At 31.8% G+C, this 72089-nt stretch overlaps 7 protein-coding genes, 1 long non-coding RNA gene and 2 other non-coding genes across 10 annotated transcripts; 4 read left to right on the top strand and 6 right to left on the bottom strand.

The window, feature by feature from the left end:
• Positions 1–17925: 17925 nt before the first annotated feature.
• On the bottom strand, positions 17926–20242 carry LOC130500146 (uncharacterized). The gene is made up of 2 exons (XM_056994884.1): positions 18107–20242; positions 17926–17988 (listed from the first exon to the last, which is right to left on the bottom strand). The coding sequence occupies exons 1-2, from the start codon at positions 20240–20242 to the stop codon at positions 17926–17928; spliced, it is 2199 nt and encodes a 732-aa protein (XP_056850864.1).
• A 55-nt stretch (positions 20243–20297) lies between these two features.
• On the top strand, positions 20298–21217 carry LOC130499629 (uncharacterized). Its single transcript, XR_008938524.1, has 4 exons — positions 20298–20434; positions 20515–20787; positions 20864–21007; positions 21093–21217. It is a non-coding gene; the product is annotated as an uncharacterized LOC130499629 (long non-coding RNA).
• A 2703-nt stretch (positions 21218–23920) lies between these two features.
• LOC108824946 (uncharacterized) lies at positions 23921–26328 on the bottom strand. Its single transcript, XM_056994883.1, has 9 exons — positions 26122–26328; positions 25690–25963; positions 25524–25605; positions 25228–25352; positions 24791–24990; positions 24546–24709; positions 24352–24466; positions 24110–24274; positions 23921–24037 (listed from the first exon to the last, which is right to left on the bottom strand). The coding sequence occupies exons 1-9, from the start codon at positions 26326–26328 to the stop codon at positions 23921–23923; spliced, it is 1449 nt and encodes a 482-aa protein (XP_056850863.1).
• Positions 26329–27418: 1090 nt separating this feature from the next.
• LOC130499567 (uncharacterized) lies at positions 27419–29559 on the bottom strand. Its single transcript, XM_056993753.1, has 5 exons — positions 29133–29559; positions 28579–28852; positions 27893–28505; positions 27718–27799; positions 27419–27649 (listed from the first exon to the last, which is right to left on the bottom strand). Exons 1-3 carry the CDS (start codon positions 29373–29375, stop codon positions 28411–28413), a joined length of 612 nt encoding a protein of 203 aa, XP_056849733.1. The 5' UTR covers positions 29376–29559; the 3' UTR covers positions 27419–27649; positions 27718–27799; positions 27893–28410.
• Positions 29560–29845: 286 nt separating this feature from the next.
• On the top strand, positions 29846–30659 carry LOC108826169 (auxin-responsive protein SAUR36-like). The gene has a single exon (XM_018599552.2). The coding sequence runs from the start codon at positions 30000–30002 to the stop codon at positions 30480–30482; it is 483 nt and encodes a 160-aa protein (XP_018455054.2). The 5' UTR covers positions 29846–29999; the 3' UTR covers positions 30483–30659.
• A 4569-nt stretch (positions 30660–35228) lies between these two features.
• Positions 35229–35302, top strand: TRNAN-GUU (transfer RNA asparagine (anticodon GUU)). Its single transcript has one exon. It is a non-coding gene; the product is annotated as a tRNA-Asn (tRNA).
• Positions 35303–38344: 3042 nt separating this feature from the next.
• TRNAA-UGC (transfer RNA alanine (anticodon UGC)) lies at positions 38345–38417 on the top strand. Its single transcript has one exon. It is a non-coding gene; the product is annotated as a tRNA-Ala (tRNA).
• A 6385-nt stretch (positions 38418–44802) lies between these two features.
• On the bottom strand, positions 44803–45815 carry LOC130499442 (methionine aminopeptidase 1B, chloroplastic-like). Its single transcript, XM_056993518.1, has 4 exons — positions 45462–45815; positions 45357–45398; positions 45171–45242; positions 44803–45061 (listed from the first exon to the last, which is right to left on the bottom strand). The coding sequence occupies exons 1-4, from the start codon at positions 45591–45593 to the stop codon at positions 44966–44968; spliced, it is 342 nt and encodes a 113-aa protein (XP_056849498.1). The 5' UTR covers positions 45594–45815; the 3' UTR covers positions 44803–44965.
• Positions 45816–49381: 3566 nt separating this feature from the next.
• LOC108826129 (pectinesterase inhibitor 9) lies at positions 49382–50285 on the bottom strand. The gene has a single exon (XM_018599506.2). The coding sequence runs from the start codon at positions 50255–50257 to the stop codon at positions 49640–49642; it is 618 nt and encodes a 205-aa protein (XP_018455008.1). The 5' UTR covers positions 50258–50285; the 3' UTR covers positions 49382–49639.
• A 10879-nt stretch (positions 50286–61164) lies between these two features.
• Positions 61165–61980, bottom strand: LOC108826086 (pectinesterase inhibitor 9). The gene has a single exon (XM_018599460.2). It carries the CDS (start codon positions 61951–61953, stop codon positions 61336–61338), a length of 618 nt encoding a protein of 205 aa, XP_018454962.2. The 5' UTR covers positions 61954–61980; the 3' UTR covers positions 61165–61335.
• Between the last annotated feature and the right edge of the window lie 10109 nt (positions 61981–72089).

Below are 72089 nucleotides of genomic sequence, written 5' to 3'. Positions count from 1 at the left end.
GTTAGATTTTAATGATTCTACAAATCTATTAAAGTAAGTATTATTGAGAGTTGAATTCTTGATATTTTAACTCATAAAACAAGATTCTGAGAATACTACATGTTTTCCTTGAATTTTTAAAATTATTACATTAGTTTATTTTCATAGATTTTCACAATATACAAAATTCTCTACAACTCTACAGAATTGTTGTCAGATATATTTTATGAGATTGTACCATTCTAATTATTATCTTTTTCAGTTTTTTTTTTATAATGAGAACACATTGTTATATCATCTTCGCCTATGTCTAATTAAATTTTTCTATATTTTATTGTTCTTGTTATAGATTATAAGGTTGTATTAGCGTGACATGATTTTCATGATTTGAAATAGTATATATTTTCTTAAATGTTTTCTCAATTCTTTATATATAGTTAGTAGATTTGAGTATTTATTGTAGTGGTTAAGTTTTATATTCAAAACTATGATTATTCATATTTTGTATATATTGAATATGTAAAACTGTGAATCAAAAGTATCTAAATCTTTTTTGCAAATTAATTTATGACAAATTATCATGTAAGAGAGTTGTTAAGGGATAAAGTTTTGGGTTTGAGAAACGCCAAACACACCAGATAGAGAATCAGTGAAGACTCACAGGTGAAAGGTTAGGATCAATATTCTGCAGAGTCAACCGGAATCCGCGGGACATATTGTTATAAATACAGTTAGACTGCTTTTTTGTTGTACTTGAACTGTTTATTAAAATTTTCTGAACTTTTTCAAATTTTTTATTTCTAAATTTTCTTTTTGAAATTCAAAAATATTTTTTTAAAATATTTTAAACTTTTTTTTTCAAATTTTAAATATTTTTTTATTTTGTAAATTTTTAAATCTTTATCCCAAAAATCCACCACTTAACTCCAAACCTAAAGTTTGTATTAGTTAATCATACGGATATAAGTGTATATTAACATCTTTAATGAAATATTTTGGATATTTTAATTCTAAAAGACTATATTTTTGATAAAAAAAATTAGAGCTATCATAGAGTATTTCTCTTTTTGTTTCTATGCAATAAAAGAAATCTCAAAATAAAATATCAAAGTCATTATCATATTTCTAATATATCGAGTGTTTCTTTACATAATTCTAAAATATTAGTTGATTTTAAAGTAAAATAGACAGTTGTTTTACTAAGCTGTTGTTTTACTAAGCTATTGAATTTTTTTATTGTACCAACTGTTCAAAAAACTTTCCTTAGTAACAAAAACATATATGCTATACAAAACGTTGTTTCTTTTCTCTGTCTTAGAAAGTTTTTATCCCCATAATCGAATGGTAGTTTTTTGGCTTCCAAAATATGAAAGGTTATTTTTGGCACAACTGAACCATTTCGATTTAGCGGTCGTAGAATTATAAAGGAACTTTTATTGGAAAATATTTTTCAGACAATAATTTAAAAAAGGATGATTCTGATGTGAATATCTTAATTAGCAAACTTTTATTCCTAAGAGATGTTAATAGGAATAAAATGTGAGGTTCTTCTGCAGAAACGAAGATCAAAAAGCTCTGTTTAAAAAAAAAACCATGGCACAGATGAAGGCATGTACGTCTCTTCAGGGTGGAAGCAAACCCGTTAGCTCTGTTACCAACCGAAGGATTGTGCAAGCAAGACCAAGGCAATATCCCCACAGGTTTGTAAATAGTGGCACATCTGCCACATTTCCAAACTTTATCCAAGTCAATGTTTTTCACCACTTCGGTCTCTCCGATAATTATCCTCTTCCTGTTGCAAAACAGATGGCTGAAACAAAGAGAAACAAATGTTATTGACAGATTCATAATCGTCAGGAAGTTATCAGTACGAAGGGGTTTACAGATGCCAAATTAAAAATAAAACAGTCAGCAGACAGTTTGACTTTACTCAGATCATAAACTGATCAAATCTTAATATTTACCTTTCAAGTATATATATGTGTAATAATAATGGTGCAAATAACATTCAAAAGAGAAGACAAATTGGGTTCATTGCAGAGATCAAAAGTACGTAAGATCAAATCAATTCAACCCAACCCAGATTAGATCACTCACCATAGGTTTCAGATCCGATTGGTAATCGAATTTCCAATCACTGAAATAGGGAAATGAAGGGACAACCTGAATACGAAGATGAACGCAAAAACAAAATTCTCGTGGGTTGAAGCCATTCTAGGGAACTCGTGATGATCCATAGACCAATGGGTAACCGGATCGTCGAGTCCGCCGCCATTAGAAGACGAAAATAAAGCAGTCGAGGGAGAGAGGAAGAAGGGTCATGAGCAAAAAATGGTCTCTAATTACTTACATGGCAACTTATATATATACTCAATCAGAATGATAAAGAGGCATTAAATCTCATGGAGTAGAAGTCGTTGATTGATTTTCATAAAACTGGAAGGGAGAAGTTTTCGAAGGGAAACAATTGAAACAAAACTCGTAAAGAGAAAACGACACGTGTAAGGGGAGTGAGGGAAAGTGTTAATCGGGTATGTCATCCATCGTGAGAAAGCTACCGATAAAAGCCCAGCTATTTCCATTACGTAAAAGACCAAAGCCCATCAGACTCCGAAATTAATGAATCGCTGCGTTTTAATACGGGTGGACACGTGGCAGCACGCGGATGCACTAATTTGTCAACAGAAAGGAAGCAAAGTCCATTATATATAGATAGATGTACTACTACACGGATTATTAATCAGATGCATTCGATTTACTCATCTGATAATCAGAGATTTATATCGTATGTTTCATACTTATTTAAAATACTATGGTATCTATTCTACACTTTGTTTCATACGGACGAATTATATGGACATTTTGGACAAATTATCTTAACATTTTGTTTCACCCGTATCTAGCATCATTATTTTTTCATGTGATATTTTCGTGTATTGGTAAATTATATGTAGTATTCGATGTATTAATTGCTAAATCACTGATATTTGAGAGATATTATCAAATATAAAATAAAAAACGAGTTGCTTGCTAAATAAAAGTTGAAAAATTTACGTTTGGAGACACAAGTTGAGTTTCTAATTTCATTAAAATACACATTGAGTTTTTAACACACTTCTTCATTGCAAATTTACCAGGATAACCTCCAACTAAAAAAAGAGAGATGATGCATCTCGTTACCTTTTCTTCTAACTAATCAAAGCGATCTACTTATTTACTTTTTAAACAAATAAAATATTTTTTTTCTCTAACTAATAATCAAACCTTATCTCTTCACTTTATACAAAATCGTGAAAACTTTTTCACCCCTCACATCTTCTAGATCCATATATCAAACTCAGACATGAGATGTTAAGGAGATTGAACCCTAATCTTTTCCATCAGAAACTATCCCTAATACCCTTTCTCACTTTCCCCTTTCTCGATATCTATATCCCGACTTCAGAATCTCAATCTCTACTTCTCGATCTCAATATCTATTTCTCAATCTCGGAATCTCGATCTTTATTCCTCAATCTCAATCTCCACTATGAACAAACCTCAGCCCCGTGGAAACGATGGCGGTTACGATAGAAGTCGTGGTTGAGAAAGCGGTGGATACCGTAATGGAGGCGGTGGTGGTTATGGAGGCAAAGGGGGAAGACGTGGGCGTGGATACAGTGGTGGTGATTGGTGAAGGTGGCTACTCGAGTGGAGGAGATGGAGGTGGATGCAGTCGTGGTGGATACGGTGGAGGAAGCAGTGGATACCGTAGTGGGAGGCGGTGGTGGAAGCCGTGAGTGTGGATACAAAGGTGGTGGTTGGTGGAAGTGGCTACTTGAGTGGAAGAGATGGTGGTGGATACAGTGGTGGTGGATACGGTGGAGGAAGTAGTGGATACCGCAGCGGGAGGCGGTGGTGATTATGGAGGCGATGGTGGAAGACGTGAGTGTGGATACAATGATGGTGGTTAGTGGAGGTGGCTACTCGAGTGGAGGAAATGGTGGTGGATTAGGTGGAGGAAGCGGTGGTGTAAGTGGCTCCACACATCTCCCGTCCACGTGTCTCATGTCCATGCGTCTCCCATCCACGCGTCTCCCATCCACGCATCGCTCAACCACATATCTTCTGTCCACGCATCTTTCTCTTGTCCACAACACACTTACCTCCGAAACCATAGACTAATTATGTACATATCACGAGTTATATACATCTCATCCATCTGCACTTAAGAAACAAAATAATCAAAATCATATCTCAGAAATGAACAGATTAATTGGACAATCTACTTATAACTACTCATGAAAAGCAAGCTTTTTTCACAACCGTTAGATTTTTTTGTTCTGAAAAAAATCCTACGCCTAAAAACAACTCACATAAACCAATATACCAACATTTTCTCGTAATAACTATTCCATTGATTACAACAAAAAGCAAACTTAGTTAGCTGATCGTTGCTTACCTAAAACAAACGTTCTTTCACTTGCACAAAAGCAAGGTCATTTATGTCCAAAATAATACAGCTGTCCACACAAAGTGTGTCAAATAAACAATGTGTCCGTTAGGGAAAAGAAAAATCACAATGTGTCTTTTTACGTAACTTACTCATAAAAGTTGGGTTATCTTTACAAAACTGTTTCCTAAATAAAATGTTTTATCTTTTTTGTAACATACACATTACGATAATGTAAAATAAAATTTGGTTTATCATACGTATTACCCGTATCTTAGACTTTGTATAAGATTTACATTTACAAAACTGCTAAATACCAATTTTATGTATTATTTTATCTTTCCTAAATAAAATGATGACTCTTTTTTTAGCTAAATAATAATTTTATGTATTATTTGAGAGATATTATCAAATATAAATTATAAAATCAAACGAGTTTCTTGCTAAATAAAAGTTGGTTTATCTTTAAAAAACTGTTTCCTAGATAAAATGTTTTATCTTTTTTGTAACATACTTATTTACATAATATGAATGTAAAGTTGGTTTATCATACATATTACCCGTATCCTAGACTTTTTATAGGGTTTATCTTTACGAAACTGCTAAATACTAATTTCATGTATTATTTCATCTTTCCTAAATTTTATGTTTTATATTTTTTTTGTAACTTAAAATCATAATATAAAATCATTATAAATCTTAATGGCTTCATATCATCAAATCAAATGATCCATTGAAAGAATTTAATAAGAGATTATCAAATCAATTTATCAATATGAATTCTCTATTACAAGTTACTTGTGTGACAATCCACGTGATTTATACAATCTTCCATACGTTAATTATGTCATTTATAACCTTAATTATGCCTTTGATTCGGTTGTAGTAAATAAAAGATCTTCAATCCTCTGTCAATCATATAGGAAGATTTCTGGTTTTAATTGTATTTTCCTCCATTTAACACACAAATTAGGAATGTAAATACGTTTATAACTATAGATTGTTTATATTCGTAATTTAAAAAAAACAACTCTTTTCATGGTATTACGCATTCATAGTAGGCGATGAATCTGTCAAAAAATATAGAAACTTAACGATCATAGAGATCCAAATTTAAAAAATACATGTGATACGTATGTGAATGATTTTTAAAATTATTTTGGTGATAATCACATGCTAGGTTAGTTTCCATTAATACTACAAACAAATCGTGTAATATTAGCAACAAAGCAATCGTGTAAGATTATATTTTATATGTTATATTTTTCAATAACCATATTTTTACATTTGATTAGAGATGGGCATTCGGGTTCCATTTGGTTTGTTAGGTTATGTTTGGTTCAATTAGGTTCTTTTTTGTTCGGATTAGGTTCTTTTTGGTTCGGATTTTTGCAGATTTGGTTCCAATCTTTGCATGTTCGGTTTGGGTTTAGGTTTGGGTAATCCATTTATTCTTTTTTTTAAGTTAAAGTTCATATATTATTTAAATTTCTCAAGTCTAAAACTAAAATAATATAAAACAAATAATTTTGAATAATGTATGCCAAAATACATAAACTTAACATAGAAATTGGTTTAGCTTAAATATTTGGATAGAAAATCAATAGATATTTTAAGTATTTTTGGTATTTTGAGTATCATTAAGCTATTTTAAACATGTCCTTTTAACTATTTTTATAAAGTATTTTGGACAGTTTAATAACATCTTATGTTTTTATATTCTTTTAAATATTAGATTTAAAAATAATTAATATATTTAAGTATATAAATCTGGTTCGAATATACTTGGATACCTAAAATTTTTTTGGTTCGGATCGCGTTCGTTCAATCTTCTGTTTCTCTACTTAATACACTGTGGCATTACTCCATACATATATATAAATCGAGCTCAACTATCTGTGTGAGTAAATTATAGATCAAAAGTTAAAACATATACAAAACATATGTGAGCAAATAAAATTTGTAGTTCGAAAAGACAAAAGCTTAAAATTAAAATTATATGTGGAGATGAAATCAATCAAAACTAAATCAATTGATAACTTAATCCCCTTTTCTCCTTTCATTGATACTTTTGATGAAATTGTGGCCTCACAAAAACCAAAATATCAATAAACATGGTCCGATACTCAGCAACTTATATTAATGGTTCATAACTCTATAAAATTGCAGACTTATGAGTTATAACACAATATAATTATGGTTGAATGATCAAAATTATATTCAATAATCATTAGTATATAAATTTTAATATGCGCATGTGCGCGGGTAATCAGCTAGTAGTCTATTATATGAAATACTGAATTTCTATTGATTCAGTTCTTAACTACTGCATTTCACCTATGAAATTGCAGAATAGCTCAAATGTACATTTGAGCATATCAAAGAGCTTTTCTTGCTACAGTGAGTGCAGTAGTTAACATGAAAAACAGCAGAATATCATTTGAAAACATCGATGACAATGCCTTCTACAAAGTTGTGCCACAACACATAGGTATTCATAATAATTCATCTAGCTTCTTACATTGAGATATCTAATGATCCTTTGCATGTAGCTGTTTCTCATGTTTCTTCAAAGGTTTACTTAAATTTCAACTGAATGGCTTTGAAGAAGTTCCATATTTTTATTAAGTGTCACCAACCAAGTGAGGAAAGAGTGACGAGGGATGATTGATGATCATAATCACAATCACGATTACATTTATGTTGTAATATTTGATTAAAGATAAACAAAGAATTTGCATCTCATTTTAATGCTTGAGGAGAAACAGACAGTCCCATTTCATTTTGATGGGCATATATGATTATCTTGTAGTTTTTGATTGACTTAAAAACAACACGATTATGATTATGACATATAATTATGTTGTAACTAAGTGACTCTCCCATGCACGGATATAACTATTTTAAAATTGCAAAAAATATTTGTAAAGAAATTAATATTTTACTTTTATTTTTTATAAATTATATGAATAAAATGGTTAAAAATAAAATTTATATAGATCTATAACTTTGTCTATTAAAAATCTGATCAGTTTGATTAATTTTGGATATATATAGATTTTATCTTTAAACTGTAATTATTTTATTCTATGTTGGTTAAAATCATATTATATCATAGGTGCATTTTGTCTGTTTTATTTTCTTGTATAATATATTTTGTAAAATTATGTAGAATTCAGTATATGTTATTTTTAAAAGAACAGGAATTCTTGTTTGAGAGTTGAATAAGTGAACATAACCAATAAATTTTTGGGAACTCTTGCACACATATCAATATTTACAAAAATCAATGATACAAGTTATTAATATTTCATTTTAAACTGTTCATTAGTTTAAAATTATTTTAAATTTACATGTATAAAATAATTAAATATTAGTCTAAATAATAATATATTTTATCTTAATTAGGCCTCTAATTCTATTTCAAGAATTCAGATTGTTTATGAATATCGATTTGCATATATTTATCTCAAAATATTATTTTATATAATAGGTTTATTAAAATATTTTTATATCTATTTCCTATTCTAAACACTTGATCAAACAGATATTTATTACAAAAAATGAACGGCAAACATAAATTATTTGTTTAGTGACTTTTTTAAATTATAGTTTTTTATATAAATCAAATTAATTACACTTTCGTAGATATTCCTTTTTATGTTGTTTTGGGAAAAATATAAAGGAAAGTAAAATAAAACTAGTTTTTATATAAAATAATATAAATCATATTTTATGGATATTTACTTTTCTTATTTTTCGTTTTTATTATTTTAGTGATATTATTTTCAAAAGAAAAAGGAAAGAAAAAAGGAAATTTCTTATTAAAAACTTACTAAGTAAGAAACACGTAAAAATTATGTAAAAAAAATTATGTAAAAAAATATTATTATGGACAATTTTGTAATTAACTATTGTAAGAATTAACTTGAGATATATGTAAAAACTGACTTCTGTGATTAATTTAATAGGTAGAAAAGTGATTTCTCAAATAATATTATAGATATATGTAATTGGTTTAATAGGTTGCTAGGCTAGATAATAGGGTGTATAATTTATAAGAGTATGATTTGTATAATTAATTAATGAAAGGATCCATTCTGTGATTTTTTTATTAGTATTGAAGTTAATAATATACGTGGAAGCCCCTTGGTCCAGTGGTTTGACTAAAGGTTCAATTGCTTCTACACCCGGAGGTCTGGGGTTCAAACCCCAGAAAATACCAAATTATGCAGATTATGGAAAAACATGTTACAGGAGATCTTCAGCTTGGTGCATGGCGTACCATCGAACATGGATCTCATAGGACGGCTCAGAGTGGTGCAGTCAGGCGTGTATTCTCACAAAGTGGTAGAATTGTCGGCTGTAAAATCGTCTTTGTAATATTCTCATCATTGTAATAGCATAATTAATCGATAATAATCGATCCAGACGTAAAAAAAAAGTTAATAATATGATGTATAGTTAATTAATGAAAGACTCCATTTTTCAAAGGCACACATGACTAAAAGTTAGGTCTAAATTTGTATCTCCATTTAATAATATTGATTATATTTTAAATTCAATATTTAATATTTGGGTTGTTTTGTAATATTTAAAATTTATTTAGTTACTAATTAATCATGTAATGAACTGTGTTTTGTGAACTTGTTGTCCTAAACAAATTCTATATTTTCGATAATAGTTGGTCGTTTACGAAAAATTGCGCATATTATTTACTATTAGCTAGGAGTTTTTCTGTGCTACAATAATTTTTTTTAAAAGAAAATTGTAATTTACATCTGTTCATTCTTATTTTTATATTAAAGCATTACTGGTTTAAAAAAAATCATAAACATATTTTTGTAGTCTTTTTTATTTGGTTTAACTATTTCAATTCGATTTGTTTAATTTCTTATAAAATAATTTTTCATTATATTATGTTATATTAATGATTATTTATTTCAATTTCAAATACATCTCTTATCATCTAATTATATATATATATATTAATAAATTTTGAATTTTGTCTGCTTTAATTATAATATGCTAAACTGGAAAAATCTATTAGTTAATTAACCTGATGATCAGATAAATTTAAATAACAGTTTAATGATTTTAATTTAAAAAAAAATTCTTAGTGTTATTTTAGTATTGTATTTGTTGATGCACACTTCCAAATAATTTTTTTTTGAATTATATTTTATGCAAATATGATACCTAAGTTGATTTAAAGATTATATATGTAGTTACATTTAGCTTATTTTATCAATGTAATCTTTATATATATAGATAAGTTTAATTTTGATATATGAATTATTAATATAAATAATTATTAATTTTGATATATAAATTATTAATAGTCTGACAAAAATAAATGTTTATATAAAGAAATTTACATTAATGATCATATAGAAGTTTATCATAATTACCATATTTTAAGAAACTTTACCAAAACTATACATTTTTGTAAGGTAAATTGTATATGTCATAATTAGGTTAGTGGCATGTTACATTTTTCTAAATACATGTCATCGTTTTTGTTGAGATGGAATATTGTGATGATACATGTGTAAATAACTTTTCAAATAATGCCGACGGGATTAAATATGGTAATTGGGTAGTAACTGTAACTAATAATTGTTGTATCATTTGTATGCATGTTATTATTAGAGAAATAAAAAAGTTTAGTGATCATGTCATGTCAATTGTCAAGTGTGTATGTTTGATTTGTTAAGCAAGTTAGAGATACGGTTGTGATATCATGGATACGGTTGTGATATCATGGATTTGAGGATTTGATAGTTATCATGTTTAAAGATCTGTATTCCCTCTGTTGGCAAGTTAGGTATATTCAGAATAAAATTAACATATGAGCAGTTATCTGTATATATAATATCTCTGTTTAAGCTCTCTGGACTCCGGATATGTCTCGTCTGATTTTATCTGTATAAATCAATATATTTTCAGACCATAGAAATATTAGTATAAACAGCAATATTAAAGCTGTTTATCAAAAATGCATATTACTGAGACTTGAATATACATACCATCTATATTACTGTCTACAACAAAATCATTAATCGACTATAGTTTTCAAAATATTTTAAATTGTGAAAAATATATATAATTAATATATGTAATGATACATTAATAGTTGTACCAAAAATGGTTATATCGGTCACTAGAAAATCCAGTGTTAATTTGATTCAGAATTCCTCCATGACGAATTTAGAAGAAATGATTTTATCACTCACGTCAACAACTTAAAATCTAGGGGTCTGCAAACTCGTTGAATAAAAAAGAAATTTTGTTTTAGTGAAACTCTAGTTCTAGTAAAGACTTATAATTGAATACTTGGAAACAAAACCATATATCGTTGCAAAAAAAAAAGATTTCTAAAACATTTTAGGAGGATAATATATGTTAAATATTAAATTATATTAAAAACTTATATGCATGAAACTTATTAACGTTTTATTAATAATGTTATTACAAACTGAATAAATATTACATAGACGAGTTTACAGTCGACAATTTTATATGTTACGTCTGACTGTATCATCCATACTGTCATATCCACATTTGACAATATTCTTTGTGTCATTATAAAGATCTGTAAACTAATTTTTCTCTATAATACATCATTTGTATTTTGCTATTTAAAGTTTATAACTCATGATGTAAAAATATTAATGAGCCTAAGTTAAATCACTTGACTAAAAAGGGGTTTCACCAAAATGCATTGACTAAAAAGGGGTTTCACTCATAAACAAATTATATGATTTAGAATCAGAAGCCAGAACAAGCGTACTCATTTATTTGATCAAATAAACCACCTCTGATTCTTCCAATTGTTAAAGAAACACCAACAAATTCAAAACATTTGGGATGATATGATGAAATTGTGGCCTCACAAAAACCAAAATATCAATAAACATGGTCTGATACTCAGCAACTTATATTAAAGGTTCATAACTCTATAAAATTGCAGACTTATGAGTTATAACACAATATAATTATGGTTGAATGATCAAAGTTTTTCAAAAAAAAAAAAAACATTTGGGATGATACTTTTATTCACTTAATAAAATTGATCTTTCTAACATCTTCCAACTGTTAATATAGATTTACTAATTAGCAGGTTGTTTATATATAAAATTCAAAATAATTATGCAATATAAATACTGGTTTTGTTATATATATATATATACTGATAGTTCTAATGTCTCGCATTTGATTTTGTAGTTTAATTTCAATATTAGTTCTATATTTTTGTAGAATAAGAAAATACTGTATTGTATATAATTACATTTTCTATTTATCACGACAATCTGTTCTGTAAAATAAAATTACAAACTTCTAACATGTAGAAAAAAGAAGAATTAAGTTTTAAAAATAATTTTGAAACGTTAAGAAAACAAAGTTTTAAAAGTCAAAATTTCCAATTTTAGTTATATATTAGAAGCAGAAAGTATTCCGACGAAGCTTGTGTAATGTTGAAATAATGAATTTACTCTTTTTTTGTAACTGGATAATGAAGCTTTTTCATTATTATGACATATGTCATGGATTCCCAAAACTTTAAGCCAAATGTTAACTTTCTTACAAAAATTTATCGTCTTTTCATATTGGATTTTTGTATGATTTCATGTGGGTGAATAGGATTCAAAATTTTATAGAATATTAAATTTATAAAGCATCGGAAAATAAGAACAAATGACAAACGTATATGCATGTTTCAATATTAGGTATACACAAGTACATAATATTGTTAGTTTCTATCTTTCCCATCCATAAAGGTTCGGAATTTCTTTCTTCTTTTCCCAACTAAATTAACACGTTTTCGATTGTCCTACTTAAATGTATCGTGGCAACTGGAGTATATCTTTTTTCTTTTGAAATAGTGGATGAAGAAAAGAGAAGAAAATCTGGAAGTGTGTGACGAGAAAACATAACAAATATAAAACGTGTGTGGTTTTAAGTTACGCCTTTGCCATTCATTATTTTCTACGCAATTATGTTACGCTCTCAACAAGATACACTGAAGGTTACACGTTCAAGCTTTTGAATTTCTTTTTTGGGTTTGGAGAATTAAGAGAATGGACTTAAAACATGAATTTGTCAAAAAAAAAAACTTAAAACATGAACAAAATTTAGTGAATTAGCTTAAAACAAAATAAATTGGTGAGTGTTACTAATTAAGTAGACTTGTTTGGATTAGTAAAAAAATGGAAGATTTGTTTAAGTTAGTTGTCTATAATGTAAAGTGGCACACTCGCCAAGTGTGTTTGTGGTAAGACAAATTTGAAAGGAGCGAATGCAAGAAGGGGGCTTAATACATCAAAAACAGTGATTGCTTGTGTAAATGTTCTAGCGGCTTTTTGAGAAAAGGGGGGTTTTTCATAAAAGAGTACGATACTGCTGTTAAAAGTGGCACACTTGCCGAGTGTGTTTGTGGTAAGAGAAATTTGAAAGGAGCGAATGCAAAAAGGGGGCTTAATACATTAAAAACAGTGGTTGCTTGAGTAATGAGTTAATGTTCTAGCGGATTTTTGAGAAAAGTGGATTTTTCATAAAAGAGTACGATACTGCTTTTAAGAATGAAAAAAAAAAACGTATGTATGAGTTCAAAAATAAATATCACTACACGACTTTGATTTATAATTATTATATATGTATGACAGTATGAGTTCATCAAATACATAATCCTGCTTTGGTCAAAATTTTTTTTTTTTTTTGAAAAGAGAATTTTCTTTTGTCTTTGCCAAGTTATTCAAAATCACGGCTCATCTATGATCGTATAGAAATTATTAGTTGAAAATTATGAGGATGAAACTAAGTTTTCATTATAAAAGAAAATCGGTGCTATCAATTTTGACAAAAACATTACGCGAATTTATTTAGAAACAAATGCATGTTTTGCATTATCTTCTATATTCTAAAACTTCGTAATAGTACCTAAAAGAATGATATGCTTATAGAACAAAAATAATAATTATGCATGCAACCCAATAATTCTCAAACATTAAACGAAGCACTTGCAGTGAATTGGGGCATGTTACAAAGATCGCACGCGCCGTGTCGACCGCCGACCAAATCGTACTCTATGTCCGTCCCACCACACAGTTGCATGCCTTTTGTCTTCCTCAAGAAATAGGTTTATTATTTTCTAATTCAAGCTCTCATTTGTATCTATTTAAAATCTCCCTTATTTGTTCAAAAAAAAAACTCCCTTATCTCCCTTAAATATTATAAGCTATGACATAAGCTTTTTTTATGAGAACAGCTATGACACAAACTTATGTAATCTTTATATCTGAACTATAAGTTTCTATAACTGCGTTTGTTCCAAGTTATCTTATCAAAACCATTATTGAATCTGACTTAATTATGATAAACAAAGCAAACAAATCTTAACTAATAACTACGACGTTCATATACAAAGATATACAGACATGTATAAACTAATACCTATGATGAACTATGTTATAAAAAGAATCAAATCGAATCATCCTAGATGCTTACAACAAGAAACATGTTATTACTACTACACATAGAAATTCTTTTAATAAAATACTAGATTAGGACCCGCCCTAAATGGCGGAAATTGATTTGTCAAATTTCAATTAATAATATGTAGTATATATAATATGTGTATATAATATTATATATATTTTGTGTAACATTTATATATATATACATATTAGACATATATATAATATTTTATTAAATATATATAGAATTTAATAGTGTTATAATTTGTGTTGTACTTGTTATTAGTTTGTATTTAATTTTCTTTCATTTTTAGTATAATAATTTACCTTGTCACACATTTTATCTTTTAACTTATACACATAGTTATGCCATTTTTCAAAAAAAAACTTATACACATAGTCTCGTAAAATGTAATATATAAAAAACATATTTAAAAAATTTACTGACCATATGCCACCATTATTTGGTTGTTTGAACAAAAAAAAAATCATGTTCTTGCATAACTGTGTATGTTATGATATGATGTAGGTGAAGAGTAAATATATGGAAGTAAAGTTAGTGATACGAACATGAGCCTATGTTGGTCTATGCCACAATTATTTGGTTTTTGGAAGATCAATGAGCATAAGCATACACGGTCTTTGTATGCTTACGTTGTAAATGAGTCGGATATTTTTTCTCTTATGTCTGGAATGATATGGAACTCGTTGATTTAAGAGTGGTTCAGTTTTATATGATCTAATTATATTAAGAGATTAACCAAAAATATTATAAAAATGTTACTGGTTAGGTTTAACTAATCTATGTTGGTTAAGATTTGGTTTAATTTAAGTTGGTAGGTTGCATTGTATAGGAGGCATGATATATTCTAGCAACAACTATGAAAGAGTTCAAAATTTAAATGAGAACTTTAAATAGTAGATAATCCCTAAATTAATAGATTAGATACTTAAAAGAATATTTATCAGAAGATTCAACTAGTTGTTGCAATGATTATGACTTGTCAACGTATTTACCATCTATATTTATCTATATACATTCCAAGATTACACAGAAAGTAGAAAATGATGATTGACAAACCTTACTCGCTAACAAAATGTCAACTTTGTATCAAAATAATTAAGTCAAACAAATTAAATAACTAAATATTTCTGGTATATATATTAATCTCCATCATCCTTTTTGTAATGTATGATTCATTTTGCATGTTTTTAGTCTGGGGAAAATGAAAAAGAAAATAAGTGCAATGTTAATCCTCGATTTTTTTTTTGCCCTGAATTCGTCTCTCTTAATTTTAAAATAACAAGTATTAATACTAAAACTAGAAGTGGGAAGTCAATTAATTGGAAGTTAGTTACGGGTCCTCATAATAAATCTATTCAGTTTAGCAGCGAGTCTCCAACATCATGTTCTCAAAATGTAATTATAACATCTTACATGAACCCATCTTTTTAAAAGAAAAAGAAAAACCAGCAATGACAAGCTCAATAGAGACATGATAATATATGACATTTAAAAAACAAACCCAATAACTACAAAATATATAGACAGAACAAAACATATTCCCATTTAAACAATGAAAACAACAGTAGCCGAATTGGACAGCTTTAACACTCCAAACAAGATGAACACATATATTTAAAAAACCATTCAACATATAGTTTCATACAAAAAAATTAATCAAATATTTAAACTCATCAAAAGCTTAATTTAGATATAACAAAGATAATATTAATGCAAAATCACCGCCCATAAGACGGGCAAACCCCTAGTATAATATATAATGCACATGCAACTGAGTTCTAGAATCCTCCTCAGAATGGGAACTTTACATGCATGTCCGAATACCAAACTGTGATTCTTGAAGTACATATGAAGAAACAAAATAAGTACATCTCATTAGTCAGGAATTCATTAAACAGAGACTTTAGATCAACTAGTTTCATAGCCCCCGCGCACGCGCGGGGCCGGGTACATTGTCGACACGGAAGATATTTTTGTGTACGTGATTTTGTTATTTGATTAGGTTGATGAATATTTACGGGATATAGTATTATTATAATTTCCGGAGTTGTAAGCGATGAGAAAATTAATTCCGAGTTTGAAACTTGTTTGGTTTTTTATATTATTAACATGTATCGGTTCATAAATTACTTGCCCGACACACTGGGCAACTTATATTTGTCCGAAGCCAATGATCAATGCAAGGAAAATGAAATTTATGCCCACAGTTGAGGGTTGAAATGGTCACGTCGGTGTAGTTCTCAAAGCAGATGGAGCATAGATGGGTTTCCTCTTCAATTGTCGGCGGTCTATCAGTTCTTTCTAGATCGGTGATGATCAGATCTACATCAAGTCTTGCGGTTGCATTTATATTGTAGTCTGTGATGGTCAAAGTAACTTGAAGATTTTGAGGTATAATATTATTGTTTTCTCTAAGTAACCTCATCACATATTTGTAAGTCTCTTCAATTAAAAACATTGAGTCGGGGTGATGAATATCATGGTATGATAACATGAAATCCAATGACTCAGGGACCAAATCATTGTAATTATCTACATCGTCAAAAATTCTTGGTACCTGAAAATCGATGACCGATTGCTGTGTGTTTGGTCTGTGTATATAGACTTGGAGGAATTGTCCTCGATTTGCTCCTAACGATCTTGAGAATCGATGAGTAAGTAGTGGAGTGTTGTTCATGTTGTGTTTGTTGTGAAAGTTTAGCACAATATATTTTTGTTTTATAGGTGATTATTAGTTGTTTTTTTCTTAGTTGTTTTACGTTTGTTTATGTATTGTATTTATTAGTGAAACTTGTAAACATTAAAATTCTAATTTGGGTAATTTATTATAACAAAATGTTAAGTTCCTTAAATGCATTATATGGTAGTAATGTTTTGTGAAGTAACTTAAACTTTCTTGGATAAGTGTAGAGTATTTAATAAACGGTATTGGATTAATTGATGTTGTTTAGATTGTTTTTTTTCCTAGTATATGATATATATTATGTATTTCTGTATTGAAGTAAAATGAAGATCAAATCTGTATAGTAATAGAAATAGTTAGTGGTTTGGTTAATTTCTTGATATATTAACCACCGAATTTAAACTGGTTAATTGTAATGTTGAATGGGTCTATTAGCAAACATGGGTCTAAATAGGTGGGCTCAGATTAAGTTGGGTTTAAAAAGTTATGTTATGTTTTGTTCGTGAAAATTGAACTGGAAAAAAATACGTCCGGCCAACTTCGTTTCCTCCGTGGTCGTGTATACGTCTCCTCCGCGATACCTGCACTGATTATTACATAAGTTTTTTGAGTTTAGTGATGGGGGTTTGCTCTAGACTGTTATTGTAAGGTGAGAACTTACTTCAGCTATGGTTGGTCCGCATCGGCACGGAATCATTCATTCTCCGAGGGTTCGTCGTTGTCAGAATCTGCAACAATAGAGGTTTTTAATTTATTTGTTTATAATTTATGATAACTAAATCATTTTTTCCTGATTCTAGTATATATGTTTTTTGGGTGAATTTCTCTGATTTCGAACTCCTAATTTCAGATGTTTTAGCCGGTATTTCATGGAGCCAGAAAATAGATGTGAAGATCTAGTCATCAGGAAACGTACCGGTCGATCGTGGCAAGCCTTTGAATGCCTCTCTGTAGACGATGTTGGCTATTGTTCTGCTCTTCTCTCCTGTTCTGCTCATGTCTAAAATTTTGAGGCCTTTCGGTGTAGTAACTCTCGACAGTGCCACGTACAGCTGACCGTGGCTGAAGACAGGTTTTGGCAAGTATAGTGACACGTTTGACAAAGTCTGACCTTGTGATTTGTTGATTGTCATCGCGTAACAGACCCGGATCGGAAACTGCCTTCTCTTCAACGTGAAAGGATGGTTTGATTCCGTTGGCGACAGTATAATCCGTGGCAGGAGAATAGGCTCTCGCTTCGTTGTCGATGTAAGCATTTCTGTCTTGATAACCTTTTCTCCCATGTGTGTCACTATAAGTCTTGTGCCGTTGCATAAGCCTTCGTTTTGGTTCAGGTTACGCAGGAGCATGACTGGGACACCCACTTTGAGACGTAGCTTATGAGCTGGTAAACCTGGAAACTCCAATGAGTTTAGATATTCCAATGGGTATGACATTTTTAATTCTTCTGAATCCTGCTCATTTTCTGCAAAGCTGTCCGCACTGAAGTACTCCTTCTCTTCTCCAGGTACTTGAGACACCAGATAATTGTTGATCTCGTCAACCGTGACATTTCTTGGTGTCAAGATGGCTGTTTCCCTGAGTTTTTGCCGATCTGTGTAGTCATTTGCAAAATCCGAAAATGCAGAAGAGCAAAGTGTCTCCAAAGGGTCTGAATTGACAGGGAGTAGAACAGTGTTGTCTATGAATATTTGATCTTCTGGTGTTTCACTGTTGGACATTAGCTGATGTTCTGCTTCTGCTCTGCCATCACCAACCTGAAGAATCCAGTCTGCGAAAGCCTTTTCATCCGGATCTACACGCATGTTCTGTGTGAGAAGGAATATCTCGCAGTTTCTCCATAAGAGCGAACGATTAAGAGCTGCGTTGACTGTTTCTGGTCTTGTTCCTTGTGGGATTACTGGCAATATCTGGCGGAAGTCACCTCCTAGAAGAATGGTCTTGCCACCAAAAGGTTTCGTTGATGCCGATGGATCTGAGACAGACAAAATATCTTTGAGAGTACGATCAACAGCTTCAAACGCGTGGCGATGTGCCATAGGTGCTTCGTCCCAGATGATCAGGTCTGATTCGCCTAGGAAGTTTCCTAAGACTGTTCCGGGTTTAACTTCGCAGTAGGTGTCTTCGTAAAGCTTGAGTGGGATACCGAATCTTGAATGTGCTGTTCGTCCTCCAGGTAAGAGAAGAGCGGCAATGGCGGAGGATGCTACTGGGATCACCTTCTTTCTTCTCGATCTTAAAGCTGCGATGATTGTTCGGTACAGAAATGTTTTACCTGTACCTCCTGCTCCATAAAGAAAGAAAAGCTTGCCTTCGTTCTCATACACGGACTTGATCACTGCATCATAGACTGCTTGTTGTTGCTGGTTGAGTTTATCAAAAAGCTTCTGGTGGGTCCTGGCTTCCTCGGTTATGTCAAAGTGGTTGTGCTTCTCCATTGCTTTTTTTTTCATGTCATCCATAATACCTTTGTTAGGAAGTGGCATTCCCGTGAACTGAGTCAATGACTTCTCAAAACCTTGTAACATGCTTTCTATCTCGATGAGAGTGTAATGCTGGAGTTCGCATGGTGTCAGCTGAAGGCCAGGGAATCTAAGCACACGTCTCTGGTGCATGAGCACATCTTCTGCCATGTCCTGCCAAGAGTGTTCCCAAAGTTTTTGTGGATCTGAGACTTGACAAAAGACGAGGATGAGCACAAAAAGATAACGAAGACTTCTTGGAGATGAGAACTGTGATGCATCCGACATTGAATCATGCCAGTCCTTGTCTGACCCGAGCAAGCCTCTTGCATAGCAGGCTTCTTGGAAAGAATCATACTTGATGTCACCCACTGTGTACAGATCATCATAGCTTGTAGGGCCTCGAAGCAGGCTCACCAAAATGCCAAGGTAATATTTGTCGCCAGCTGCTGGGTTTATGTTGACGATTCTCCCAATGCTTCCTCTCTGCTTTCTTCTTGTGTAAATTTTGTTTGAATTGTCCCACACAAAATAAAGCAGCATCTCGATGTATTTTATTTTCCTAACCTCCTCGTAGAGTCTGTTCATTTCGAACCACTCGGTTAACATTGTTCTCCCATGTAGGTACCGGGTCTGGACATCCTCAAGGTCTTCATCCTCATCAAAAATAGCCGTCTGTTCTCCAGGAAGGTGGACTGGCAACTTCTGTACCGCTGGGGTGTTGTGGTGAATGTCGAAAGCAAATATTCTCCACATTGATTCACAGGCTGAAAGGTACCTACCCTCAATAAAATCATCTATCTCATTCCTTGGCTTTCCTTTTTTACTACCAGAGGGACCAGTCTGATCTGTGTTCTTTACGAACTTGAATGCGGCTCTATCAACACCTTTTGTAATGTACTTGAAGAGATATTTGATGGCGCTTGATTTGTTGCACCATTCGACGTTGACATGCGCCTTGTATTTTTTCAGTATCTCGATGTTGTGTGGGACGACAAACTGGTTATCTAGCTTTATGTTTCCCTTCTGAACGGACTGATCTGTGTTCCGGCGCTTATAGACGATGTAACCAGTGTCGTTGACTTGGGTGTGCGGGACATAGCTGCGGGGGAACTTCTTAGTACAGACACCATCTTCCATGCACGGAGAATTTTTCCTGTCTTTCCCACAGGGGCCATGCATCATGTGCTGCTCCACCAGACAATAAGCTTCCGGATCTTTTTCTCTGTCGGGAAGTTCTGCCGAAACGATTCTGTCAATGTCTCTAGCTGTTGGGTTTCTGAAGTCTCCTTCGAGCCATAAAAGTATGTGACAATGTGGTAGCCCTCTCTTCTGGAACTCTATGGTGTAGACAACTGGTTGTTCAGAAATGAAAAGGTTAGTATTTTTGAAAAAACCGTTTAGAAATAGATGCCGTGATGTATAAGATTAATTTTTTAAAAAATTGTATGTCGCAGGGATCAAACCTGCTTTAGCACGGGGGAAGAAGACGCCTTTGTTGAAATCTGAAATCATCTCGTCAAGTTTCATCTTGAACACTCTAGCCTCCAGGTCGGGGCGGTCGTTGGGATCGTCAGAGCCATACATTTTCAGGTGGTCAGATATCTCCTCCCATTTAGGATTGGTTGTAAAAGTGATAAATAAGTCTGGATTACCTTCCCATCGACATATTGCCATCGCATCGTGATATTTTTCCGCCATATAACGGGGACTCCCTGTATGACTTGAAGGTAATATGACTCTTTTCCCAATAGATTTTGCATCAGTGTCACCATTCATGACTGCATCTTCTACATTGTTGTACAGGTCAGCCCTGATTTTCTTCTGATTTAATCGAAACCAACGCAACCTCTCCTGTTCTATGCATGTGTAGGCGTCAACGATATACTGGTGCAATAACCTTTTCGAACCCACGATAACCATGCCTTCATCTAAGCGAGTCTGTATCTGGTAAGCAAAGAATTCTCTCTTTGTGATGTATTCCCTTTTCCTTGTGTTCCCATCAGTATTAGTGACATGTATGTTTTCATTGAAGCCCGCCTGCCCATATGGGAATAGGAGTGGATATTGCAGAGTCATAAAGAGTGGATGCATATCACTTATATGCTGCAGTCCTGACGATCTGTGTTGAACAACTATATCTCTCTCGCCCATATCCTCATTGAAGTCACCAACGATTAAGCCTGCTATTTCATCTGTCTGAGGCAAATCATATTGACGATTACGTTTGGACTTGCCGGTCAGTTTTATGCTGAATTCCTCGCAGCCACCAGACTCATGAAGGTCTCTTGCTTTCCTGAAAATCTTGGTAAGACAGTTGTAAGTGTCCATTGTTTCCACCAGCTCTTTCACTATATTAGGATCCAGTTCACCTACTTTAGCTGTTCGACTGACTGTTGAAATTCTATTCCGGATCTCATTCGCGGTATCAACGATGTATAGCTGACTGAATTTTGGAGTTTTCCCTGGTTCAGGTACCAAAGATCCGATCCTGTGTGCATTTTGACCATGGATGCGGTAAGTGAAAGGACCTGTTTTGTGCATGACCGATTGATCCATCTGAGCCCCCATAGACGTGAAAGCTAAGATGGAGTTATATGTGCGGATGTCACGTTGGAATTGTGTTGAGCTGAGGAGTTTTTTCAAGACAGGAGGAGCTTCTAGTTCAGGTGGGAGTTTTACACGTCCTTGTTGACAGCATATACTGAATAGAGGTGTCTTGTTTCTGGTTCCTTTTTTTTCCTTTTCCCAGACCAGAGCTTGGCAAAATGGGCATTCAAGAATCCCGTTATATGTCTGTTTCTGAGACTGTGGCTTCTTCGCCCTAGATTGTGACTTGGACCCTAAGAAAAATAGAAGTTGGCCTGAGTTAGGTAGATTGTTTGGAAGAAATTTGGTTAGTTTCAGAAAGCATTTCCATAGTAGACAATCACCTTTCCTATTGGGTTTTATTCGGATTGGTCTCTTTGATAGAATGATAGCTCTCCGCATAGACCTTGCTATTCTTTGGGTTTCTGCATGAACTATAGTTGTTAGTGACATCAGATTTGTAGGTATTATATAGAATCGGAGCTGACCTTTACGGTTTTGAGTTTCGTTGCTCGAGCCAGCAATCATCAGAGCAGTGTCTGATGCATGTGAAGTGTTTCCCTTGTGCCGTTTGTTCCATCCTGTTGCAGATTGATCGTGTGTTTTTCTTTTTCCCATGATAAGCTTCTTCCAATGTTTATTGTAACGTCAACATTCTTTGATCAAAAAATGGAAATCCGTGGGAGTGACGCCGACTTCTGTGTTACCTCTCTATTTTGTAACGTACAATAAATGAGACTGTTGGGTTTATGTTTTGAAGTTTTTGTTAATGTTTGATCTTAACACCATGTTTTTTTTGTTTAGGTCCATTTTCATAAGGAAATCGAAATGTAAAAGTGGCTACTTGTGGTTTTAGTGAATGCCTAATAATTGTGGTTGTATTATGAAGCAAACATTTGAGACCGAGCTCATGAAAATAGAATAATTGATTCTACACAGTAGATACGTGATAAAAACTGGAAAATATGAAACAGGGTGATGGACTCTTGATGGTTTCCCAAGTGAGTGATTGAAGACTTGCAGTAATTGGGCCATTATATGGGAGTGAATGTTTATTAGTTTAGTTATACAATTTTAAATTAATTTATTATTTTTAATAAAATTACGTTTGTTTCTTTTTCCAAACCTGGAAGTAAGATGTTAAATATTAGGAGTGTTGTGTAAGGAACCATTTTTCAATGCCATGAATAGAAAATGTATAATAATAAGTATATTCTCTATAAAAGCAGCCACTCAATATTTCGAAATTATAACTCATTTGGAAATTTAAAGAATAAATCAATTCCGCTGTAATCAAGGGGGTTAAAAATTCCAAGCAATGGTAAAATGTAAATAACAGCTGAGAACCTCTACTTATCTATCTTATTAAAACAGAAACATTTCGTTGGACCTAACATTTATTTTGTAAGTTTTTAAATTAAATACACCTTTATACTTTATAGTTAAACATACATTAAATCACTAATGTTCATTTCTTTATACTACTATCTATGTTTCCAAACAATATACTTATTTCTTTATACTACTATCAATGTTTCCAAACAATATACTTATTTCTTTATACTATTATCAATGTTTCCAAACAATATATTTTATACTACTATCAATGTTTCCAAATAATACAATAATTAATCTTAGTTATTTTATATCTATCATTTTCTCTTTAAAATTTTGTAGAAACGTCATAATTTCATAAATTGCAAAATAGTGAACTTTGAAATTTCGATTATTAGATTACAAATTATGAAACTATTACAATTTAAATCTAATTAGATTACATATCGGTCATCCATCAGTTCAATCGGTTAGTCTCGGGTTTTAGTGATTTTTTATATAAATATTTTAAAAACATAAATTGAATTGTCAGATCTCCGGATTAACCGGTATAATCACAATCGGGTTGAATTTAAAAATACTGATTTAACTGCAAAAATATTTTAAATACACACTCTTTAAAAATTACCAAAATATTTGTTAAATTATTAGTGAAATTTTTCATCGTAAAATATCGCGCGCTTCAAAAGCGCGGGTCAAAATCTAGTTGCATTTTTAAATCTTAAGTATGTAGGAAAAATCCAGACTGACTGCTAAACTATAAATCAAATAAAGCCCGTCAAGGATGCATTAATAATTCAAAACAGGAAAAAATATCCGTTCATGTGAAATGGCAAAAAGAAAAGCATAGATAGAGGTCTTGACATAGCTATCAGAAGCTTTTAATTAAGAAAACATAGATATGGGGTTTGACAGGCTGTGTGGGGAGAGTCTTCACGATTACTCACGTCCACCACGCTTGCGTTTCTTCAATCCATCTGCCTTCCCTGTCCCCGAAGTTGAACCTGCCACTTCCACGTTTTCCTCAGCGTGGGGAGGGATCCTCTCAAGTTGGTCCTGAGTAACATAAACTTGAACTGTTAATAAAACGATAAACCAGCAAACATATTAACATGTTGTTTAGACAACCTTTCCATGGTTCGCCAAAGTGTCATCTTCAGTCATGGTAGAGACGGTGAAGGTCCGGTGGTTAGGAGTGAAGTTGAAAGGTGTCACATGTATGTGAAACACAAACTTTTTCCCTTCTAACTCTTCAAGACATGCTGGGAGTTGCTCCTCTCCACCGTCATGCACCTGCAGCAGATGCGCAATAGTCAGGAGTTATATTATACCCGCATAGAATGCTATAACTGATCTGATTGTTTTAGTACCACATCAAGGGCAAGAGCAGCAGCATCCTGTTTAGTCTGTTTTGACATCTCCTTATCGAAGACAACAAACGTGGCGCTGTCTTTGCCATCATCGACAGCGAGCTCAACACGGAACCTAACACAAAGGGTTGGAATTAAGGGTGAGAATATAACTATATCTGGGTTGATAACTGTTAAAGTGTAGACCATCTTACCTGACGACACCAGTGACGTCAGAGGTTAAACATCTGGTGCAGTCAAGGGATGTTCCATTCCTCTCCAATTTCTTGTTGCAGCCAGTGCATGACACAAATGACCAGCCATTTTCCTGGTTGACACAAACAATCTGTGCTTTGCAGAGAAAGTCAGCTTCCTGTGTCTGCCCAAGCAATGTTTTAGTCACCGGTAATTATGGAAAAACTTCTGAATTATACCAGAGTAAGGAAAGAGAGATGATTACCTGCTCATTGGAGTTGGAGATGTACGTGTTCAGATCCCCAATGGTGACAAGCTCTTTTCTCTTGATCCCTTCGAGAGTGTCAACACAAGTGTACGCCTGAGTTGCTGTAACTCCAAGACCGCCGATAAACTCTGCTATCTCAGGGATGCTGGTGTCAAAAAAGAACGTAGTTCCTTGTGTGGAGTTCAGGTATAGGTTCCCTGTTTATTAAAAACACATGTAAGTCAGTCTTTTAGAATGTAAAAAAACTTTTAAAAATGATAATTCTGTTTATACATACACACATTCAGTGTGATCAATAAACCAAACTGACTAATAGGCTAGGCTACATTAATATTATTGTTTATAATTTTTCATTTAGGTGCGGTTAACTAATAGGCTAGCTACTCTTAAACAGCCTTATATAGATATTAGAAGATGCTCATATTATTTTTTACCTCCAAACAGCTTAGGATTAACAGAGGTCACCAACATCACGGACTGGGATCTATCCCCATCCTTCAAAAAACCCCTAAAGGTGGACGCAGCCTCATCCCACAACGAAACGTACACGGTTACATTCCTGTGACAGTAGCAAAAGGCAGAGAGGACAACAAAATAATAAGTTCATATGAAGACAAATTTCATACAAAGTGTCTTACATTGTAACACCATTTAAACTCAAAAGACACACAAACTCAAATAGACCATTTCACAACCTTGAGGATATAACAACATTTAAAAAATAACTTACGGTTCGATTAGGAGGCGGACAACGATCCTGGTCGTGTCCGCGGTGTTCTTGAGATCAGAACCTTGCACAGAGCGAATCTCCCCTACGACATTTGGGGGTGTAAAAATAATATTAGCAACTGTGAGTGATGATTTAACTACAAACTGTTATAAGAAAGTTAACAAACCTGGAAGCTCCAAGTTAGTATTGGCGAGAACTTGAAATTGGCCAATACGTCTCACCATGAAGCTGTTGGTTTTGATCACGGGGGCATCCACCTGGACGTCAACAATACGTGTCGAAGGAAGGAATCGGATCAGAAACTGATGTTCGGTGACCTTGTACTTTTCGGACACCCTACCAACCTCAAAACGTTCCAATCTCACGATTGAACCAGACACCAGAGACGACCGGTAATAGCTGACCCGGTTAGCTGGGATAAAACAATGGATCACAGTGTCCTGTAATAAGAAAACATTATCTCATTAGCTTATTATAACAATTTTCACAGGAAAAAGAAAAAATAAAGATGAAGAGTTTTCACACACGACCAATGAATAATCAAGTTCATATATCGACTTTAAAAAATTCACGCAAGTATTTTGGAAAGAACCATCACCATCTCATCGAGGAGCAGAATGGTTATTCCCAGAAGCTCCCCATTCTTATTGATGTTCTTAGCATCCCAAAATCGGATGATCCTACCGACCACAGCCTGGGCGGATCTTCCAAGTCTGAGTGAATTGAAGGTGGAGTAGGGGACGGCAGCGACGGCGGAGACGGCAGCGACGGAGGGGACGGCGGATGAGGCAGCTGGTGAAGTCATTTTCGCAAGAGAGTGAAGAAGCTGTAAACGATGTTGTGAGATATTAAGAGAAAAGGTTGAGAGATTACCTCGAGAAGTCTATATAAATGAGGATTCGACAGGCGTTACGAAAGAGTCTTAATGATGGTCATTAAGTGATGAACAACGGAAGAGAAAAAGGAATCGTCAGGAGAACGACCTTGAACGTCACAGGCGGATGCCCTGATTAGTCCGTCGCCGTTGAGAGGAAGAGATATGGGCCTGCATGAGGACATGAATTCTAACATACATAGCTCATTAAAACACATATGCTCAAAGGCCTAAACAGACATAAAGCCCATTAGTTAGTCTTAAATTAACTATTCAGAAATTGTTAATGAGCTATCTCTCCGATAATGACATTCGACCGGAGGGTGTAGCTTATGTGAAATTCATAGGACTATATAATCATATTCATATTCAAATACTTGATTAACCTGAATATATATCTTTATTTAATTTGGGTTTATGTAACTGATTATACATGTAAATAAAATGGACTGACCTATCAACCTAGAGAACTTTTGTTGCAATCTCTTGGTTTAGTATTAATATTATAAAAGCAGTCATGTCGATGACTACATTTGAAAGTAAATATTCTGTTATATTATTTCTTTTTATGTTACATGAATATCTAGTAATCCAACTTAAACCAAATAAACCGAGTTCGGTTTGTCCTAATCCATAACGGTTTACATAGAAACCGGTGAGATTTCAAAATCAATTATTATTATGTGTGAACCAAGAAACGGTTAACAAATAAAGTGAGATTAAATGTTAATTATGTTCTATACCATAAACAATGTCCTAGATACCTCGAGAAACACTTTTATGGTCATGGTTTAAATCTATAAGCAATGGTCAAATAGATATGCAGCTGATAAATCACATGAAAAAGCTACACCATTCTTAAAGTAGCAATTAAATAAAGCCCGTCAAAGATTCATTAATAATTAAAAACAGAAATAAAAAATCCTTGCATACGAAATGGCAAAACGAAAGCATAGATAGAGGGTTTGACAAAGCTAGTAGAAGTTCTCTTAAAAACATAGATAAAGGTTTTGACGGGCTCAACAGGAAAAGGTTTCCCAATTACTCACTGCCACCACTCTTGCGCTTCTTCTGAGCATCTGACTCCCCTGGAGGGGTGTCTGAAGCACACTCCTCATCCATCTTGTTTCCCAACATAGCAGGCCCAGAAGATGAAGCTGCAAGTCCGACGTTTTCCTCAACGTGGGGAGGGAAGCTCTCAAGGTGTTCCTGAGTTACATAGGTGTATCCCTGAGCTGCTGTAGCTCCGATACTGCATATAATATGTCGACACCGTTAACTTACAGTTGTTGCATCATATTAATTAAGTTTGATCTTTACCTGCTTACAAACTCTGCTATCTCAGGGAGGCTGGTGTCAAAAAAGAACCTAGTTCCTTGGGTGGAATTCAAGTACAGGTTCCCTGTTTATTTTTAGAAAATCATGTAAAGTGTGGAATAAAAAATACTCACAGCTAAATCAATTAGAAGATGATCATATAATTTTTTTTTTTTACCTCCAAACAGCTTAGGACTAACCGAGGTCACCAACATAACAGACTGGGAGCTATCTGCAACCTTCAAAAAACCCCTGAAGCTTGATGCAGCATCATCCCGTAAGGACACGTAAACGGTCACAGCCCTGTAATAGCAACAGAACCGAAGATTTATGAAGCCAAAACTTAGACAACACAACAGAACAATAATCTCAACCGAACCGAAGATTTATGAAGCCAAAACTCAGACAACACAACAGAACAATAATTTCACAGATAGACATCACAACACCATTAAAATCTTTAAAACAGAACATGCTTCCCAACCTGAGAGAATATAAAACTTCACCGAAGATTTATGAAGCCAAAACTTAGACAACACAACAGAATAATAATCTCAACCGAACCAAGATTTATGAAGCCAAAACTCAGACAACACAACAGAACAATAATTTCACAGATAGACATCACAACACCATTAAAATTTTTAAAACAGAGCATGCTTCCCAACCTGAGAGAATATAAAACTTCAAAATGACTTACGGTTCGATAAGGAGACAGACAAGAATCCTGCTCGTGTCTGCGTTGTTCTCCAGATCGGAACCCTGCACCGATCGGATCTCTCCTACAACATCTGCAGAGTTTAAAATATTTAAGAAACAGTCTGTCATGACACAACTAAAGTGGCAGTACAAAAAACAACAAACCTGGAAGCTCCAAGTTAGTATTGGCAAGAACTTGCAGATGGCCAATACGCCTCACCATGAAGCCGTTGGTTTTGATCACAGGACCAACCACTTGGTCTCCGACCATTCGTGTTGAAGGAAGGAATCGAATCACAAACTGATGTTCGGTGACCTTATACATATGGGACACCCTTGCAACCTCAAAGCACTCCAATCTGACAATTGAACCGGACACCAGTGATGACCGGTAATGGCTGACCCGGTTAGCGGGGATGAAACCGTGTATCACCGAGTCCTGTGGATACAAAAGATTATCAATAGCTTCTCATTCAAAATTCTTACCAAAAATAAATTCAAGAAGTCATAATGAGTAGTTTTCAGAAACGAAATCAGAATCACCAGGTTAACTCTACGGAATCATAATCTACATAACCAATACACATACGCATAAGTCTATATCTTAATGTTTTCAACCTCAACACTAAAAACCTTCATTCCCCTAACACACGGAGTAAACGAACAGAGCTATGAGAATCATATTTCTGAATCGTATAATAATCAGAGAGGAACATCACCTTCTCATCAAGTAGTAGAAAGGTTATTCCCAATAGTTCCCCGTTCTTATCGATATCCTTAGCATCCCAGAACCGGATGAGTCTACCGACCAAAGACTGGGCGGTCCTGCCAAGTCGGAGTGAGCCGAAAATGGTGTATGGGACGGCGGCGGCGGCGGAGACGGCGGCGTCTGCGGAGACGGCGGGGACGACAAAGACGGGGGCGACGGCAGAGACGGCGGCGAAGACAGCCGGTGGAGTCATTTTTGCAAGAGTATCAAAATGATGAAAACGATGCTATGAGGAGTGAACAGAAAAGGGTTGGGAGCTAACTTCGTAAACTCTATATAAAAGGATTAGAGAGACGTTACGGAAGACAGAAGAAGTGCCTAGTTGAGTGTTAATGAACACCATAACTACAGAAGAACGGAAGAGAAAGAGGAAGAGGAAGAGGAAGAGGGATCGAGGGCGATCAGAAAAAAAAAAAAAAAACCTAAACGACAAACCGTAGGAAGATCAGCGATGGGCCAGAAGAGAGAACAAACAAAGTGTAAACAGGTTAAAAGCCCATGAAAAACGCCACGTGGCACCTTTGTGGGAGTGATACTCCCCTATTATTATATAGATTACAAAAAAATGAAAGCGAACAAAAATAAAGTATTTAAAATGTTGAATTTGGAAAACTATCCATCAGTCTGCAGTCTGCAGTCTGCACAAGTGTACATCTAAAAATACACGTATTACTATCCAAACTCCAAAGGCCATAGCTCAAAGCCATATATATAGAGATTGCTTCTTCAACCGTAAAACAAACACAGAGCGACCAAAATCCAAACCAGACTTCTTGAAACTCGATTTCAGACAAACCATTTCACTGTCAGAACAAGCATGAAGAGAGTCAGAGGTTTCAAAATTGGACATAGATCAGTCAAGATATTCAAATGGATCCGATCAAGAAGAATTCAAACAATGAAACGTCAGCACCGGTCACGAGTTACAAACCCGATCGCTGGAATCCGCTCACTAGCACGGTGTCTAAGCCGTGGAGCCAAGAAACTGTGCGCTGGCAAGAAGATTTCGGGCCAGGGTCAGATCCAGCTGGGCAAAGATCCAAAAACGGCTGTTCCGAAGGGACACTTGGTGGTTCACGTCGGCGAATCAGACGGCGACACGCGGCGCGTTGTAGTGCCGGTGATCTATTTCAATCATCCATTGTTCGGAGAATTGTTGGAACAAGCGGAGCGGGTTCATGGGTTCGATCAACCTGGCCGGATCACGATTCCCTGTCGGGTTTCTGATTTTGAGAAAGTTCAGACGAGGATCGCCGCATGGGATCATTGCCGCAGGAAGAGAACTTACAAGATTCTGTAGTTTGACATTTCTAGTTATTTTTAACTGAGGGTAAAAATAGTCAAAATATCAGAAGGAGAGAATAAAGAAAATATAGGATATTTGTTAATATTTTTAGTTCTTCTTCTTGTATTATACATTTATACACGGCATGCCGATTCATAATTGAAATATTGTTTTTATTTTTATGCATTTCTTTTATCAAAAGAGAACATAGTTAATACAAGTGACGATTTATCTGTGATTTTCAATTTTATTGTACCATATGAAGAGTTGATTGGTTAGTTTGTATTGCGGTTAGACCATCTTTATTCCGGGTTATTAGGGGGTTTCTTAACCCGGAGGCCCCACAAAAACCATAAAAACCGATCACAAAAATAATGAAATAGGACCGATTATGGAAGGGTTTTTGCACTGTTTGCGGATTTCACCGACACGTGACGACTTACGATTGGTTCGATTTTTAATTTTAATTTTTTTAGACAAAAAGTTAAATAAAAAATAAAATAAGAAACCTTGAAACGGTTTCAGCATTAAAGATGTTCTTACCACAAATTGTACCCGAGATCGATAACTAACGAGGAGTCAATGTATTGAAACCTGACTCGGATCTGCGGTTGAATCAGTAAATCTGGGCCGGAAAAAAAAGAATCAGTAAATCTGGTGACCCAAAATAAATATGGTTTGAGTTTTATGAAAAAATAATATTTAAAAATCCAATAAAACCCACAAAAACTCGTTAAAACCCAGAATTCGGTTACTGGTTGAACCAATAAATAACTTTTATTTATTATTTTATTTAATTTAAAAATGAAACGATCATTGATACAAATAACCAAAATTAGTTAATTTAATTTAGTGTTAGTTAATTTTTTCTATCGATAATTTATTAATGATTTTTTATTTCTTACTAATTTTAGACTTGAAGTTTAATTTTACTATTCACAGTAGACATTTAAATATTTATGAACTTTTAAGTTTTGATATTTTTTGTTAGATGTCATAACTCTTAACTTGTTACAAAAACAATTTTGGTAGTCTAAACTATTTTTTTGATATTTTGTATGTCAAATGAAAATAAAATATAAAAACTAAAGTTGAGTATTTTCTAAATATCCAAATTATTATTTTATGTTTTATAAAATATCTAGAAAATACGTAAATTTAGTTTCTATATATCTATTTTCACAGCTAATATATTATTATATAATAAAACTAATTTATTTATTAACCCACAGTTCATTTGCTGTTGACCCGATAATCCAGTTATCCAGAATATCGTCCAGTTCAGTATTCGGGTCGGGTTTAAAAACATTATGAGAAGGTTTTTGATATTGTAATCCATGTAAAAGAATTTAGGTTTTTCTTTTACTCTTCTATAAAAAAGACAGCATTTAAGTTTTTTTTTTTTACCAAAAACATTCGATTGGAGAGGAAGCAACTGTCAGACGGAGGAGGACCAACCACTGGCCACTAGAGCTTCGACAACCACCGCTTAGCCTCACCAAAAAGGAGATCTCGTCGTTTTTTTATCTCTTTTCGTCGTTTTCTTGTGCCTTCTACTCCTGTTCTTCAAGATCCAGCAAAATAGTTAAGTAAGGAAATCCTAAACACTATCTTTTAAGAAACAATTACACCACAAGACATTTTTATGTTTTCTATTACAAAATAAGACACTTTATGCTACTAAGGTAGTTTTTCCTAACTATTTTTCAATTTCTTCTTTTTTCTAAACGAGATAAGTAAGTATGCAACTAACTTTTTGGCTAACTAAAAATAGTGGGTCCCATATATTTTCTTCTTTATTTTCTCTTCTTGAGTTCTTTATTCTTCTTTTTGTAAAATGAATGTTGTTTTTCCAGAATTTTTTTTATGGAAAATATGTTTATAATCAGCATCTTTGTTACTCAATCTATATTTTGAGATCTGTCAACATATAGTTTTGAGAGTCGTCGCTGGACAACATCAAAACTCGCTCGTGTTGTACACATATACACTCTTGTTCATGTACACATGTACACGCTTGTTCGTGTACACCCTAGCAAAGTTTTCCAAATACACAAAAAAACCTTAAAAAACCAACATCAAGGAATGAGGTTTATAATCAGAGCATTACACAACTCAATAAAATAATATCACTAATATCTATATTTGCGAGTTTTTAACGTGTATATTTATATATAAAACATTGATAGTTGCGGCGAGTTCCAATCTCCGTTCACTATGTCATTCGCTGACGCCCCAATCAGTAACCCTTCCTCCATTGCCATTATTATATCTTCGTATTCATCATCTGTGATTTCTCACTAATATTTTGTTCTCTCCCAGTTATCGTATTTGCCGTAGAAAACAGAACACAGATCGATGACGAATAAGAAGTTTATTAGAATAACTCGGTGGTGACTCAATCAGAGTGAGTTAGATCCAAGTTTTCTTATATTCGTTTCAGGAAGAATGGTATGAAAGATACTGGATCTCCTCACCACGAAGAAAGACTCGATGGTCAGTCAGTCGGATCTCCGTATCCAAGGAATGCACCAATGATCTCCTTATCTCAGTCGGTTCCAAGTTTTCTTATCTTCGCTTCAGGAAGATACTAGAGTAACTTGGTGGTGACTCAGTCGGATCTCCTTATCCAAGAAGAGTTTAAGGTAAAGAATGTTCCAAGGATGTTTCTCGTGTACATGTATCGAACACCAGTGTACATGTGGACATCGAACTCTGATGTACATGTGGATAATGAATATTGGTGTACATGTGGATATTGTACTACAGTGCTTTGAGATGAATTGTGTTGTACATGTATATACCTTGATACATGTATAGCTTCATACATGTAAGTACCTCGATACATTGATAGCTTGATACATGTATAAACAAGGACTTCTCAAATTACAAAGAATCTCCTACACAAATTTTTGATGTGTTGTTCATATTTCATATACAACTACTATTCTTTTGATTCACTTATGTGTACACATGTACACCTCACATTTTGTACACATCCAAGTCGTATAGCATTGATGTTTTGTTCATATTTCACATGTACACCTCACATTGTGTACACATGTACACCTGGAATGTACACCTCACTTAGGTGTACACATGTACACCTCACATTGTGTACACATCCAAGTCGTATAGCAGTATATATGTGTACATGTAACTATCATTTAACAGTATATATGTCAAACGTTTGCGAGTAAAAACTATGTGTACACCTTTAACATGTGAATTTTTGCACAAATGAATCGGTGTACATATGGATACTAAAAATTTTGTGTACATTGGTTCATGTACATATAAACATACATGAAACGTATATACACATGGCTAATATTTAAACGATAATAATGTATTTCATGGTTTTGGCTTTTCATTTTAGATTAGATTGCATTTGCATACTAATCTTTAAAAGTCGGGATTATACTGCACAATTAGAAGTGTGGAGCCAAATTGAAAAGCAACTGTCAAACCTATAAATTTTAGGGCCAAATTGTAAATAGTTGAAAGTTAAAGGACCACTCGTGCAAATATAAGAAACTTGGTTTGTGAATGGATCCCTTTGAGGTTTTAGTCGTTCAACAGATCGGATCAATCCCTTTGACCGTTGACGAGGAAGAGAGGTCACAGAGGAAATCACGATGGAGTTTGACGAGTCACCAAATTAAAGATGCGGAAGAAGACGAGACGCAAAGGCGCGGAGAATGACCACCTGGTGATGACAGATTGCCGACTCGCTACGAAGTAGGAGTTCAGAAACAGAGTCGAAAACTGAGTTCAGAAAATCGAAGTGGAGAAGAAGAAGAAGATCGAAGTGGAGAAGAAGAAGCCACAATAAAAAATAATACACGTTTGGTTCAAGGTTCAATTAATTAAATCCAAAAAAAAAAAATCAAATCTGGTTTAGTGGGTCCAACAAAAGTTTTAATATTTAAATTTCAAAAATAAAATTAGAAAGGTCCAACTAAATAGAAACTAACAAACGAGACTCAATAGAAAAATGTATTCAGTTACATCCCATCAAAGTCAAGTTATCAAAAACTACACCACTAGCAGAAACTGTCTTAACATATAATAAAAACTTGAAAACTTTGTCTTGCAGTGTAAAAAAACTCATCTTTTAATTCTTTCTAGTTTTATTAATCTTCTATATCTTTAATCTGGGGTTTAGATGGGAAACCAACCCTTTTTCTTATAGATATTTGGTTCGTGACGAACTATAGAACGAAGACTTACATTGTTTCATATCCCATCTCGCAAATCTAGATAAAAGTGAGAGTTTGTTGCAATCTCTATCTTCTTTTTCTATTATTATTTTATCCATAGTAAAAGTATCTAGGTTGATCATTCATACCTACAAGTATCTATATGCATACATGTATCAAGTTGAGCCATTACGTGGTGTTTTTTGATCTTAATAGGTTTAGTTTTGTGTTGAATCTTAGAGATAGCATTTTTCATCTTCTTTGTGAAGTGGCTATTTCATTGTTTGGAAATATTTTGGCTGATGTGGCATGCATTATAGGGTTTTAAAATATCCCCTTATATATCAAGGAGATTGTCAAGTGTTACCTTATAATCGATGTAAATAACAAAAAAATTTTTTATAATTATATCTTCGTTCGTCTGCTCATATTGTCAAGAAGCCTCAGTTAGCCATCAAAAACTTGTTATATTAATTCTACTAACCTTGCCAAGCTTCACTAGCTCGGTTTCTTCTTACATTTAGCAGTAATATATAATGGTGAACAAATAAAGCATGAAGCTTCAGTAGCTCAGTTGGTTAGAGCGTGTGGCTGTTAACCACAAGGTCGGAGGTTCAACCCCTCCCTGGAGCGTTATCCTATTTTTTATTAACTTTCTTCGTTGGAACGACTTTTACAACGAACATTATCGACGTAGGGTATTTTTTTTAAAATTTACAGAACTCTCTCGAGGTCGATTCCCTCTTCTTCAGTGGCGGAGAAGCAAAAACCAATACGCCACCGCAAATAACCATGTTCACGAAATGAATATTTTTGTGTATAACTTGTCAGTATGTGAACTTGGATTTACTTATTGCTGAAGACTAAGAAGTTTTCAGAAGAGGTAGCTTTCTTCATTGGTACTTGGATTACGTTTTCATGTGTTGACTTTCCAAGTGATTTGAATTCGTTGGTCTATGTTTTACTGCATTGGGCAAGTTCTGATCAGAGAGTTTGTTGATCTGGATCATATATTCAACTTATGTAATTTTTTTCCTGCCTTTTTGGAATGTGAATTTTGAATCATCAGTACGAGGCTGCGGAGAGGGCGGAGAGCGTCATTTCGACTTCAAGATGATCGCAAGAACTCTAGTTATAAAAGGATCTGCACTAGCGAAATCTAAATTAATATCCAAAATAAATACTTCGAGCTTAATTCAGAAACTTTACAGAAAGCTCTTACATTGCATCGCATTCTTGAAACACTGAAGAAACTGGACGATGTTGTCAACATCGTATGAGGAAACATGGAATCTTAGCGAGTACAGCAACAGAGTGATAAGCTTGATAAAGTGGATGATGAGTTATCAAACGAAGCAGAGCCTTGAGCTGAGGCAGAAGGTTTGACGTTGAAAAGTGTGAGAATAAATAGAAGAGCTTGGTTTGATAAAAAAAAAAAATCTTTAGAGTGGGCAGCGGTGCTGTTCATAACAAAGAAGAATCATATGATTTAGGCAGATGACTTCAACACGAACTTCTATATGTGTCAAGTCAACAAGTTCCGTAAGGATACCTCCAAAATCTTGGTGGTTTAAGTAAAAGTTTGAGAAGATTATAAAGGGGAGGTTCCACGTCCAGCTTCCTCGTTTCAAGAATATGTGATGCACTTAGATTTGATTGATTACATAAAACAGGAAAAGCTTTTGTCGTTGAAGTACAAGCTGAGACAAGATTACATACAGGTGGAGAAGAGCCATGGAATGGATTCTGTTTCTTAATTGTTTCAGTGCCGAACCTGAATCTATTTTTCTGGTACTTTGCAATTGCTCACACTAGAGGTTATTTTGCTGTGTGGTATTGCTGTAAAGAACGAAAGTTGCATGCAGAGAGTTGTAGTATTGTTCACGGACAGTGTCATCATGGACAGGTAAGGGACGAGTTATAGGACACAACGAGTATGATGTTTCAGCAACATTGTGATTCGAACAAGTTGGCGCTAGTCTCGCTATGTTTTGTGGTTACAGTGATTCATTTTCACATGGGATCATATCAAATATTTCCATAGATACAGAGACTAAGGCTATTCCGGGAGCTGTTTAATGTAATGTTGTGTTGCTGCATAACAATGTGTGTCCTAAAGTTCAGCTTATGTTTGGAGAATATAGCTTTTGGGCGGTAAATGCAACGCAACTAAGACAAGTTGGAAAGAAAGCATGCACATGCTTTAGGAGGGAAGCAAACACACTGGTTTTGCAGAGACATTCGCAGCCCACACAGCAGGAACTAGCTTGAAAAACAGCTCAGGTGAAGTGAGAACTCGCAGCTTCTCCTTAATGAAGGACGATTTGAAGTTTTGAACTTGCTAAATACACTTCAAAAAACAAAAACGAGCATATTATGTGAGCATTTTAAGGTTTTTGCTTCTGTCATTAGCTCAGACACTATACTGCAGAGAGTTTACTGCGTATGGCACCGGTGGAAACAAAAGTTCTTTATTATTGCAGAGGACTGACTACATTGGTCTTCTCAGCCATGAAAACACATATCAAGAACGTCTGAAACATCATCATAGGAACTAGGTGTTGCTTGATGGTGTTAGAAATTTCTGCTTCTCTTTTATTAGTAAAGCTATGTAATCAGAGTCAGTGTGCAGCGAAATTCGCGGCTATATTATCTTTCAGGAGCGTGGAGCAGATAGACAAAGCGAACCGGGAGAATCTGACCCCATAAGAATTGAAGGAGATACAAGCAAAGGCAATGCAAGATCAAGGCCGGCCCTGGGATAAAGCCCGTGAAGCAAAGGCTTTAGACGCCAAAGATTCTTTATATTTTTGGGGCGCCAAAATATATTGATAACTAGACCTCAGGCTAGGGTTGTGCAACATTTCCTACTCCCAGCTTAATGCAGGTTCGATACCACCATTTCTCATTCCTTTCTTTTATGATATAATTAACAATTAAGATTTGATTCTTTAAATATGGATCTGGTTACTATTTAACAACCTATTTTCTTTTATCATACATAGTATATTAAATAATTCAATTAGACAACTTATTTTTTGTCTTTTTTATTATTATTATAGTTGACATTTATTTTCTCTTTTCTATATCTTTGGATGGATATTTGTTATAATGGTTATGCGCACAACATACTATATATCAATTATTTTAAATTATCACCTATTCTTGTTTCTTGGTGCTTTGTTGATTATTTTTTTTGGTAAAATCATTCTTAATTATTTTGTTGGAATATTTTGTTCTGCCATGTAAGTCTTCATTTTCTCTCTTTTTGTAAGGTTTTATATCTTTTTTCTTTCTAAAATGACATTGGAACAAACAAAAAATTGTTATAATGTTTTAATTTTAAAATTGATGAAAAGTTATATTTTCATTTAATAATGTTATGATATCTTGTACTTTATTTTTAAAAATAAATTATGTTTTAATAGTTTTATATTATTTATAGTTTTAAATAAAAAAATAATATGATGAAGGGGCATCAAATTTTCTTTACGCTTTAGGCGCCGTAAATGTCCGGACCGGCACTGTGCAAGATCCAGAAGTTCAGAACATATGGCCTGATACAGTGAAGCAACAGATAAATATGGAAGTGAAAATTGTGTCTAAGATTTTATCACGAACTTACAATCTGAGTTTGATAAATCTTTAAATGTCACAGATAAAGGATGATTATTTGGGGATGTAGCTCAAATGGTAGAGCGCTCGCTTTGCATGCGAGAGGCACGGGGTTCGATCCCCCGCATCTCCAAAGTTAGTTTTGTTTTCACTTCTTTCCTTTTTCATTAAAAATGTTGGTTGATTTTCAAGAGAACCCAAAAGCTGCACAGTAGCATATGAAAAAACCCAGTGGTGATGAACAAGATAAAGAAGCTGGTTTGTGCCGGTATTTTCATTTTTGATAAATAGGTTATTACTAAACCGTAATCAGTTTAGTATGCAAATTCTTTCCGTGTTGTTTAGATATTTGGTTAAAGAATTTCTCATTTGGGTAGGTTGGGTCATGTTTTGTTAGTTATTTTAGAATGAATCAAGGGTGTTGTCTTAGTTTTTATTTTATTTTTACGTCTTGGAATCTTTTCCAAGAATCAGAGTTCAAAATATAAAGCTAAAAAGCTGTTAATCTTGTTCCTGCTGCATCGGCTTTATGCACGTTATGGTGACTTGAGATCTGTACGATCTATCCAGACCATTAACCAGTTTTTTTTTTTTTTTGACGAACAGACCATTAACCAGTTTAGAGCAGCTTTTCTATAAAAGGTGCACTATATCGTTTAACGAGACACAAAGTGGTGTTTGTGGAGCGGAGGGTTTAGGTGCCTCGATTTCGTTTTGGACCGGCTGAAGTTTGATGTTGTCTGGTTTAATCACAACTACACTTTCATCCGCGCATGCGAGGATTATTGTTTTAAAATATCTTGGATGCGTGGGTTATTGTTTTAAAATATCTTACTATTTATTTTTCATGTTAATATTAGAGTTGGATAAAAAAAATAAATCCAAAAAATTAAATCGATCCCGATCCAAAAAAGTAGTATCAAATCTGAACCGAAATTGATTAGATATCCAAATTATTCAAAATTTCGGGTAATCAGAGAAGCGAAACCGAATCCTATCCGAACCGAAGTATTTCAGATACTCGAATGTATCCAACTTAAATTTATATACTTATATATATTAATTAAGTTTAGATTTAATGTATATAAAAACATCAAGAATATATATGGTACTTTAAGTTGGTTTAAATACTTGAAAATATATACAAATAGTCAAAAGTAAATATCTAAAATAGTTAAAATATACTCAAAACACCAAAAATACTTAAAATAATCATTGATTTTCTATCCAAATATCTAAACCAAACCAATTTATATGTTAAGTTTAGGTATTTTGACATATGTTATTCACATTTATATGTAATATATTATTATGTTTATATATTTTGAGAAATTTAAAGTATATAATGAATTATAAAATTTTATAAGTAATTTAAATGAGTTATCTGAATCTGAACCGAACCCACAAAGATCCGAACCAAAATTTATAAATATCTGAATGAGACTGAAATCTTTGACCCCAGAAAACCAAAATCCAAACAGACCTGAATCGAACCCGGATAGGTACCCGAACGCCCACCCCTAGTCACTATTATAAATCATATATGCATCATCATGTAACTAATCGTATTTTATATGTACCATCATATAAATAATCACATATATTATATTTTTAAAATTTAATATGAAATATAAAAACCATAATTTAAGTTGGTTTATGAAGTTGGACTTTGTATTTTATTTTTCTGATATATATTGAAAATATTTTTATAATAATGGTTATTGGACAATATTTTAGTAAAAATAAAATTTTAAATATATAAAACATTTTTTATCTAAAGTAATCATAGAAAATTAAACTTTATATACATATTTCAAATCAAAATATGTATATACATATTTTTTTGAATCAATTTTTAATATAAATCAACTTTAAATTAATATTTTGATTTGAAATATGTATATAAAGTTTAATTTTCTATGATTATTTTAGATAAAAATGTTTTAGGTAATTAGATTAGCTAGTATATTATAAAGCTGGTCCAAATATATAGTTTCTCATAATATAATGTATTCTCATTTTTTAACAATATAAGTTAATTTTTTTTAGTATACTGCTATTCATGTTTCCAAACAAACCTAATTTTTTAAAGAGTTATCCATGTTTCCAAATAAATCTGTTTTTTTTAACTGTTATCCATGTTTCCAAACAAACATCATTTTTAAAACGGCTATTCATGTTTCCGAATAAACCTAATTTGTATTTCAGTTTTAATAATATAGATTTAGTCTTATGGTCGGAATCCACCGGTTACTTGTTAATAAGGGTTTCACATGAGATCTGGCAGATCTTAAAAATGGTTTACATAAAGAAATTTTATACATCTTAGTGACCTTAATTTTATCATTTTGACCGGTTTTCCAAATTGAAACAAGCTAATTGAAAAAGAGAATGAATTTTCCTAATAAATTTTACTAGATCCTGATCCCGGAATAGCGCGGATCTGTGTTTTCAGTTTTTATTTTTATAAAATGTTATATCTGTAATATATAATTGTGTATATAATTTTTATTTTGAAATCTGACTGGGGCTCGAGATCAAACCGGTAAATCTAATGATCAATATATATTATATGATTGTTTTATATAATTTGTGTTTTGAAATCTGATTCGGATGCGAAGTCAGACCGGTAAATCCGATGATCAATATATAATCCAGTTTGGATTTTAGAAATAAAAATATTATACAAAAATTTGAAACCAAAAAAAATCATTAAAACTTAGAATCTAACTACATGTTCGACCACTGGTTAATCCACCCATAATTTTACAAATCAAGTGATGAAGATTACATTTGGAAACAAAATATAAATAATTTGGATGTTTGTTATTCACAATATCTCTCATTTAGTATAAAAAGCAGCCGGATTGAACATGGTAAAATTTATTTGGAAACATATTAGTTGATTTAGTAATATCGAATATTTTAATCCGTATGTTTTAAATTCTATTTTATATGTATAATTAATATTCCACATTGATTATTGGTTTGGATACACTTATAAAGATATTCCGTTTGGATTCAGAATTAATTGATTTGGTATATATAGACGGTTTGAATTCTATACATAGAGAATTAGGGGGGTGTATTCAACCGAGAGTTTGAGGTGATTTGTATTAAAATGACAAATTCACTGTTATTCAAACATGAATTTTAAAAACTCATTTAAAATCCACTGTTATTGAACTTGACATTTTATAAAGTACTCCGAAATCCACTGTTATTGAAAATATTTTAAGTTGTGGAGTTTTAAACTTTTGAGGTGATTTTAGGGTATTTGGGTGGAGTTTCTTAGTTAAAAAAATTAAAACTCAAATCCCATAGTTTTAGGTGATATTCTAGAGTAGTTTAACAACAATCACCTAAATCTCTGCAACTTATTAAAATCATCTAAAACTCCATTAAAAATCAAATCACATCAAATGTTAAATTGAATACACCCTCCTTAATATGTATAGATATCTCAGTTATGCTTACAATAATATATAAGTGTCAGTAAACTTTATATTATACGTTACATTAACTATATCGACTACTTTTAGACATGTATATCTTGATTGGTTTATTAAAGAAAGTTGTATATTGCTCCAATTCCAAGTTCCTTTGATTTGTTTGCAGGATAACAATGAATATTTTCGATATTGATTTAATATAGAAGTGAATCAGGTGTCTTTTTAGTTCAAAATATATTTTAAGAAACTCCATTAATTGTTGACAAAAGAAAAAGAAACACATTAATCTAACTGGAAAATACAAGTATTAAAATAGAAAATTTAATTTAATTTGTAGTGGCATGATAATGTAAATAACTATGAAAATTAAGGGACAATTTTAAATGGTAATTTTCTTTTAATAATACAAATTTGGTTGAATAACAAGTACACAACACAATGGGAAGTGAAAGGGAAGCAATAGCACTAAAAACATCATAAATTATACATTTAAATGCATGTTTTGTAAATGAGGCAATAAGCTAGTTTTCTATCTTTCACATATGGTACCTAATTCGTGTACATGACCACTCTCAAGTCCACTTCTACCAGGGCCGTCTCAAACTTTAGACATACCATGTTCAAAATAAAAAAATAAGATCCTTTTTAACAATCTGAAATCTTTGATTTTTTTTTACAAAATATGATTATAATATAAAATAAATTTCATCAATTTAATTATTTTATATCTAAATAAAATCATTTTCTAGTTTTAATGCAAAATTATTGATCAAATAATTGAACATGATTCTTAGCATCTTTCAAAGCAAAATCATCGATCAAATCATCATAATCTATAAATATAGTAGAGTAACAAAACCTGGATAGTAAGCTATATACTCTTGATTGGACAAGTCACTTTTTTTTCTTGTCAACAAAAGTTGTACGCTAGTTTTCTTTTTTTTTGTGTTTGCTATTTCTAATTAGAAAATGGTGAAAAAAATATATTTTGATATCTGTATTTATAATCACTAATTGACAATTGTTTCCTAGACATAATCAATTAGGGGGAAATTTCATATATACACTTTATTAAGTACCATTTTCATATATATACTTAGAATGAAGACATTTTCAAAAATACCTAAATCATTAATAGACAAAAGACAAAAATAGCCCTATCAAAATTCTAACTTAATCACACACTTTCTCTCTCGGCATGCGATGAGATTGACGATGGTGATAGCGATGAGATCCAGTGACGACGGCGACAGCGATGAGATCGAGCCAGGGCAATTAGATCGATTGCATCCTCTCTCATGAAGCAAACTGAGCGACTATGGCGACGATCGACATAACCAATGACTCGTCGATAGTTGGACTGGCGATGCAGATTCCATCTTCAGGAGTTGTTGTTTGGAAGATCAAAATCAAGAGCACTCCTGGATCTGGCGAGGCTCTCTTGAGGGGTCAGGTCAAGAATCTGTTGTAGAAGGTTGAAGAAGAAGAAGCACATCTTATTAAAAAGATATCAGTTGAATCTCGTCCCTTCATCCATCTCGCTACTTCTCCCATGGGACTCCTCGCTCCGACTCCGGCCAACACCCCCACAAGTTATCGATGGAGTGCAGATTGTGATCACATCTCCCGTTGTTTCAGGACAGCTCAGAGCAGCAGCAGCATCATCTCAGGTAAGCATTATCAAAGATTTATTTTGATTATCCACATAGCTTCGATTGTGTTTCCTCAATGCACTTCTAATGTTCTTCGACTCGTATTCACCAAATTAACCAACTCTCTACCAATTTTGTTTCTTATTAAAGAACATCATTCTCTTATAGTTTTTTATAAGGCCTTATAAAAAGGTATAATTGAGCATTGAGATGATTGAGCATTGAGAGATACTTGGGGTCTCTGTTGATGTTGTGAGTTGCTATCATTTTGTCTTTCAGATACCTAGGCCATCGTCACAGTTGGATTAGTAGAAAGTTCTTGCTACGCCAAGACGCAAGTTGCAACAGGCGAATACTGTGGGTTGAGATGGTCAAGAGAACCAGATGAGGTGGAAGTAGTTATGAGTGGAATCTCGAAGCTACTGGTCTCTCAGTTCACTAACCTTCAGTCTGGTTCTCAGAATAAAACTATTGATGTATGTTTATAAAAGTTTATAAAACCAATCATATAGATATATGAAAATGTTTTGTATATAAATCATTTATAAGAGTTTATAAAACCATTTATGAACCATCTATAAATTGTATAGGAGCTTATAAAACCTCGTATCAACCAAGTTTATAAAACACATATAAATATTTATATAACTATAATTCTGAAAGAGTTGTTTGGAGGGGTATGAGCAAGAGATTCTCCATTCTTTACAATGGAAAATAGCTGAAGAACAGCAAAAACTCTAGCAGTAGCAGCGGTCTATCATCCAATGACTCCAGCAGGCCTGCTACTTCCAAGGCTTCAAGCCGAGACAATTTTTGCTGTCTCTCAAGGGAAGACGTGATCCGCTTCCTTATAATGGTTTATAAAACAATTAATAAGACTTTATAAGAGTTTATAAAATTAAGCTATAAGGCTTTCTAAATAAATTATTAATGTATACTTCATTTTTAAGAGTTTATAAATTCAGTCTATAAGGCTTTACAAGGATTATAAATAATTTATAAATGTTTATAAATCATTTTTAAAGATTTAAAAATCATTAATAAACCCTTATATATCAATAGTATATATATTCTCCTATAAATGATTTATAAACCTTTATAAAATCATTTTTAAGGTACAACTCGACGGTTTATAAGTCTTTATAAAAAGTTTTAAAACAAGAGTTGACGACTTATAAGTCTTTATAAACAGTTTTAAAACAAGAGTTGACGATTTATAAGTCTTTATAAAAAAAGTTTTTAAACAAGAGTTGATCGCACATATCTATAAGAACATATAAATGTGTGTAACTTGAGAATTCTTGTGAGGGATGCTAGAAAGAATGAGTATAAGCAACTCAAAAATAATTTATGAAAGTTTTAAACTGATTTATAAGAGTTTATAAATTGTTTTTATGAATTTTTTTGTCAACTGAATGATAAGTGTTTATGAAGTAATTTATAAAGGTTTATAAACTGATTTATAATGGCTTATAAGCTGATTTTTCACAGCTATAGCCTTGCAAAATATTCAAACTCCATACTTAGACATTAAATTTTTGTTTACTTTTGGTGGAAAAGCAAAAGCACGGTATCTATCAGTTCAACACCAAGCACATGCACAAGCTGGTTTTCTTGAAGCTTGCTCCATCTTTACAAACGGCTATTCCTTTCTCCAAGCATTCCTCCGTAACCTTCCAGAACAATAAACCAACAAAAATTAGCACACTAAACAGAATCCATTTATTATTAACAATGCAGAGACAACACAATGAGAACAAAAGAAAAAAAAAGAAAACTAACCTTTACAAGCTGTTTAAAACCTTCACTTACTTCTCCACAGAAGAAAGTTCTTGATGTATCTCCATGGTAACCCTGTTGCAGTTTCAAAATCCACAAATTTTAATATATGTCTCAAGCTTTAGTGACTTAAAACAGCGTGTAAGTAAAACTGTCTACAGAGAAGTGAAAGAAGCCAAAAAGACTTACATCCAAGTAAACCGTGACATCGATGTTTATTATATCTCCACTCTACAATAAGATACAACAGTGAGTGGTAAACATATAAAATCCATTAAAAATCACAATCCAAACCTGTAGCTGGCGAGAATCTGGTATCCCATGACACATACACTCGTTAATTGAAGTACAAACACTTTTAGGGAATCCACCATGCCGCTGACTTCGTCGTCCCGGATCGATCAGCGGCGGAGTCACTGACAACATCCTTCTTCTGCTTCTCCGGTGGTCTCAATTCGATAACTTCAACCGGTTCTGAAAACAAATTGTAAACCGGATTTACTCTGACCCCCCAAAAAAAATCCCCTATCCGAATCTACCAAATCTCTGCCTCTTCCGTTGCAGTTCCCAAGGCAGAGAACAGTGAGAGAGAGAGAAAGAAGTCGAGAAAAAGAGAGAGAGAGAGAGAGAGAGAGAGAGAGAGAGAGAGAGAGAAGAGAGAGAGAGAGAGAGAGAGAGAGAGAGAGAGAGAGAGAGAGAGAGAGAGAGAGAGAGAGAGAGAGAGAGAGAGAGTGCTTCCATGGAATCCGAACCAACGGTTGCTGCCTCTGCACAACCACCACCAGCAGCAGCCACCGATGATCTCCAATCGAGCAACACATCGTCCTCCTCAGCCGAAGCCGCCGTGCGTCTGATCCACACCATGGAGCAGTGGCAACTTCATCTCCTCGACAAGACGGTCCCTCACAATGGAGAAGGAGAAGAGAATCATGTCGCTACAATTGTATAACTATTCAAGGGTACAATTGTATTTTGACCATTAAAATTTTGGTGGTATAGTTGGTTAGTGTATAATTGAAAAGTGGTATAAGGGAAATGGTATTTGTGGCAATTTCCCATCAATTAGTATATTAACTTTATATACTACCATTGAATATTCAAACACACATTAACAACTATTTCTTACTTTCCAAAATATATAATTGATATAAATACTAATTACTTCCTAATTTATTGCATTATTAGTTGGTTATATAAAAAAAATAAAAAATGTAATTTACATTTATTGGTTGTAAATACAGAACCTAAATTTAAATATAGTTATTGTGATCTTTTAATAAAAATATTATTTTAAATTTATAACTATACCTAAAACAAAAAAAATTATAGACCCTCTAAAAGTTTTGGACCATGTTCGACCGTTCCACTTGCACGTGCTAAAAGACGGCCCAGACTTCTACTTGTGCTATTACTTTCCCAAAAGCTAATAATTTGAAAGTTTATTTAAATTAACTAAAGAGCACTCAAATAGCCTAACAATTGATAAGATCTTCCCACCTGCTCCCAAACTGCCAAAAGTTATGTAGCTTATGTGTAAAGAGGTAATGCATTCTCTCATCATGGATATATCACAGGTTATTCAAATCTCATTATGCTCAACCTTTATATCTGTATGTTATGACTTTTATATATAATATAAAAGAAATAAAAACTTCAAAAGCAGCACTTGTCATTTGAGATGGTTCAAAACGGTAGAAGCACAATTCAATTATTTACGATTCTTGGCATATATGATTATTTGGAAGAATAGCTTATTCTATAGTTTAATTTCACTTAATATGTTTTTTTCCCGCATAAATCCGAAAGTATATTAGAACCAGTTAATTAAGAACCCTAATTAAAGTAATTAACTTAAAGATAAAATAAAGTAATTAACTCAATCGGTTTGATTAAGAAACCCCAACCCCGAATACAATGAGTAAATTTGAGAGACCTGGACAAAAAAAAAATAGAAGAACACTTTTTTGATATTGTCAATTGGGCTGTCAAAGTCCATTTGGACTGTCCAAATAGACACACCAGTCCAAATGGACATTATTTTTTTTAAGCCCAGATTGTACCAGACTAAATTGTCCAGACCAAATTGGCCAATTTCAAATGGGCATTCCGTAAAGCCCAAATACAATCTCTACTTTAACATCCAAAAAATTCATTTTTAACAAAAAAAAACATAATTTCATTGTTTTTTAATTCAAAAGTATAGATACGCTTTGGCGAGAAAACTTGATTTTACGGTTTTTACGGGAAAACTCGATTTTACGGTTTTGGCGGGAAAACTCGATTTTACGGTTTTGACGGGAAAACTAAAAATTCGATTTTATGATTTTGGTGAGAAATCTCAATTTTACGGTTTTGGAAAAAAAAAAACTTGATTTCATGGTTTTGGTGGGAAAACTCGATTTTTACGATTTTGGCGGTAAATCTCAATATAACGGTTTTGGAAAAACTCGATTTACAGTTTTGACGGAAAAACCCAATTTACAGTTTTGACGGGAAACTCGATTTTACGGTTTTGACGGGAAAACTCAATTTTACGGTTTTGGCGGGAAAACTAGACTTTACGGTTTTGGCGGGAAAACTCGATTTACAGTTTTGATGGAAAAATTAGATTTACAGTTTTGACGGGAAAACTCTAAAACTCGATTTTAAGATTTTGGCGGGAAATCTTCATTTTACGGTTTTGACGGGAAAACTCAACTTACGGTTCTGTCAAGAAATCTCGATTTACGGTTTTGGAGGGAAAACTTGATTTTTGGCTCAAAATAAAATCCTATGACTTTTGTATCATTTGGCCGCCCATGTCCATTTAGGTTAAGACAATTAGATTTGGGTCTAATTGGTTAAACCCAATTGGACATTTTTATTTGTTGGTCTAATTTGGTTTAGTCCAAATGGGTTTGGACATGGGTGACCAATGACATGATGTCCAAATTGACATCCCTAGATATTGATGAAGACAGTTTGTTCTCTAATTATACGAGCAGAAACTCCATATCTCCGTTTCTTAATTGTGCATTGTTCCCTTGTTTGTAGGATTGGTTAATCATCCACTTATGTATCTTCCCTTTTGTTAGAAGTGACAAGATAATAATTGAAAACTGAACTTTGAAAGCAGTTTATCGCATAAGCTTTTGGGAGTATTGGGACCAAACATGTATATATTGGCACACTGCGCCATGATGTGGGTTGGCCAAAGCTTTTGGAGGTCGAAAACGATATCTTGTTGTTTTAATAACTTTTTTTCCAGTTCAAACTATAATGATAGTCTATGAAATTATTAGGGGTGGGCAAAAAAATGAACCGAACCTAAACTGATTCAAACCAAACCAAACTAATTATAGTTTATTTCGGATGAAGATGTTCTAGAACTGAATTAACCAAACCGAATCCGAACCGAACCAAACCGAACTCAAAACTGAATTCATAAAATAATTGAAGTTCCACTCTTACTACCTATAATATTTATACTAGGCTCAAAGATAATAATCTAAAATAAGTAGAACAATTTTGCTATATTAGTTTCACATTTAAATACAAATAGTTTAGTGATTTAGTATCAAAGATTTGATTAAAAAACATCCTCAATTATTATATGTAAACCGAAGGCACCTAAAATATAAACTAAATTTCGCTAAAAACAAGAATTCTCCATAACATCTCTTTCTCTGTGTCTCCTACATAATTTTCTATTTATTTTAGTTGAATTTGGTTTGATTATTTTCTTATAAATTATTTTGTGATTTTTAAAAGTTTTTGTTCAATTTTATATTGAATTTATTCCACGTAGTTTATTTTTTATTGTGACCAATGTGATGATTTCATGATCATGTATTGTTTCAAAATTTGATTTCTCTTAAAAATAAACCAAAAGAATCTGAACTATATACAAACCGAACCGAATATAAACTGAACCGAATGTAAACTGAACCGAAAACAAACTGAACCAAAACCGATCTAAATCAAATAATTATGGTTTACATCAGCTGGAAAAAATCCTAGAACTGAATTAGTCACACCAAACCGAATCCGAACCGATAAAATAACCTTTTCCAAAAAATGATCCTAAGCAACGGTTTAAGGCTCTAAAACGTTGATCTTTGCCACTGAATCTTTTAGAAGTACATAATACACAGTTATATACTTTTGTTAATTTTTTTTTATTAAGTCTTTGTTAAATATTTATAGTCTCCAACATTTCGTGGCCCGGCTATGTATAAAAATAAGAGTTTTAGTTAAATAAAAACGAGTCGATCTAACTCGTAATTTCGTGCCTTTTTTTTCTTTCATAAATCCAGTCATCATCATTGTCAACTCTTTTCAACACCATGGTAAAGGCATAAACATCACAGTAATACATATACAAATACATAATATCACTAAAAGACATAAAACAAAACCAGAAGGAAAAAAAAAAGGAAGAAACGACATAACCTTATTTAGGACCGAATATTCCTTGAATTCATTAGTCGAGTCTATAATTTATGAGCTGCAAACCGGTTTACAAGAGCCAAGGCATTACTAGTAACTCGAGCCACATGAACAACTCTTCTTCTAATCGCCGATTTCACCACACCATCCATAACCTTTCCATCGAACCCATCAAGACACGTTGTCTCATCGGTTAAAGCAGCACTAACCCAAGTTTCAACGTTACTTAGCCGCCACAAGAACTCATCCCGACTACGACCAGATCGACCCACTTGTTTCATTTCCCTCATTGACTGAGCCAACATCCCTAAGCCATCTCCAAGATTTTCAACACAATCCTTAACGGCTAAGTACTCTCTGCGTTTGATTCTTCTTGCTTTGGTCAGCTTAGCTACATAGACAGTTGTGGACCGAACCCGGACTAGAGTAACGGCTAAAGCGGTTCGAGCTAACCGGTTTTCGTTGTGGCTGATCTTGCTGGCGAAAGGCGCGAGGCATTTGATGCAGAGTTTAGGGTAACGCGTGGTGTGGCATGAGGATACAATGAAGTTGATGCTATTGTTAGGGTTTGGTGATGATGAAGTTTTGGCTATGGGGGATTGAGAAAGTAGTGGAAGAAAAAGTAGAATGCAATAACAAAGATGGGTCAGCTTTGGTTCCATTTTGTGTTTGTTGAGTGTTTCAATCCACTTTATATTAATTCCGGAACATTACAACATATATTCGTAGCCACGTGTCATTCATTAAGATGATTTTTAGAATGCTTAGAAAAATAAGTTGGTTCATATAAATATACTAGGATAAAATCTCCGCATTGGTGAATTTATATGAAAATTATTTAAGAAATATTGTATGAAAAATAAAATTTATTTTCTTGATCGAATTAATACTTTTGGCCCTTAAACAATTTTTTAAAAACTTTTTTGTTAATTACATTATTTGTTTATTGATGAGCTGATCCCATTTTTAAAAATATTTTAGGTTCAAAATAACTTATTACATAAGAACCTAACGTTTAGGCCGGAGAATCTCAGACCTACTATTGGTTACAATGAAACTATGCGAGCTCAGTTTTATATCATAACTTAGCAATTTAAAAGTTAATTATGGTTATAAAAAATTTACATTCACGTGTCAATCCTATCTATCTTTAATATTTTTCTCTTTTTATGTCGTTTTTTATTTTGGTTATTGATCGATATAATATTGATTTTAGATTTTATTCTCATTCTGTTCTTTTGTTTTGGCCTGAGATTTAGAAATATTTAAGATTTAAAATAATTAAAAAGATACATACTTAGGTAAAGATTTGCGTTTTATGCAGAATAGATATTTTATATTTATTTTATGTTTTCTGCATATTATGAAATAATAAAATAATAATTATATAATAAATAACTAAGATCAGTTACTATTATGTAATAAATTGGCATGCGCATATAAGTTAAACAATCACTCTTGTTTGTTCGCAATCATTTTAGGGTAAATATATCAAAATGATCAATATTATCGGGGAATTTTTAAAAATACCACTTTGAAGGTACCATTATTCATCTTTACCACCACTAAAGACACATTTTCAAAAATACATTATTCATTAAAAGGTTAAAACACTCTTATATCCTTGTTTTATATGCTTTTCAAAAATTCTAACCCCAAACTCTAAATCCTAAACCCCTAACTCTAAACCCTAAACCCCAAATTCTCAACTCTAAACCCTAAACCCTAAACTCTAAACCCTAAATTCAATACCCTAAACCTTAACCCCTAAAACTTCAACTATAAACCCTAAATCCTCAACTCTAAACCTTAAACTATATACCATAAACCCTAAAACATAAAATCTAAACCCTAAACCTTCAAATCTAAACTCTTCATTAAAAATGGTGGTAAAAGTGGTTAGTGTAAACATGAAAAGTTGTACTATAAAAATGGTATTTTAGCAATTTCCTAATATTATCTATGTATATGATGTATAATTAAATTTAAATGATATTAACCTAGATATATAGTATATTTATAATATGGATATATCTATATATATTAAATGATGTTTCTACTCATATGATTTTATGATTATTTGCATATTTGTGTACCAAAATCTTACACCAACAATTTTTTTTTAATGTGGGATGTTTAGTGGTTTCAATAATTCATAATCATTTAAAAAGCCAATGAAGATTTTAAAATTAAAATATTAACTTTTAAATATATGTTCGTGCAAATATCAAATATAAGTATGTATTTTCATATGAGGTGTAGTTTAATTTAAGCGATATGAAATATATATATATATATATATATATATATATATATATATATATATATATTAACATAAACTCCTATTAAAATAAAATTATTTAGTCATATGGTTTTATAATCATCTAATCTATTAAAAGGTGAGAACAAATATAAACTACCCCTTAGTTTTCACAATTATTTACAATGACATGCCATTGAAGTTATTAATTAACTTACTTTTTAGGATTTTTTGTTTTTTATGTATAATTAATGCATTTCCAAAATCGAATTCTAACTAAAAAATATGAAAACAATAATTAAGAAACATAACATATAGTATTCATTGTTTGTTTCCTATTTTATTATTTATGTGTGTGTTTTGAAATAATTAATAAACCTAGCTTTAAATAGTTAATGAAAAATATTGTTTTTAAATTTATGTAATTATGTTTTTATTATTTATTATTATTAACTAAAAATAAAAGTCACATAAAAGAATTGTTTATATATTATAGAAATATACTATGTTACATATATATTGAAGAAGAAGAACTCCACTAATTTTGATCTGTACATAGGCAACCAGCCATCTTTCGAGCAACAAACATGACTTTCAGCTATCTCGGGCAGATTCAGTGTGTAGCTTTTCCACTGTAAAGGATCGAAGAGATCAATCGAGTTGCCACTGTAAGGAATGGACATAACCCACAGATACTTTTTAACAACCCGAACATACTCAGTTACGCCATGCCTTGCAGACAGCAGATGCAAGGATGTTATCTTTTAACAAAAGATATGACAGTACCAATTCCAAAGGCATGATAAGGTCAGCAAAAGTGAGAACCGAATTGCTCCAAGGCCCATTGCTGTTGTTGACATCTTCTTTCGATTTATATATATATAGATAAAAAAACTTTAAACCAACGAACTTATTATATATATGGGGTTGATTTTGGAACCATAGCACATGAAAAATATATTAGGTAAAGATGTTTCAATTAATATTAGGTAAAGATGTCTCTAATTGAAAGCAGGTAAATTAGGCTGTATAACATTCCTAACTATTTTAGCTAATTAAAAAAATTTCTAACCAAGTTTAAATCCATATATTCAGTATCTTCATAATCTTTGGTATAACAATAATATTTAGAAATTTAAACAAAAATCAATTAAAATTAAATATTATACTAATAAATCAATTAAGTTGACATATACAATCGGCGAAGGCTGTTATGATCCTTCCTAACATGATTTATAAAATATTTTCACAGTACATATACCTTTTCTATTTTGAAAACTATGGATACATCTATATAAATTGAATATTCTATGGAATAAATTTCCTAAAATATTTTTGTTTTCTTACAAATGTTATAACTAATGTATCAATTTTTAATACCATACTAACTCATATTTATATATTTACTTACTTTTAATTCAGAATTTTTTATAGATATTTTATACATAAATATAGTTATACAAATTTTGGATTTGTTTATATTATGTCTAATAAATAACAGTCATGAAACACACGCGCTAGTCAGACACCTCTACATTCGAAGATAGAAGCGCTTCTCTAGGCAATGGAATGCATGAGGAATCTACGACAATTTGATGTCACATTTGCAATGGATTGTTCTCAGTTGATGAAAATTGTTTCAGAACCAAAAGAGTGGCCAGCCTTTACAAGTTATTTGGAAGATTTTACGAGATTTAAGAGAAGTGTCAACAGTTCTAGAATCTGTGAATGATGTCTGAGATGTTGGAGCATTAGTTCAGTGGGGTAAAGAAGATACATAAGATGAAGAAGAAAACTCTAACTCTGATAAGACTGAGGCAGTGGAAGTTACTGCTGAACAGCCTAAGGAAGATCAAAGTAGTGCTCAGAACGTTCATCGACGTAATTGGAACGATGAAGGAAGAAGAACTTGTGGTGTCAAGATGAACTTTAAAGAGATGGTTTAATATACTTATTTTGTTTCTATCTTTGAACCAAAATATCATTTTGAGGCACTCGTTGAAAAGGTTTGTATCCAGACTATGCAAGAAGAACTTGAACAATTCATCAGATATGAAGTATGAGAACTTTTAGAGAAGTCGACAAATAAAAACATTGTGGTAACCAAATAAATTTTCAAGAAAAATATCGATGAGAATGGAGTTTTTGTCAGGAACAAGTCAATGCTAGTTGCTTAAGGATACTCCCAGATCGAGGGAATTGACTTTGAAGAAACATTGCTCTAGTAGCAATACTTGTGTCCATCAGGTTGTTCATCAGAATGACGCGTATCAAAAGAGCATAAGGTGCAGTCTCATCAAGGGGATATCGATCACAAGACACATAGACTCTTACGCATTCAGATTTATGATCACACGACAGTGTTATTTCGATTTTTTCCTCTCTATTTTCTCGTTTTAAAATATCTTACTATTTATTTTTCATGTTAATATTAGAGTTGGATAAAAAAAATGAATCCAAAAAATTAAATCGATCCCGATCCAAAAAAGTAGTATCAAATCTGAACCGAAATTGATTAGATATCCAAATTATTCAAAATTTCGGGTAATCAGAGAAGCGAAACCGAATCCTATCCGAACCAAAGTATTTCAGATACTCGAATGTATCCAACTTAAATTTATATACTTATATATATTAATTAAGTTTAGATTTAATGTATATAAAAACATCAAGAATATATATGGTACTTTAAGTTGGTTTAAATACTTGAAAATATATACAAATAGTCAAAAGTAAATATCTAAAATAGTTAAAATATACTCAAAACACCAAAAATACTTAAAATAATCATTGATTTTCTATCCAAATATCTAAACCAAACCAATTTATATGTTAAGTTTAGGTATTTTGACATATGTTATTCACATTTATATGTAATATATTATTATGTTTATAGATTTTGAGAAATTTAAAGTATATAATGAATTATAAAATTTTATAAGTAATTTAAATGAGTTATCTGAATCTGAACCGAACCCACAAAGATCCGAACCAAAATTTATAAATATCTGAATGAGACTGAAATCTTTGACCCCAGAAAACCAAAATCCAAACAGACCTGAATCGAACCCGGATAGGTACCCGAACGCCCACCCCTAGTCACTATTATAAATCATATATGTATCATCATGTAACTAATCGTATTTTATATGTACCATCATATAAATAATCACATATATTATATTTTTAAAATTTAATATGAAATATAAAAACCATAATTTAAGTTGGTTTATGAAGTTGGACTTTGTATTTTATTTTTCTGATATATATTGAAAATATTTTTATAATAATGGTTATTGGACAATATTTTAGTAAAAATAAAATTTTAAATATATAAAACATTTTTTATCTAAAGTAATCATAGAAAATTAAACTTTATATACATATTTCAAATCAAAATATGTATATACATATTTTTTTGAATCAATTTTTAATATAAATCAACTTTAAATTAATATTTTGATTTGAAATATGTATATAAAGTTTAATTTTCTATGATTATTTTAGATAAAAATGTTTTAGGTAATTAGATTAGCTAGTATATTATAAAGCTGGTCCAAATATATAGTTTCTCATAATATAATGTATTCTCATTTTTTAACAATATAAGTTAATTTTTTTTAGTATACTGCTATTCATGTTTCCAAACAAACCTAATTTTTTAAAGAGTTATCCATGTTTCCAAATAAATCTGTTTTTTTTAACTGTTATCCATGTTTCCAAACAAACATCATTTTTAAAACGGCTATTCATGTTTCCGAATAAACCTAATTTGTATTTCAGTTTTAATAATATAGATTTAGTCTTATGGTCGGAATCCACCGGTTACTTGTTAATAAGGGTTTCACATGAGATCTGGCAGATCTTAAAAATGGTTTACATAAAGAAATTTTATACATCTTAGTGACCTTAATTTTATCATTTTGACCGGTTTTCCAAATTGAAACAAGCTAATTGAAAAAGAGAATGAATTTTCCTAATAAATTTTACTAGATCCTGATCCCGCAATAGCGCGGATCTGTGTTTTCAGTTTTTATTTTTATAAAATGTTATATCTGTAATATATAATTGTGTATATAATTTTTATTTTGAAATCTGACTGGGGCTCGAGATCAAACCGGTAAATCTAATGATCAATATATATTATATGATTGTTTTATATAATTTGTGTTTTGAAATCTGATTCGGATGCGAAGTCAGACCGGTAAATCCGATGATCAATATATAATCCAGTTTGGATTTTAGAAATAAAAATATTATACAAAAATTTGATACCAAAAAAAATCATTAAAACTTAGAATCTAACTACATGTTCGACCACTGGTTAATCCACCCATAATTTTACAAATCAAGTGATGAAGATTACATTTGGAAACAAAATATAAATAATTTGGATGTTTGTTATTCACAATATCTCTCATTTAGTATAAAAAGCAGCCGGATTGAACATGGTAAAATTTATTTGGAAACATATTAGTTGATTTAGTAATATCGAATATTTTAATCCGTATGTTTTAAATTCTATTTTATATGTATAATTAATATTCCACATTGATTATTGGTTTGGATACACTTATAAAGATATTCCGTTTGGATTCAGAATTAATTGATTTGGTATATATAGACGGTTTGAATTCTATACATAGAGAATTAGGGGGGTGTATTCAACCGAGAGTTTGAGGTGATTTGTATTAAAATGACAAATTCACTGTTATTCAAACATGAATTTTAAAAACTCATTTAAAATCCACTGTTATTGAACTTGACATTTTATAAAGTACTCCGAAATCCACTGTTATTGAAAATATTTTAAGTTGTGGAGTTTTAAACTTTTGAGGTGATTTTAGGGTATTTGGGTGGAGTTTCTTAGTTAAAAAATTAAAACTCAAATCCCATAGTTTTAGGTGATATTCTAGAGTAGTTTAACAACAATCACCTAAATCTCTGCAACTTATTAAAATCATCTAAAACTCCATTAAAAATCAAATCACATCAAATGTTAAATTGAATACACCCTCCTTAATATGTATAGATATCTCAGTTATGCTTACAATAATATATAAGTGTCAGTAAACTTTATATTATACGTTACATTAACTATATCGACTACTTTTAGACATGTATATCTTGATTGGTTTATTAAAGAAAGTTGTATATTGCTCCAATTCCAAGTTCCTTTGATTTGTTTGCAGGATAACAATGAATATTTTCGATATTGATTTAATATAGAAGTGAATCAGGTGTCTTTTTAGTTCAAAATATATTTTAAGAAACTCCATTAATTGTTGACAAAAGAAAAAGAAACACATTAATCTAACTGGAAAATACAAGTATTAAAATAGAAAATTTAATTTAATTTGTAGTGGCATGATAATGTAAATAACTATGAAAATTAATGGACAATTTTAAATGGTAATTTTCTTTTAATAATACAAATTTGGTTGAATAACAAGTACACAACACAATGGGAAGTGAAAGGGAAGCAATAGCACTAAAAACATCATAAATTATACATTTAAATGCATGTTTTGTAAATGAGGCAATAAGCTAGTTTTCTATCTTTCACATATGGTACCTAATTCGTGTACATGACCACTCTCAAGTCCACTTCTACCAGGGCCGTCTCAAACTTTAGACATACCATGTTCAAAATAAAAAAATAAGATCCTTTTTAACAATCTGAAATCTTTGATTTTTTTTTACAAAATATGATTATAATATAAAATAAATTTCATCAATTTAATTATTTTATATCTAAATAAAATCATTTTCTAGTTTTAATGCAAAATTATTGATCAAATAATTGAACATGATTCTTAGCATCTTTCAAAGCAAAATCATCGATCAAATCATCATAATCTATAAATATAGTAGAGTAACAAAACCTGGATAGTAAGCTATATACTCTTGATTGGACAAGTCATTTTTTACTCTTGTCAACAAAAGTTGTACGTTAGTTTTCTTTTTTTTTGTGTTTGCTATTTCTAATTAGAAAATGGTGAAAAAAATATATTTTGATATCTGTATTTATAATCACTAATTGACAATTGTTTCCTAGACATAATCAATTAGTATATTAACTTTATATACTACCATTGAATATTCAAACACACATTAACAACTATTTCTTACTTTCCAAAATATATAATTGATATAAATACTAATTACTTCCTAATTTATTGCATTATTAGTTGGTTATATAAAAAAAATAAAAAATGTAATTTACATTTATTGGTTGTAAATACAGAACCTAAATTTAAATATAGTTATTGTGATCTTTTAATAAAAATATTATTTTAAATTTATAACTATACCTAAAACAAAAAAAATTATAGACCCTCTAAAAGTTTTGGACCATGTTCGACCGTTCCACTTGCACGTGCTAAAAGACGGCCCAGACTTCTACTTGTGCTATTACTTTCCCAAAAGCTAATAATTTGAAAGTTTATTTAAATTAACTAAAGAGCACTCAAATAGCCTAACAATTGATAAGATCTTCCCACCTGCTCCCAAACTGCCAAAAGTTATGTAGCTTATGTGTAAAGAGGTAATGCATTCTCTCATCATGGATATATCACAGGTTATTCAAATCTCATTATGCTCAACCTTTATATCTGTATGTTATGACTTTTATATATAATATAAAAGAAATAAAAACTTCAAAAGCAGCACTTGTCATTTGAGATGGTTCAAAACGGTAGAAGCACAATTCAATTATTTACGATTCTTGGCATATATGATTATTTGGAAGAATAGCTTATTCTATAGTTTAATTTCACTTAATATGTTTTTTTCCCGCATAAATCCGAAAGTATATTAGAACCAGTTAATTAAGAACCCTAATTAAAGTAATTAACTTAAAGATAAAATAAAGTAATTAACTCAATCGGTTTGATTAAGAAACCCCAACCCCGAATACAATGAGTAAATTTGAGAGACCTGGACAAAAAAAAAAATAGAAGAACACTTTCTTGATATTGTCAATTGGGCTGTCAAAGTCCATTTGGACTGTCCAAATAGACACACCAGTCCAAATGGACATTATTTTTTTTAAGCCCAGATTGTACCAGACTAAATTGTCCAGACCAAATTGGCCAATTTCAAATGGGCATTCCGTAAAGCCCAAATACAATCTCTACTTTAACATCCAAAAAATTCATTTTTAACAAAAAAAAACATAATTTCATTGTTTTTTAATTCAAAAGTATAGATACGCTTTGGCGAGAAAACTTGATTTTACGGTTTTTACGGGAAAACTCGATTTTACGGTTTTGGCGGGAAAACTCGATTTTACGGTTTTGACGGGAAAACTAAAAATTCGATTTTATGATTTTGGTGAGAAATCTCAATTTTACGGTTTTGGAAAAAAAAAACTTGATTTCATGGTTTTGGTGGGAAAACTCGATTTTTACGATTTTGGCGGTAAATCTCAATATAACGGTTTTGGAAAAACTCGATTTACAGTTTTGACGGAAAAACCCAATTTACAGTTTTGACGGGAAACTCGATTTTACGGTTTTGACGGGAAAACTCAATTTTACGGTTTTGGCGGGAAAACTCGACTTTACGGTTTTGGCGGGAAAACTCGATTTACAGTTTTGATGGAAAAATTAGATTTACAGTTTTGACGGGAAAACTCTAAAACTCGATTTTAAGATTTTGGCGGGAAATCTTCATTTTACGGTTTTAACGGGAAAACTCAACTTACGGTTCTGTCAAGAAATCTCGATTTACGGTTTTGGAGGGAAAACTTGATTTTTGCCTCAAAATAAAATCCTATGACTTTTGTATCATTTGGCCGCCCATGTCCATTTAGGTTAAGACAATTAGATTTGGGTCTAATTGGTTAAACCCAATTAGACATTTTTATTTGTTGGTCTAATTTGGTTTAGTCCAAATGGGTTTGGACATGGGTGACCAATGACATGATGTCCAAATTGACATCCCTAGATATTGATGAAGACAGTTTGTTCTCTAATTATACGAGCAGAAACTCCATATCTCCGTTTCTTAATTGTGCATTGTTCCCTTGTTTGTAGGATTGGTTAATCATCCACTTATGTATCTTCCCTTTTGTTAGAAGTGACAAGATAATAATGGAAAACTGAACTTTGAAAGCAGTTTATCGCATAAGCTTTTGGGAGTATTGGGACCAAACATGTATATATTGGCACACTGCGCCATGATGTGGGTTGGCCAAAGCTTTTGGAGGTCGAAAACGATATCTTGTTGTTTTAATAACTTTTTTTTCCAGTTCAAACTATAATGATAGTCTATGAAATTATTAGGGGTGGGCAAAAAAATGAACCGAACCTAAACTGATTCAAACCAAACCAAACTAATTATAGTTTATTTCGGATGAAGATGTTCTAGAACTGAATTAACCAAACCGAATCCGAACCGAACCAAACCGAACTCAAAACTGAATTCATAAAATAATTGAAGTTCCACTCTTACTACCTATAATATTTATACTAGGCTCAAAGATAATAATCTAAAATAAGTAGAACAATTTTGCTATATTAGTTTCACATTTAAATACAAATAGTTTAGTGATTTAGTATCAAAGATTTGATTAAAAAACATCCTCAATTATTATATGTAAACCGAAGGCACCTAAAATATAAACTAAATTTCGCTAAAAACAAGAATTCTCCATAACATCTCTTTCTCTGTGTCTCCTACATAATTTTCTATTTATTTTAGTTGAATTTGGTTTGATTATTTTCTTATAAATTATTTTGTGATTTTTAAAAGTTTTTGTTCAATTTTATATTGAATTTATTCCACGTAGTTTATTTTTTATTGTGACCAATGTGATGATTTCATGATCATGTATTGTTTCAAAATTTGATTTCTCTTAAAAATAAACCAAAAGAATCTGAACTATATACAAACCGAACCGAATATAAACTGAACCGAATGTAAACTGAACCGAAAACAAACTGAACCAAAACCGATCTAAATCAAATAATTATGGTTTACATCAGCTGGAAAAAATCCTAGAACTGAATTAGTCACACCGAACCGAATCCGAACCGATAAAATAACCTTTTCCAAAAAATGATCCTAAGCAACGGTTTAAGGCTCTAAAACGTTGATCTTTGCCACTGAATCTTTTAGAAGTACATAATACACAGTTATATACTTTTGTTAATTTTTTTTTATTAAGTCTTTGTTAAATATTTATAGTCTCCAACATTTCGTGGCCCGGCTATGTATAAAAATAAGAGTTTTAGTTAAATAAAAACGAGTCGATCTAACTCGTAATTTCGTGCCTTTTTTTTTCTTTCATAAATCCAGTCATCATCATTGTCAACTCTTTTCAACACCATGGTAAAGGCATAAACATCACAGTAATACATATACAAATACATAATATCACTAAAAGACATAAAACAAAACCAGAAGGAAAAAAAAAAGGAAGAAACGACATAACCTTATTTAGGACCGAATATTCCTTGAATTCATTAGTCGAGTCTATAATTTATGAGCTGCAAACCGGTTTACAAGAGCCAAGGCATTACTAGTAACTCGAGCCACATGAACAACTCTTCTTCTAATCGCCGATTTCACCACACCATCCATAACCTTTCCATCGAACCCATCAAGACACGTTGTCTCATCGGTTAAAGCAGCACTAACCCAAGTTTCAACGTTACTTAGCCGCCACAAGAACTCATCCCGACTACGACCAGATCGACCCACTTGTTTCATTTCCCTCATTGACTGAGCCAACATCCCTAAGCCATCTCCAAGATTTTCAACACAATCCTTAACGGCTAAGTACTCTCTGCGTTTGATTCTTCTTGCTTTGGTCAGCTTAGCTACATAGACAGTTGTGGACCGAACCCGGACTAGAGTAACGGCTAAAGCGGTTCGAGCTAACCGGTTTTCGTTGTGGCTGATCTTGCTGGCGAAAGGCGCGAGGCATTTGATGCAGAGTTTAGGGTAACGCGTGGTGTGGCATGAGGATACAATGAAGTTGATGCTATTGTTAGGGTTTGGTGATGATGAAGTTTTGGCTATGGGGGATTGAGAAAGTAGTGGAAGAAAAAGTAGAATGCAATAACAAAGATGGGTCAGCTTTGGTTCCATTTTGTGTTTGTTGAGTGTTTCAATCCACTTTATATTAATTCCGGAACATTACAACATATATTCGTAGCCACGTGTCATTCATTAAGATGATTTTTAGAATGCTTAGAAAAATAAGTTGGTTCATATAAATATACTAGGATAAAATCTTCGCATTGGTGAATTTATATGAAAATTATTTAAGAAATATTGTATGAAAAATAAAATTTATTTTCTTGATCGAATTAATACTTTTGGCCCTTAAACAATTTTTTAAAAACTTTTTTGTTAATTACATTATTTGTTTATTGATGAGCTGATCCCATTTTTAAAAATATTTTAGGTTCAAAATAACTTATTACATAAGAACCTAACGTTTAGGCCGGAGAATCTCAGACCTACTATTTGGTTACAATGAAACTATGCGAGCTCAGTTTTATATCATAACTTAGCAATTTAAAAGTTAATTATGGTTATAAAAAATTTACATTCACGTGTCAATCCTATCTATCTTTAATATTTTTCTCTTTTTATGTCGTTTTTTATTTTGGTTATTGATCGATATAATATTGATTTTAGATTTTATTCTCATTCTGTTCTTTTGTTTTGGCCTGAGATTTAGAAATATTTAAGATTTAAAATAATTAAAAAGATACATACTTAGGTAAAGATTTGCGTTTTATGCAGAATAGATATTTTATATTTATTTTATGTTTTCTGCATATTATGAAATAATAAAATAATAATTATATAATAAATAACTAAGATGAGTTACTATTATGTAATAAATTGGCATGCGCATATAAGTTAAACAATCACTCTTGTTTGTTCGCAATCATTTTAGGGTAAATATATCAAAATGATCAATATTATCGGGGAATTTTTAAAAATACCACTTTGAAGGTACCATTATTCATCTTTACCACCACTAAAGACACATTTTCAAAAATACATTATTCATTAAAAGGTTAAAACACTCTTATATCCTTGTTTTATATGCTTTTCAAAATTCTAACCCCAAACTCTAAATCCTAAACCCCTAACTCTAAACCCTAAACCCTAAATTCTCAACTCTAAACCCTAAACCCTAAACTCTAAACCCTAAATTCAATACCCTAAACCTTAACCCCTAAAACTTCAACTATAAACCCTAAATCCTCAACTCTAAACCTTAAACTATATACCATAAACCCTAAAACATAAAATCTAAACCCTAAACCTTCAAATCTAAACCCTTCATTAAAAATGGTGGTAAAAGTGGTTAGTGTAAACATGAAAAGTTGTACTATAAAAATGGTATTTTAGCAATTTCCTAATATTATCTATGTATATGATGTATAATTAAATTTAAATGATATTAACCTAGATATATAGTATATTTATAATATGGATATATCTATATATATTAAATGATGTTTCTACTCATATGATTTTATGATTATTTGCATATTTGTGTACCAAAATCTTACACCAACAATTTTTTTTAATGTGGGATGTTTAGTGGTTTCAATAATTCATAATCATTTAAAAAGCCAATGAAGATTTTAAAATTAAAATATTAACTTTTAAATATATGTTCGTGCAAATATCAAATATAAGTATGTATTTTCATATGAGGTGTAGTTTAATTTAACCGATATGAAATATATATATATATATATATATATATATATATTAACATAAACTCCTATTAAAATAAAATTATTTAGTCATATGGTTTTATAATCATCTAATCTATTAAAAGGTGAGAACAAATATAAACTACCCCTTAGTTTTCACAATTATTTACAATGACATGCCATTGAAGTTATTAATTAACTTACTTTTTAGGATTTTTTGTTTTTTATGTATAATTAATGCATTTCCAAAATCGAATTCTAACTAAAAAATATGAAAACAATAATTAAGAAACATAACATATAGTATTCATTGTTTGTTTCCTATTTTATTATTTATGTGTGTGTTTTGAAATAATTAATAAACCTAGCTTTAAATAGTTAATGAAAAATATTGTTTTTAAATTTATGTAATTATGTTTTTATTATTTATTATTATTAACTAAAAATAAAAGTCACATAAAAGAATTGTTTATATATTATAGAAATATACTATGTTACATATATATTGAAGAAGAAGAACTCCACTAATTTTGATCTGTACATAGGCAACCAGCCATCTTTCGAGCAACAAACATGACTTTCAGCTATCTCGGGCAGATTCAGTGTGTAGCTTTTCCAGTGTAAAGGATCGAAGAGATCAATCGAGTTGCCACTGTAAGGAATGGACATAACCCACAGATACTTTTTAACAACCCGAACATACTCAGTTACGCCATGCCTTGCAGACAGCAGATGCAAGGATGTTATCTTTTAACAAAAGATATGACAGTACCAATTCCAAAGGCATGATAAGGTCAGCAAAAGTGAGAACCGAATTGCTCCAAGGCCCATTGCTGTTGTTGACATCTTCTTTCGATTTATATATATACTAGTGGTTTGCCCGCCCTACGGGCGGGGCGGTTGTGTTTTGTTGTAATTTGTGTTTTGATGGTATTATCTGTTTTTGTTTGATGTTTATTCTGATTCGAGTAAATTTAACATTTATTCAGAAAAAAAAATTAGTTACATTTGAGATCATGAAGCATTACTTTGATTGATGAGGATGATAATCGCTATATCGTTTAAGTGGTGGGGATATAATGAAAAAGTACTATGTGCATAGTTTATAATAGGTTCGGTAGTGTTTCAAAAAAAAAAAGGTTCGGTTTTTAAAGTTTAAATTTAGATATTTGTTTGAATTTTTATTATATGCTAATGAAATAATTTGATCGATAGTATTTTTAAATATTAAACATTCATATTAAAACTCTATAAACTCTATCTTATATGTACTTCCTACAGCATTCGATCGTCTGCTATGTACTGCTATGTACTTGATAGCAAGAGTTAGAATTTTTAAGGATACTTAATAATATAGTTGATTTCTTCTACGTCTTATAACAAAGAGAAAACCATGTGAAGAAATAAATTTGCAATAATAACTCAAAGATCCACCACTACATTGAGTTTAATAATGTAAAATAGAAAGTGACCCTATTAGATTATTTGAAGCAAATGGAGTGTGGATTTTCCTTATCACGTGGAGCTATGTCTTGTGTGCCTTCTTTTCCACTCTCATTTAGATCAAGCTTCGTATTGTTTGCTGAGCATAACAACAAAAAGGCCGAGCATAACAAATGGCCCAATGACCCACTTAAAAGAAACATAAACATCCCACCTCGTGTCTTCTTGTTAGGCAGGGAAAAAAATTTATCACAAAAGAGGAATAAAGAAAAGATAGGACGACACATGGCGCGATTTGGAAGTAGGAGTGCTGAGGTGGATGCCTGTGGAGAGTTTCTGTTCAACTTTATTAATATAGATAGATAAAAAAACTTTAAACCAACGAACTTATTATATATATGGGGTTGATTTTGGAACCATAGCACATGAAAAATATATTAGGTAAAGATGTTTCAATTAATATTAGGTAAAGATGTCTCTAATTGAAAGCAGGTAAATTAGGCTGTATAACATTCCTAACTATTTTAGCTAATTAAAAAAATTTCTAACCAAGTTTAAATCCATATATTCAGTATCTTCATAATCTTTGGTATAACAATAATATTTAGAAATTTAAACAAAAATCAATTAAAATTAAATATTATACTAATAAATCAATTAAGTTGACATATACAATCGGCGAAGGCTGTTATGATCCTTCCTAACATGATTTATAAAATATTTTCACAGTACATATACCTTTTCTATTTTGAAAACTATGGATACATCTATATAAATTGAATATTCTATGGAATAAATTTCCTAAAATATTTTTGTTTTCTTACAAATGTTATAACTAATGTATCAATTTTTAATACCATACTAACTCATATTTATATATTTACTTACTTTTAATTCAGAATTTTTTATAGATATTTTATACATAAATATAGTTATACAAATTTTGGATTTGTTTATATTATGTCTAATAAATAACAGTCATGAAACACACGCGCTAGTCAGACACCTCTACATTCGAAGATAGAAGCGCTTCTCTAGGCAATGGAATGCATGAGGAATCTACGACAATTTGATGTCACATTTGCAATGGATTGTTCTCAGTTGATGAAAATTGTTTCAGAACCAAAAGAGTGGCCAGCCTTTACAAGTTATTTGGAAGATTTTACGAGATTTAAGAGAAGTGTCAACAGTTCTAGAATCTGTGAATGATGTCTGAGATGTTGGAGCATTAGTTCAGTGGGGTAAAGAAGATACATAAGATGAAGAAGAAAACTCTAACTCTGATAAGACTGAGGCAGTGGAAGTTACTGCTGAACAGCCTAAGGAAGATCAAAGTAGTGCTCAGAACGTTCATCGACGTAATTGGAACGATGAAGGAAGAAGAACTTGTGGTGTCAAGATGAACTTTAAAGAGATGGTTTAATATACTTATTTTGTTTCTATCTTTGAACCAAAATATCATTTTGAGGCACTCGTTGAAAAGGTTTGTATCCAGACTATGCAAGAAGAACTTGAACAATTCATCAGATATGAAGTATGAGAACTTTTAGAGAAGTCGACAAATAAAAACATTGTGGTAACCAAATAAATTTTCAAGAAAAATATTGATGAGAATGGTGTTTTTGTCAGGAACAAGTCAATGCTAGTTGCTTAAGGATACTCCCAGATCGAGGGAATTGACTTTGAAGAAACATTGCTCTAGTAGCAATACTTGTGTCCATCAGGTTGTTCATCAGAATGACGCGTATCAAAAGAGCATAAGGTGCAGTCTCATCAAGGGGATATCGATCACAAGACACATAGACTCTTACGCATTCAGATTTATGATCACACGACAGTGTTATTTCGATTTTTTCCTCTCTATTTTCTCGTTTCACTTAATCGATTTCTCTCTACTTTGCAGGGTATCATTTTATTTTTTATATTGATTGTAGTGTATCTTTTATTTTTTATTTCTTTATTGGACATGCTTCCATGACACAAGCACTAATGGTGGTTGCCACTAAGAACCTGATTCACTTTTTTTTTTTTGCATTTATCATTTATCCTTTTGAACTGTTTTATTTTTACCTTGAAGGAAAGAGAAAGGGGAACATACTCACACTAACTAGATTCTCCATTCTTGTCTAAAACGTACCTAAACCTGCAATGACTCTAAAATGACTTGAAACCACATTAAATACTCTAAATAAGATTTATAACATGGTAAGAAACTCATAAAAACCATGATATATCAACATTACATAAAGTATGTACTTCTTTTGAGATCAGAAGATTTTCGCTTTAGAGAGAGAAACTTTTATCCCTAGGAAGTAGTTAAGTTCACCAATATTTAAGGAATGCACTTGTGGCTTCAATACACGAGAATGACAATCATACCTTGATGTTGTATGTGGAAGAAGATGAACAGTTTTTGTTATTGTATTTCATTCTATTATATGCAAATAGAATAGAAATGTAAACAATGTGTTTTTTTCCGTATTTTGTTAGGCGTTTGATTCTGTTACTATACTATTTTATCATGTTCTATTCTATTTGACGGTTACTAAAAAGTGTTCTATTTTGTTTAGAAATATATTTTGTAGTTTTATTATATTATATTCTAACTATCTTAACATGTTTTTAATCTGTAAAGATCATATTGTGATCTATATTGTATAGTTTGTTATTACATAATATAATTTAATATTACATAATATTATGTACTTTTAAATTTTCATATTTGGGTCTATGATCCATATTTGGGTTAGGGTTTAGTGATTAGAGATTAAGGTTTAGTATTTAAAAGATGAAAGGGTATGGTTGGGGTCAGCCTTAACTTTTTACATGTAATCACAAACATTTTATAATTTCACCAATATGTACTATGTTATTTATTTGGGTTTAGAGTCTATATTTGGGTTTAGGGTTTATATTTGGGTTTAGGGTTTACTGATTAGAATTTAGGGTTTAATATTTAGGGGTTGTGGTGGGATTAAGGCTAACTAGAGTTGGGATATGTTTAGTATTTAAAAGATGTATGTAGAGTTATATTCTTATACTATTTCAGTGATATGGAATAGAATATCCGGTGCATATGTATGTGGTTAATAAATGTATAGTTTATATTTGGATTTGGTTTTAATGATTAGAGTTTAAGGTTTAGAATTTAAAGATTGAGATAATATTTAATATTTAAGAATTATGAATGGAGTTATAATCATATACTACTTTGTACATGTGGAATAGAGCATTCAGTACATATATGTGGAATGGAGCTATATGACGTGGATGATTCCTTCTTCTTTCGTATAAAATAGTTTAGATACACTTGACCATATATTAAATGGATTATGTAGACACACAAAGCTCATTTTTACCAGGTAATGGTTAAGAGGAAGGATATAACCGGAAGAATTATGGTGTAAATGTTAGTTTCTTTATTATGTCAAAATCATTGCCACTCAACTTATTTATCTTCTAAGGTCCTGATTAGCAAAGCAGATAATAAAGCAGTATCAATATGTTATAGAAGCATTATGCTGCAGAAGCTGTATGCTTTTGCTAAATTGTTTAATAATTGAATGGTAGAGCAGTATGAACATGCTATTTAAAATTATTATAAAAGTTAGTATATAATGTATAATATATTTATTTATAATGAATATATTTCTATTATAAAAACAAAAGGTATATAATTAATTTATTTTATTTACTAATTTCAAAATTTTGTTTATATAAAAAATATTATTTTAAAAATAAATTTTACAATTAAAATATTTTAAAAATAATATTTTACATTTTAAAATATAATTATGTTATATATTAAATGTGAAATATTATTTTTCAAAAAAGATATTTATATTGTAAATTTGTTTTAGAAATCAAAATGTCATTTTGGGATATAAAAATAAGTTTATGATATTATTAAATAAAATAAATGAACTAATTATATATTTTTCTTAAATTTATAATTTATAAATGCAAATGCTTTTCTAAATGATTCAAATGAAAGCATTTGCCGAAAAGCATTTGGAAAGCATTAGCATTTATTAAATGATTTTCTAAATGCTTTACTAACAAATGTTAATCGGATAATGTAGCATAATGCTTTACCAATCAAGGTCTTATAACTAGTTGGCAAATAAGCCCTTGAAAGTAATCGTTAATTTAAGACAGTCACTACCAGTTATGACATGCATCAGATCAATAAATCCTACAAGTTTATAAAAAGCCCTAATTTTCATAGTGGGAGTTATAAAATATTGATGTAAACATTTGCCACAACTCTATTATGAGCCATATCTGACCAATAAGCTCCATTATAACGAATGCTGAATGTGCCCTACTGGTTTTTACGTAACCGTAAAAGCCCTAACTCTTTCATAATGGGCGTAATTATCTTTACAGGAAATTCAGTGGTCACGAACTCCACTTAAGATTGTGGATATGTCTTAAAACCCTAAATTGAGCAGGTATTTCTGAATAATTGTGAAACTACATATAAAAGCTCCAACTCAGATTCAGCCGAAATTAACAAATAACAAAATCTAACTGCTTCCTCAAATCCTGAAAATACTATGTTAGATTGTGAGACACGAAGATAATGTACTAATAACATCGCAGGAACCTTCATTTTCAATCTAAGAGATTATTGAGAGAGTCAGAGTGTGTATGACAAAGAGAGAGAGATAACTCACAAGATAAGTTTTCCTGTCCGACCAGTCATCTTTATTTACGGCGATAAGATAAAATGACACAAGATTTTTTTTCTTTTGACACACGAATGTTTTGTGACTAGTACTTATAACAGATTTATAATAGACCAAACGTCACGACTGGAGTTCTGTAGCAAACGCTAACGCTAGTTTGTAAAAACTACCAAACGCTATAAAGCTGACGCAAAGCTCCAAGCGTTTTATCTTTTACATTATTTATGACTTTTTACAAACAACATATATTATTTATTTAAATAATCTTGGGTTTAAACCTTTATCATATATAGATATATACTAGAAGGAACAGTGACAATGATATTTCTCGCCTTCTTGTGCAAAACATCATGAAATAGCAAATGAAGTTATGAGATACTAAATAATTTAATAAGAACAACTAAATTATTCTCTGAGGCAGTAAGTAATTTATTAGGATAACCTTTATATATGGTTAATTTTTACTTTCAATCTCAAAATTAGAGGCAAGCAAAAAAAATATGAACCAAAAATATAAAGCGAACAGACTCAAAAAAATTAAACCAAAAATAAAACCGAGCTAAATGTAATATAAATATTCTAATGGGTTTTGTTTATTGTATTTAGGGTTTTTTGTTTTAATATCTGACTGGAATCTCAAGAAAAAACTTTAACTTTTCTGACAAACTCCTACCAAATCCATAACTGTTCTCAAATAAGTATTCAAAATATTCAAAGATCTATATAAATATCTAAAAATAATTATACACAATATGAATAAATAAATAAATATCATTTAATATATATACAGATACATATATATTTGGTATTTCATCATAACTCATGTTTTGTATGCTACATAATTTTTTCGTTTTTAAAATTTTAGGCAATTATAGATTTTAAAAAGTTTTTACTAATATAAATGGATATTCAAACCCTCAACAAAAAAAAATGGATATTCAAACCCGAACCGAACTCACAAAAATTCGAAAAGTTCGAATTGAGAACAGTTCTATAATGAATATATACATAAGTGAAGCTCATAATCTATACTCCAAAAACCTCTGAAATCTGAATAAAATTGAACTTAATCTGAATGGATATCTCATATCCGAACACAGATAAGATCATAAGACTTACTCATAATCTAAAAGAACTATAATAATAAATGGGTTAAAATTGATTCACTTACAACTGCAAAAATTACATGTACGGAGTTGGAACTGTATGCATTATATTAGTCATGTTGTCTATTTTTCCTAAACCAAAGTGATTGAAGTCCCTCCACACAATTAATATTTTTTTTTTGAAATTAAACACAATTAATATTTTGGTGTTAAATTTTAGGATGAATTTTCTAAATAACCAAATTCTGATCAAAAAATAAATATTTAACACTGATTTTAACACAATTAAGTAACTATCATTTAGCACTCCTTTCTTTAGGTAATGACCATTTCAGTTGCAAGTTACCGGTTAAAGTAAGAGAGGATATGACATGTCTTTTTTTTTCTAAAGTAAAAAATAATCACCATTATGAATCTCTGAGATTATATTTTTTTCTTCTTCTAAATACTCCGCAAACATGTGAATCAAAGAAAGCCACATCGCCTTGGTTAAATATGGTTAATAATAAGGCTACATCACACACATACAAACCACATCATCCAAATTATATGAGGCCACATCACGCACTTACAAACCACATACGGTTTATTGTTTTCAGTAAATATGTCAACCCACATCCGAGATATAAACAGTTTCTCCCATTTTCAAATAATAACATTCACTAGGTTCATAATACCTACATAGTGGATATAGTATAGTACATTTAGATGGTGGTTATAGTATACAACATGGTGAATATAGTATATTAGATGGGGTCGTAACACTAATACAAGTAACATAGTAACGAGGGTGAGTTAGAGAAACTCAATCCAGATGATAAAACTATACCATAACCCGTAAATGTCAACCCACATCCGAGATATAAGCAGTTTCTCCCGTTTTCAAATATTGATAGTCACCAAATTATTACATTTTTAAGTAGTATAGAAATATGTCACAAATAGTATGGTAACCTTACATAAATAGCTACATTAAAGAATATCTACTATACTATTTCGTTCACCGAATATAGTATAGTCGGCGAGTTCATCTTCTTCAATTCTTCTTTTTCTAAACGTGTTGATACATCTTCACTTCGTTCACAGTCGTTATTCTTCACCACCATATAAAGATCATCTTTATCTTTTCTTCTTTTTCCGACACAGTGACATTTTCTTTTACCATTAGCGCCATCTTCTACGGTGCCATCTTCTCCCAAACTCAATTTTGTAAGCCCATAATCTTTGTTTCTTCCTTGCTTTGAGATGATGTGGTGTGTGTTTGTACGTATGAAGAAGAAACAGAGATTTTGTAGAAAGAG

Source organism: Raphanus sativus, chromosome 9, assembly GCF_000801105.2.
Source record: "Raphanus sativus cultivar WK10039 chromosome 9, ASM80110v3, whole genome shotgun sequence".
In the NCBI taxonomy this organism is placed as follows: Eukaryota; Viridiplantae; Streptophyta; class Magnoliopsida; order Brassicales; family Brassicaceae; genus Raphanus; species Raphanus sativus.
The sequence above is the reverse complement of the archived record's forward strand: the minus strand, read 5'-3'. Positions and strand labels throughout refer to the sequence as shown.

Excerpts from the sequence above, each read along its gene's own strand:
- LOC130500146 (XM_056994884.1), bottom strand. The coding sequence starts at position 20,242 with ATGATGCATGGCCCCTGTGGGAAAGACAGGAAAAATTCTCCGTGCATG. Across the intron at positions 17,989-18,106 it reads ACAATTATCTGGTGTCTCAA|GTTTACCAGCTCATAAGCTA; the intron begins GTACCTGGAGAA and ends TGGAGTTTCCAG.
- LOC108824946 (XM_056994883.1), bottom strand. The coding sequence starts at position 26,328 with ATGACTTCACCAGCTGCCTCATCCGCCGTCCCCTCCGTCGCTGCCGTC. Across the intron at positions 24,991-25,227 it reads TAATCCTAAGCTGTTTGGAG|GGAACCTATACCTGAACTCC; the intron begins GTAAAAAATAAT and ends TTTAATAAACAG. Across the intron at positions 24,710-24,790 it reads TCTCCAACTCCAATGAGCAG|ACACAGGAAGCTGACTTTCT; the intron begins GTAATCATCTCT and ends TTGCTTGGGCAG.
- LOC130499567 (XM_056993753.1), bottom strand. The coding sequence starts at position 29,375 with ATGACTCCACCGGCTGTCTTCGCCGCCGTCTCTGCCGTCGCCCCCGTC. Across the intron at positions 28,853-29,132 it reads TTCTACTACTTGATGAGAAG|GACTCGGTGATACACGGTTT; the intron begins GTGATGTTCCTC and ends TTGTATCCACAG. Across the intron at positions 28,506-28,578 it reads TACTAACTTGGAGCTTCCAG|ATGTTGTAGGAGAGATCCGA; the intron begins GTTTGTTGTTTT and ends TAAACTCTGCAG.
- LOC108826169 (XM_018599552.2), top strand. The coding sequence starts at position 30,000 with ATGAAGAGAGTCAGAGGTTTCAAAATTGGACATAGATCAGTCAAGATA.
- LOC130499442 (XM_056993518.1), bottom strand. The coding sequence starts at position 45,593 with ATGTTGTCAGTGACTCCGCCGCTGATCGATCCGGGACGACGAAGTCAG. Across the intron at positions 45,399-45,461 it reads CAGATTCTCGCCAGCTACAG|AGTGGAGATATAATAAACAT; the intron begins GTTTGGATTGTG and ends ATCTTATTGTAG. Across the intron at positions 45,062-45,170 it reads GTTTTAAACAGCTTGTAAAG|GTTACGGAGGAATGCTTGGA; the intron begins GTTAGTTTTCTT and ends TTGTTCTGGAAG.
- LOC108826129 (XM_018599506.2), bottom strand. The coding sequence starts at position 50,257 with ATGGAACCAAAGCTGACCCATCTTTGTTATTGCATTCTACTTTTTCTT.
- LOC108826086 (XM_018599460.2), bottom strand. The coding sequence starts at position 61,953 with ATGGAACCAAAGCTGACCCATCTTTGTTATTGCATTCTACTTTTTCTT.